This window comes from Teleopsis dalmanni, chromosome X, assembly GCF_002237135.1.
Source record: "Teleopsis dalmanni isolate 2A chromosome X, ASM223713v2, whole genome shotgun sequence".
NCBI lineage: Eukaryota > Metazoa > Arthropoda > Insecta > Diptera > Diopsidae > Teleopsis > Teleopsis dalmanni.
In genome coordinates, this window is record NC_051848.1 from 40,940,912 (window position 1) to 41,013,000 (window position 72,089).

General features: G+C 29.6%; 6 protein-coding genes and 1 long non-coding RNA gene across 9 annotated transcripts; 3 read left to right on the forward strand and 4 right to left on the reverse strand.

Annotated features, from left to right (window-relative positions):
• The first annotated feature begins 20,628 nt into the window (after positions 1-20,628).
• LOC119689908 (zinc finger HIT domain-containing protein 1-like) lies at positions 20,629-22,631 on the forward strand. Its single transcript, XM_038104841.1, has 2 exons — positions 20,629-20,792; positions 21,711-22,631. The coding sequence occupies exon 2, from the start codon at positions 21,889-21,891 to the stop codon at positions 22,357-22,359; it is 471 nt and encodes a 156-aa protein (XP_037960769.1). The 5' UTR covers positions 20,629-20,792; positions 21,711-21,888; the 3' UTR covers positions 22,360-22,631.
• LOC119689907 (meiotic nuclear division protein 1 homolog) lies at positions 20,802-25,433 on the reverse strand. 2 transcript variants are annotated; one of them, XM_038104839.1, is made up of 4 exons: positions 25,354-25,433; positions 21,394-21,642; positions 21,085-21,340; positions 20,802-21,018 (listed from the first exon to the last, which is right to left on the reverse strand). In XM_038104839.1, exons 1-4 carry the CDS (start codon positions 25,392-25,394, stop codon positions 20,881-20,883), a joined length of 684 nt encoding a protein of 227 aa, XP_037960767.1. In that variant the 5' UTR covers positions 25,395-25,433; the 3' UTR covers positions 20,802-20,880. The 2 variants fall into 2 exon arrangements, with proteins under 2 accessions (XP_037960767.1, XP_037960768.1); XM_038104840.1 differs by lacking the exon at positions 25,354-25,433 and adding an exon at positions 22,637-22,819.
• A 2,253-nt stretch (positions 25,434-27,686) lies between these two features.
• On the forward strand, positions 27,687-38,820 carry LOC119687212 (probable aconitate hydratase, mitochondrial). Its single transcript, XM_038101464.1, has 6 exons — positions 27,687-27,866; positions 36,038-36,769; positions 36,837-37,564; positions 37,632-37,803; positions 37,864-38,367; positions 38,444-38,820. Exons 1-6 carry the CDS (start codon positions 27,834-27,836, stop codon positions 38,636-38,638), a joined length of 2,364 nt encoding a protein of 787 aa, XP_037957392.1. The 5' UTR covers positions 27,687-27,833; the 3' UTR covers positions 38,639-38,820.
• A 1,617-nt stretch (positions 38,821-40,437) lies between these two features.
• On the reverse strand, positions 40,438-41,687 carry LOC119687213 (aurora kinase A). Its single transcript, XM_038101465.1, has 2 exons — positions 41,398-41,687; positions 40,438-41,335 (listed from the first exon to the last, which is right to left on the reverse strand). Exons 1-2 carry the CDS (start codon positions 41,551-41,553, stop codon positions 40,661-40,663), a joined length of 831 nt encoding a protein of 276 aa, XP_037957393.1. The 5' UTR covers positions 41,554-41,687; the 3' UTR covers positions 40,438-40,660.
• Positions 41,688-44,546: 2,859 nt separating this feature from the next.
• Positions 44,547-46,607, reverse strand: LOC119689596. Its single transcript, XR_005253463.1, has 3 exons — positions 46,216-46,607; positions 45,297-45,576; positions 44,547-44,781 (listed from the first exon to the last, which is right to left on the reverse strand). It is a non-coding gene; the product is annotated as an uncharacterized LOC119689596 (long non-coding RNA).
• Positions 46,608-46,767: 160 nt separating this feature from the next.
• Positions 46,768-49,865, forward strand: LOC119688021 (protein MCM10 homolog). Of its 2 annotated transcripts, XM_038102628.1 has the most exons (3): positions 46,768-46,847; positions 46,938-48,351; positions 48,414-49,865. In XM_038102628.1, the coding sequence occupies exons 2-3, from the start codon at positions 47,190-47,192 to the stop codon at positions 49,754-49,756; spliced, it is 2,505 nt and encodes an 834-aa protein (XP_037958556.1). In that variant the 5' UTR covers positions 46,768-46,847; positions 46,938-47,189; the 3' UTR covers positions 49,757-49,865. The 2 variants fall into 2 exon arrangements, with proteins under 2 accessions (XP_037958556.1, XP_037958557.1); XM_038102629.1 differs by lacking the exon at positions 46,768-46,847 and having other exon boundaries at positions 46,891-48,351.
• Positions 49,866-52,760: 2,895 nt separating this feature from the next.
• Positions 52,761-68,644, reverse strand: LOC119688332. Its single transcript, XM_038103010.1, has 9 exons — positions 68,627-68,644; positions 67,585-68,379; positions 58,613-58,778; positions 58,437-58,534; positions 57,983-58,377; positions 56,689-57,919; positions 55,178-55,318; positions 53,628-53,818; positions 52,761-53,566 (listed from the first exon to the last, which is right to left on the reverse strand). The coding sequence occupies exons 1-9, from the start codon at positions 68,642-68,644 to the stop codon at positions 52,909-52,911; spliced, it is 3,693 nt and encodes a 1,230-aa protein (XP_037958938.1). The 3' UTR covers positions 52,761-52,908.
• Between the last annotated feature and the right edge of the window lie 3,445 nt (positions 68,645-72,089).

The following is a 72,089-nucleotide window of genomic DNA, read 5'->3' on the forward strand; positions in this document are numbered from 1 at the left end:
TTCAATTTTAACAATTTTATTGAAATATTTCCTAAAAACAACCCATGACTTGAAAACAATTCAAAATCGAACTTCTTCAAAACATGTCGAAGAGAGCAGTATCGATAATAAAGGGCTGCTAATAAAGTTAGTAAATAACCTAAGGTGCTTTCAATATTAAAATAATTAGATACAAAGAGGAACCGTAACAGTTACTATTTTAAAAAATAAAAATCACCTTATAACTGTTATTAAACGCATTTTGAAAAAAACCTCAAAAAATAATAATTAAATTTGCTTTATCTCACATTTATCAAAAATAATTATAATCATATGTCTTTTATTTTTTTCACGCGGAAATAACTCTTACACTCTGCTTTTTATTTTAAAACGCACAAATAACTGTTATTTTTGCCTTAAAAATATAAAAATCAAAAATAACTTTTATTTTGAAAAACAAAATATAACTCACACGGTGTGCCTGATATTTTTAAAAATGAAAATGTAAAATGCATTTTGCATGTAAGATACAAAATATATTACAAAGTTAGTGGAAGTGCATGTACATATTTTGGAAGTTGCTTTAGAGCCGTGAACACTCAAACATTCCAGTCGTAAACCATGGATATTCCAACAAGACTCGGAGATACGGCTCATTGGATAGATTCCGAGTAATACAAAGATCAATTGGGTCTGCCGTTATAATAAGATACTGTGTTATATCACTGTAAGTGCACACTATTGTAGTTACCACTAATAAGGCAGGTACGATCAATGGCACTCGAGAGGAAGATTGAATGGTGTATATAAAAGGTGTTTAGGCTAAAATGATCGTGAAGGGAAAATATAATTCCAACCGTGAGAGGAGTGTGTAGCAATAAAAATATTAGAGAATTCTTCAACACCACTGATAATAAAAAATTTAATAATAAAAGCAGGTGCAGGAACTAATGCACTGTGTGCACTCCTATCAGAACACTTTTTTTTTAAATAAAATAATTTTTTTTGCTTATATTTGCATGTAAGCCATTCTGCTCCAATAGAAAAAAGTAAACATATATACAAATCTTTTATACATATTAAATACACATACATCTTACACATTATCGTATATTCTCGGTAGAGGAAAAATACATCAGTTTCTGATTTCAGATACTCGAGCAACTTAAGTGATTTAAGGAAACAAATTTCTATTTCCGTAAAGCAATAGACGTTTCACTTAAATTCGAATAAATACAATAATACGAAATTACTAATGAGACCTGAACGAATTATTTCATACAAAAACTCGGGAAAGTTTAATGTTACGGTTAAGTTAAGAACTTCTGGTAAATTTACATGCATTTGAACCGCATTTGAGTACCGTCATTTATTATACCCGAAAAGGAGCGAAAAAAACTAATAAAGTAAAAATATAGCAAACTCAGCATGAATTCCACAACTAAAATTATGATTATTTCATTATATGCGTACAAGATATTTTATACACAGACATCGTGGATATACACATCCCAGGCTACATACGAGATATATATGGATACGGGTATGAGAGCACATATGATTTTAACTACAAGCACTACTGCGGCTCATAGGGAATTTATGCAAAAATATACGTACACGAGAAAAGAAAAGTATACGATAATAATAACGTAGAAAATAAAAGTGGGAAAAATAAAGAAAAGTGAAAACGAAAACGAAAATGAAAATGAAAATGAAAATGAGAATCCTCTGTAGTGTTAAAGATGCCTGAGCAGAGACCAAAATAGGTGTTACAATTTTCGCTAATCCGTAGCTGTGTATACGTACTCGTATTCCTGTGGGCTCTGTAAATATATTATGCGTTCTCCTACTTAGACAGTTATGTATGTACGGTATAAGTATACGGTTGGATGCTGGATGTTGGATGATGCTTTCTCCACTTTATGTGAACAAAACCGCGTTGTAATTGAATTCTAGTATGAATAAATTATGCTGTTACTTTTTATCCACTTTCAACAACCTAAACATACCCGCACATATGCAATCTTTACCTGCCAATAACTTTCTTGTCAGCTCCGTACTTAGTATGTTAATAATGATGATGAAATTTTGAACAATTTTTTCCTTCACTTTTAAGTTCTTTCATAGTAAAGCTTCTTTCATAATAACAATGCTTCATCACAAAAGCAAGGAAAGTGAAGATGATACCGCAATTCGAAATTATAATTTATTATGCTTAAAAATTGCAATATATATTTTGTGAGCGTTATTGTGGGAAAATATGGCTTGTTCTATGTTTAGAGGTACTTTAAAATAAACATAAGAATGAATAGAAACAATTTCTTAAATATTGAAAAATACACAAAAAGTATTAGCTTTCAAGTGAAATAGGATGACTGCGAAAGTAAAGTACTGAACCTTAAATTAAGCAAGGACACCATTTGCCTTCTGACAAACATTGGCGTGTAAGCATTTTGTTTAGATTTCTCAAAATCTCAACCGTAGAGAAGACAAATTTTTCTGCATTTTTTGTATTATAAATTTTAGATCTTACTACTTCTACTAAAACATATAAGTTTCCTTCAAATATTTATATAATGCTTATATAGCTATATAGGAATTTTAGTAAGATTTGTATACTGCTAAGGGACATTTGCTTGAAATTAAATTTTGAAAAGCTAAAAAATTAATATTACTTTAAACCAGTAAACTAGGATTTAACCTTTAAAGTATAGCAATGGAGTAATACCTAATACACAATTAAACGACAGAAATGTCAAATACAATACTGAAGTACTTCGCACAATTAACTACAGTTGCTAGCTGCAGTCACTGGCTACAGTTGGTGACTACGGTCGCTGGATAAAGTCGCTGGCTACAATCACTGACTACAGTCGCTAACTACAATCACATGCTGTAGTCGCTGGCTAAAATCGCTGGCTACAGTCGTTGGCTACAGTCGCTGGATATAGTCGCTGGCTACAGTTGGTGGCTACAGTCGCTGGCTACAGTTGCTGGATACAGCCGCTGGCTACAGCTGGTGGCTACGGTCGCTGAATACAGTCACTGGATACAGTCGCTGACCACAATCACTTGCTACAGTCGCTTGGTACAGTCGCTGGATACTGTCGCTGGCTACAGTTGGTGGCTACGGTCACTGAATACAGTCACTGGCTACAATCGTTGACTATTCAATACAACGAGTTTTTATAGAGTTTTTGGACATTATACTATTTTTTTATACAAAATAACACGTATTACTGCATATTTATGAAATTAAGTACAATAGTCTAAGCATAGATTTAGGATTGTCACTTTACTATTAATGAAACTATCTATCAAAAAAAAAAATAAAGTTTATATTGAGCATAACACAAATGCAACAAAAGAATTGAAAGTCTTATCATATGATATGCTCGATATCAATTAAATGGAAAGTTTGATAATCTGTATACTAACGAGCATGAAATCTCAAAAACATGAAATAGTTTGGAGAACTACTCATTGAACTATAAATGCCAAAAACAAGCTAAGAGATTTACCAACCTAACTGAGACTGTCACTAATATACCTCTCACATTGAGCAAAGACTATATGAAAGTGTTTACTATGTCTTCGGCAGTGCTATGAAGGTTGCAATACCAACAAAACAAAATAGGTTTTTTAGAGACCAGTATTTGCCGCTATTGTTAAATGAATGTTTAAAGATCTGAACAGAATCTCTGTATATATATTAAATTTTGCAATATCAAAGCTATCCATCTGAAAGACAAATTTATAGCTTTTTGTAACATATGCAATATTTTAAAGCGGCTTTAAATTCTCGAGTTCATCAATAGTCAGTTAAAACAATCGATCATTAGCACAATGGACCATTTAAATTGCGATATAAAGTATTCTCTATTCTGTATTTGATTGATAATAATAAATACTGCTTACAATATTTACCAAATATAATCAAGATTGATTAGTCTATAAAGTGACCTTAATTTTTCTCTATTTAAAATTCTGTTTATGTTAATATTATTAAGTAATTAAAAAAAATTAAATATTTATTATATATTTTAATCAAAAATTTATAATCAATTTAAATAATTCTCAAATTTTTATTTTACCCCTTTTAATAATAATTTATATAAAATATATAACAATAATTAAATTTTAAACATAAACTTTTTTAAATGATTAATTTTAATATATAAGCAATTAAAATAATTTCTTCGTATGTAATATATAAATGCAAATACATTTTAAATATAAATTTCTTAAATTTCTTGGCAGGGCATTAGTTCGACTCCTGGTACTTGCAGTCTCAAAACAAATTATTTACGAATAATTATACACAAGAATTATTTCCAAGACCTCTGATGATGGGTATTTGACAATAATCGCAACGACTGTATGGTCAGCTAAAAATTCAATTAACTAAAATAATATAAATAATATAAAATAAATTTTAATAATATATAAATTAATTATTATAAATAATTATTATAATTATTATATAATTATTATAAATAAATTTTTTAATAAATATAAAATGAATTTTTGTTGTTGTAGTTCACTACTGTTGGAAAAACCTCCTTATAAAATTATTAAAATAAATTTCATATTTACATTTTAATGAAATTTTTATAATCAATTAAAAAAATTCTTAAATATAAATTTATACATCTTTTAATAAAATTTTATATAAAATATAAAAAATAAATGAACTTTACATAAAAAAACTTTTTAAATAATTAAATTTAATATATAGTAAGTATTTTATTTATTTCAATTAATTAAGAATGGTATATTTTAATTCAAAAATTAGCTTATATTAATATACTATAATGTAATTAAATAATTAATATAATTTATATATTTCTTAAAGAACAATGTATTAAATTTGTAAAATTTTTATATTATTATTTATTGTATTACTATATTATTATTATATATATTATATAATCATTATGTTATTTATATATTATTATATATAACTATATATTATGTATTATGTATTATAAATTATTATATTATATTATTCGTTTTTAAAATATACTAATTTAATTTATAGTTATACATAGAAAGAGAAAAATAATTATTTAAAATTTAAAATTTCTCAAATTTATATCTCAAATTTAAGTTGAGATATACCCTACTTGAGATTAAAAGATATCTATATTTATATAAATATTAAATTAGTTTATAGATATTTATTAGTTTTTATTTCGAAAAAATTTGAATCCAAAATTTGGCCTTAATTTATATATAACTTCATTAATTAAGAATTATGGATAGTCTTAATTAAAAATAATGCCAATATATATAAATAATATTATATATTAATAAATATATCATGTATAATGTAATAAACTATTTATAATTATGTAATTAAATTATTAAATAAATTCTTATGTAAACTAAATTATAATGTCAGTTGTTCTTATATTCTTAATATATATATATAAATAAATATATATATTACATAAATAAATAGTTAAAAAAATTGTTATTTCAAATAAAAAATATTCAAACAACAAAAATTTTTTCCTCATTTATATATTATGTACTAGCAAAAAATTTCAATGAGATTAATAGATTTTAGAAATAGAAAAAATGGTCATTTTTTCCTGCCAAGAGTAACGCATCCTTAGGACGAAAAAAAAAAATTTAAATGTTAAGACGGATTCGAATAGCAAGGAAAAGACATGGACAAAAATTCTATTTAATTCATTCAAAATTTGACTGACCATACAATGCTGTTTCGAGTATTGCCAAGTACTCATCATCAGTGGTCTTAGAAAATATTCGAATTTCTCTTAAATTAGTTTATAGTCCATATATAATTTGTTTGTACTGCAAGTACCAGACTTAGAACTTGTGCCTGTCAAAGTAGAAGCGTTGACCAATCGTGTTTTTCCACTAGTAGCCAAGACTGCACAAACTATCTATAACTATGTTATTATAAACATTTAAGTAATTTATAAATATCTATTAATTTAGTAAAATTATATGAGAATTTGTGTATGAAAACTCCATTGTTGATTAGTAATTGTGCATATTTTGAAGTGCTTTAATGGGTAAAAATTATTCCCTACAAAGTTATCAAAATTTTTGATTTATAACGCCCAACTTCCAATGAATTTCCAATCGGTGCCAAAATTTCGAATAAAAATACAATTGCACAGAAGGACTTTTTTAAGTTTTTATCTAATATTGCGAACTGTGAAAAATATACAGTTTCTTACTTGAAACCCAAGTATATAATATTCGCATATTTTAGTGTAAAAAGTTAAGAAAGTGAAAAAATTCCAGATATAACCAAAAATATCTTTCACTACTTAGTTTCGGTAATAAATAATTTCATTCAATCGCACCAAACAATTGTGTGTACAGAATTCTATTTTCTCGCCTCATTCAAATACAATTTCTTCAGCAATTTCGTACCAAAGTTCTACTCCAGTTTTCCTAGCATATTTTTGTATTAGATTTTTTGGCATATGTCCAAATAACCGCTCAACTCGTAACTATGCTTACATTTTTGGAAATATCACTTTCCTAATAAATAAAGAAAAAAACCAAAAAAATAAAAAAAAAAGTAAAAATAATATTCGATGTGAAAAAAATCTAACACACACAAAAATAAACTGAACAACGTCCAATGGACCACCAGACCACCAGACCACCGGACCACTGTGCCAACAATTTAAGTTTGCCAATATTTTCGTTGGCGCGCTATTCTTGTTGTTATTGTTGTTGTTGTTGTTGTTTTTTTTTCGATTATTGTTGCTGCTGTTACTATGGTTGTTATTGTAATTGTTGGCTAATATCACAACTGATATAGTTACCGACGTTACTATTTACTATTTGGAGCTGTTGTCGCTACTGGTGCTCCTGCTGGTGCGTCTTACTGTTATCAGTGCCTGTGCCTTTTAGTTGGCGGCATTACAAATGCTACTCCAGTTGCTTCTATTGATACGACTGCCGTAACTGCCGTAACTGCCGCAACTGCTCCTGCTGCCACTTCTGCAACTGTTGCCCTTTATGTATATATAATTTTTTTTTTTTTTTTTTTTTTTTTGAATATACAAGCACTTTGTATGTTGGGACTATGGGAACGATAACGATAAAGCATACAAAATACACTTTTACTTCACTCTATACTGCATTCCTAGTAGATTTTTCCTTTTTGATATGAAATAATGGGTGATAAAATGTGCTTTGGAGTTTTCCTACACGAACTCTCATACATTTTTACTTGGTGAAATGAAATCGGTAGGGTGAAAAAAAGTCAAAAATGCTAAAAAAATTCTAACAATAAAGAAAGCAAAAATGTAGCAAAATATGTTCTTTTAAATAGTTTCAAATGTTAACAAATGTTTTCGCTGTTGTTTTTGGTATTCTCTCGATATTTTTGCGAATAGATTGAGAAAAGTACAACCGGTACCATTAATTTGTGGGATACTAAATAATGTACAGAAATGTGTATAAACAATAGTAAGAGTTTGAGTATTAATAACTGGTTAAACATAACCGTGGTCGTAGCCAGGTGTTCCAATAGAATAGATGGCCTTAAATAATTTCGAAGTCATTAAAACAAATTCGAGTTCAATATTAGAATTATTATACTAAAACTGTTTTCTCTATTATCGTTTATTCCTTTATTTTGTCCCTACTCTACTTCAACCGGAACGCATTTTAAAAAATTTAATGAAACTTTTGTTAAATTGCAGTTAAAACGAAAAATAATAAAAAAAAAATGTAAGTATAAACCAAATAATAGTCTCAATTCTTACATTTAATATATATATATATACATACATCTTATATGTCTTATCTCAAATCAGCAACTCATATGAAATAACGTGATGCATTTTGGATCAAAGTACAGTTATAATAAAAACCTGAACTATCATACAAAACCTATGCCATCATTACAAATCAATGCTTTACCCATGTAAAATACCTTTTAATAAACTGATCTATTTATATCTTCTAAAGTCAAATCAATAATCCAAGTTTTCATGCGCAAATGGAAGTATACCCACAAATATCACTAAATGTTCATATTTGTAAGTCGTATCAGTTTATGGCAGATTATACTTGAAACTCCATCCAATGATGTTTTCATCCGACTTATTTATGGATGAAGTTTATGGAGACCAAAACTCTGAGCCATCATATTTAACAATTACCAACCAAGGTATGTAATCGTTACTTGATGAAAACGATACCAAAAATTATTGCCACTGATAAAAATATCAAAAAAAGAGCACTAGATAGGATAACCATCGAAAAAAATTCAGAGAGAAAAGTATTTTATAAAGATTTAAACATAAGAAAGTTCTTCATACACTTATTTTAGGGCTGTATTAAAGCACTTTAAATAAAAGAAAATGGGTATTTTGCATAGACCGTTGATAATTGATTCTTTCTCAAAATATTTATTGTGAATTCAAATAAATAAAGACAATTTTAAACCTGTAATGTAGGAAAAATTTGTATAGAACTTTTAAAGAACTAAATAGATCAACGCTGTGAATGTAGCTCCTGCTCTAAATATCTGAATATAATATTATCAACCGAAGAATGTATAATTGTGGCCACCTAAACTATTTTGTAAATTATCAATCCAAGCGTGTTGGTTCTCAAGTGGACTAAAAATATTTTCGTAAATTGTGATCTATATTTTAATACTCCTTTTCATGAAGTATTTGCTATTCTAAACTAATGAAAAGTGGTTGTATGAAGTCAAAACTCTAAACAAATAAAACTTAGTTGTAGTAGAACAAAACATTCCATATTGCAAGAACGGAATTACTATTCTTTATACGAAGTGTATAGCTTTTAATTATAAAGATTCCATAAATGTTTCAATAGTTTATAGATATGACAAAATTAAGAAAGTAAGCTATAAAAAATCCATTTTTCCTATAAAGATTTCAAAATTTTTGTCTTTTTTTTGATCGATTGCAATCAAATAAACTGTACGATATTTGGAACCCAAGCTTAGATCAAACTTGAATGTACTTGAACGTATATAAGTTGAGTCTATTGTGTGTGCGGGTTCACCTAAACTGATATTAAATTAAGAAAAATTCCAATTCTGAATTATGTCAATAATGAAATTAAGAAAAAGTCAAATTTAACTGATTTTTAACTAAGCTAAATGAGATTAAATTAAAGTAATATCATCTTTTTTTTATTTTCGTAAGCTATTGAATATATCAATTATTAAATTTATATAAATTATAATATTAAATAATATTAAATAATAATATTAAATAAATAAGATTAATATTAAAATAAAAAAGAATAATAAATATTTTATCAATAGAAGTATCAAACTAATTAAACTTCATTTTATTTATTTTTTCTGATGTTTGCATTGAATTTTCACTTTAGGGGATTCCAGAAAGCAAGTTGTGAAATTTTCTGAAATTAACCTATTACGGATGACTTTTAGATTACTTAAGTTTTGGTTTTTCACTTGTCAAGGAAAATAAAAAATGTTCAGCAGTTTACTTACAGAACTACGAGAATTTTTAATCCATTAATTATTCAGATAATCATCTATGTGGATTTGTGGAAAAATTATGCACTTGAGCCCATTCGATTATTAACACAGATTATTGGAATTCGTTATTTCAATATAATTAAAAATATAAAAAATATATACTCAAGTAATTCCTTTCAGCAAAAGTATGTGGGTCATTATTTTACAAACCGAACTAGTTTTGACCTCATCATCAGCGAATTGGTTAAAATTTTTTTATTAACTTCTTTTTTAAAAAGAAATACATTTAAAATTATTAAATGATGAGTGTAATAATTACTTAATTAGAATTATATATAAGAAATTAATAATATTAATAATTGTTCGAATTTTTTTTCTAATAAAGTTGTACCTCATATACGTATTAGTATCGAGTAAATGAAATTTTGTGAAACACCAAAAAATACTTAATATTTATTTTTATTTTGGTCTTATCATTAAATTCTATTTGAAAGTGAAAGAATTTTAACAATGATATTTTTCAGAAATAATTTTAAAAAATAATTTAATATGCAATACACATATTGCATTGAATTTCACATAATACTAAAAATAATTAATATTTCATTTATCATTTTGATTATTTCCAATTAAATAATTATTTAATTTTATTTAGAAATAATATTTTTCAGAATAATATTATTTAAGAATTGTTTTTCAAAAATAATTTAAAGTTTGAAAAATATATATATATTTTTATATAAACATTAATTTTTTATCTATAATTCTAACTACTTCGAATTAATTAATTATTAAATTGTAGTTAAAAACTATTTTTTTCGAAAAAAAATTTCTGTTAAATTAATTAAAAAAAAAACCATTTAAAACGTAAATTTTTCATAATTAATTTGAATTTGATTGAAAACAATTTTTTTCAGAATTAGAATTATATATATATTCATAGAAGTTTTATAAAAAAATTTTTAAACACACTTCTCACATAAAATACTTAATTAATAATACTAAAATATATATTTCGTAAATTCGTATTTTTTATATATAAATCAAACTTATAATTAAATTTTCCTAAACATTAATTTTTTGGGAATGAAATTATAATACCAAAAATTTTTCTTAAAAAATACTTTTAAAAAATGATTTTAGGAAAAGATCAGTTTTTAATAAAATTTCAGGATAAATCTAAATCCAAATCCAAAATAAAAACTAAAATTTTTTTGTATTTGTTTTTTCAAACATAAACAGTACCAATTATTTATATTATTTACATAAAGTTAAATTAACTATCTTTGAAAAGAACTACATTTATTAGCAATACCCAACTAGTCGGCCAATACTACAAATAGTTTATATTAAAATCAACACACAATTTAAAGCATGCTCTCTCTCTATATATATGATTTTGGAAAAAATTGTGCTACTTTGCAGCATGTGACACATTTGTACACTTTATAAATATAATTTAAAGTTATTTTAAAGTCCTTAACTTTAACAGGTAAAGTTCTTCCAAGCTGTCACACAACCTCCTTGGGACCCCCTCTAAATAGTCAATAATCAAATAGTAAATCATCCGTGTGTAGTGAACTGTATGCAGCGAAATCATTCTTATTGATATAGAAGATTATGCATCCGGCTTGCAATCAATCATGTAAAACCATTACTCCAATAAAACCGAAAAGTCAGCCTTGTATAAGGAATCCATTAAGTGTTGTTGACACAGGCAAACGTTTTAAGGAACCCGATTTAGAAATATGGAGCTGAAATGTTCAAACTCTTTACAGAGAAGGTGCGTCTATACAGCTGGTTAATGTTCTCAAGAAATCAAGGGGCAGACATCACCATTCTCCAGGAAATGCGATAGACGGGACAAGTATAATCTAAACGAGAACATTGCGACATCTAATATAACTGCCGTGTAACAATGTACAAGTTCGGAGTCGGATTTGTGGTAAGAAAGAAGAACAATTATAAGTTGGACGGTGTGAAAGACTTTGTTTATTTAGGAACCCGCGTAAACATCAAAAATAACTTCAGCCTAGAGATTCAACGAAGAATCACTCTTCCTGACAGATTTTGCTTCGGTTTAAGTAAGCAACTAAGAAATTGAGCCCTCTTTGAACAAACAAAAATCACACTCCACAAGTTGCTTATCATGTCTGTTCTGATGTGTGGTGCAGAAGCGTGGACACTAACCAAAGTTATAGAAGGTGTTAGTTGTGTGTGATGATGAGGTGTATGAGTTATACCGCGATATTGACATAGTTAAACCCATAAAAATTTAACGACTTCACTGGCTTCTATCATGTCGTACGAATGAAAGAAAGTGCTCCGTCTAAAAAGATGTTTGATTCAATACCCGCAGATGCAAAACGTGATAGAGGACGTCTGCATCTTCAGTGGAACGATTTGGGGGCGCTCGGTACTACCAACTGGCGACGGAAAGCCACTGCTCGGGATGGATAACGCTGGCTACTTAAAAGTTGATTTCAAGCCTCTAAGTTTTTCTCTTATACAATAACATAGCCAATAGGCGATCCTTTTGGATCGCCGGCACAACCTAACCTATGCTTCACGCATTATCTTTGCCCTAAAAACCATAAAATACCTTTAAAAATTTTAAACGCAAATACTGTTGTAATTCGAAAAACGGATTCTAAATAATATTTATTGATGCATAAACAATTTTATATCTTTTATGTAAATTTAGAGCAGATCAACTGTTATTTCATATTCCAAAATATTTGAGTAGTACCAGAAATTTGTATTAAAAAAATGCGACAAAGATTGATTGAATTTTGGCACTCTATAAATGTGTTTCAAAGCAGATGTATTATTCACTAGATTAAACCGTTCTTTTTACTTCCATATATGATTCTGGGTTCTCTTACATCACTCTTTATTTCTCATCTTTTTTTACTTTCAGCATTAGCAGTAGCTCCAGAGCATGGAGTTGCAGCACTAGCAACGTCTTCATCAACAGATCTGGTACTTTGTTTAGAACTACTTCCAAGTCCAAACTTCTTTAATAAACGAACTGGAGAAAATGTAGCCTTAAAAAAATTGCGGTTTTTCATAACTTCTTTAGTTGAGGACACAGTCTTCATTGGTTCCGGCTTCATTGTTTCATTAAATTGTGATGACTGTAAGGTTTCTTTAATTTTCAATTTAGAATTGGAACTGGTTTCCAAGACCAAATCTTTTACTGGTTCTACTGAGGTATTTGTAGGAATAGCTGCTAGTTGATATGTGTCCTGGTAATCTGATTGGATTTTCAGGTCATAGCAACTAACAAATGTGTCCAGTTCCAAAGCTTCATTACATTGGTCTTCAATTTCATTCGCTTGTCTGATATTGGAACTATATGTTTCTGGTGTTTGTATTTCCCGTTCTGCTGCCTTATCATCATTTTGTATTACTGAAGCCAGTTTAACACTCAATTCTTTCGAAATACCCGTATCATCAAGTTTTGGGCTTGACAAGGGCTGTACTATGATTTGTGTACTGGGCACAGAGACATTTGTTTTCTTGATTTTAAAGGGTGCGCTCGTCTTATTCACTAAAACACTTTTTTCATTATTGTTCATGAAAACAGAATGGACTTGCTTAGTTGGTGCATCTCTCTTCTTCGCTTGCGCGTTAAAATTCAAGTCATTATTTTTTTTAATATTGGTTTTTTGTACGCCATGTGTTGTAGTTGCTTCATTCTTCTTAGTATCCGCAGTGGACTTTATTTTCTGTTTGTGCAGATTGTTATTTCTTAAAACATTCCGTGCAAAATTAATTTGATTAATTGTGTTCTCGTTTCTCCTGTATATACTGCTACATTCACCTCTTGTCATGTTGTCGACTGTTTTTCTCCCAACTTCTAATGGCTTCAACTCCTTCGTCTTCTTTAGAACCGTTGACGATTTTATATTTTTAACTGAAACATTATTACTGTCCATCTTAGATACTGCAATACTCTGCACGTCTCCAGTTTCTACGTTCATCTCATAGGATTTTACTAATTGCTTCACATTCTTTGAGCTAGAAAAATGCGCTTTTCCCCAGGCTTCCATTTGTGGTTCTTCATTAACATTATCATAGTAAAGTTTTGTCCTGGCGCTTACCAATGTATTGCCTATCCCAAGTAAATGACTATCAGAGCTCGATATAAAATGTGGATTAATTTCTTGATTATGTGAATTAAGTATTCTAGCAGATGCTTGCGCGCTAGTTGTTGGCAATTCCGTCTCTACTAATTGACTCTTTAAGTATTTTCTAAACTCCAATACCACCGATTTTTTTTCCTCCACAGACGCAACATCCAAACATTTCGATTCTTCTTTAATTTCACTCTGTATCACTACATTACTATTAGATGCAATAACTGCGGAAGACCTCTTCAGCTTTACATCCTGCATGGTACTATTAGAAGTAGTAATAGTTGTAGACCTATCACTCTCAATATTTGCATCTTGAACAACAGAACACGGAGCTCCATTTAATGATAGCTGTGGATCAACCTGTTGTGAAGCATTGATTATCTGTTCCACTTCCAGTGGAACACTTCTCTTCTCTAAGAGAAGCACCACTTCTTTAAGTTGTTTATAACGTATAGCTCTGGGTATACGACTAGGTCTGATTTTTCGACCAGCGCCAGTAAATTGTGTTGCTAATGGATTTCCTAATGTATTCAAATTTTCAACAACAGTTTTTGTTGCGAATTTAGTACCAAGAGGAGTTGCTACCCCAGATGTACCAATCGCTGATTTTGTTAATGTATTCACATTTTCACCAACAGATTTTGTTGTGAACTTATTGTCAATGGATGTGGATATTCCAGTTGAAGTTTGTGATTCAAGAGAAGTTGATATTCCAATAGAAGTTGGTGTTGCAGATGTTCCAATCGCTGATTTTGTTAATGTATTCACATTTTCACCAACAGTTTTTGTTTTGAACTTAGTACCAATGGAAGTTGGTTTTCCAGTGGAAGTTGGTGTCACAGATGTACCAATCGCTGATTTTGTTAATGTATTCACATTTTCACCAACAGTTTTTGTTTTGTATTTAGTACCAATGGATGTTGGTTTTCCAGTGGAAGTTGGTGTCACAGATGTACCAATCGCTGGTGTTGTTAATGTCTTCATATTTTTATCAACAGTTTTTGTTGTGAACTTATTGCGAATGGATGTTGGTTTTCCAGTGGAAGTTGGTGTCACAGATGTACCAATCGCTGGCTTTCTTGATGTATTCACATTTTCACCAACAGATTTTGTTGTGAACTTATTGCGAATGGATGTTGGTTTTCCAGTGGAAGTTGGTGTCACAGATTTACCAATCGCTGGCTTTCTTAATGTGTTCACATTTTCACCAACAGTTTTTATTTTGTACTTAGTATCAATGGATGTTGGTTTTCCAGTGGAAGTTCGTGTCCCACATGAACTAATCGATGATTTTTTTAATGTATTCACATTTTCACCAACTGTTTTTATTTTGTACTTAGTATCAATGGATGTTGGTTTTCCAGTGGAAGTTGGTGTCACAGATCTACCAATCGCTAGCTTTCTTAATGTATTCACATTTTCAACAACAGATTTTGTTGTGAACTTATTGCGAATGGATGTTGGTTTTCCAGTAGAAGTTGGTGTCACAGATGTACCAATCACTGATTTTGTTAATGTGTTCACATTTTTACCAACAGTTTTTGTTTTGAACTTAGTACCAATGGAAGTTGCTGTTCCAATGGAAGTTCGTGTCCCAGATGTACCAATCGCTGGTTTTGTTAATGTATTCACATTTTCACCAACAGTTTTTGTTTTGAACTTATTGCGAATGGATGTTGGTTTTTCAGTGGAAGTTGGTGTCACAGATGTACCAATCGCTGATTTTGTTAATGTATTAGCATTTTCACCAACAGTTTTTGTTTTGAACTTAGTACCAATGGAAGTTGCTGTTCCAATGGAAGTTCGTGTCCCACATGAACTAATCGATGATTTTTTTAAAGTATTCACATTTTCACCAACAGTTTTTGTTTTGTACTTAGTACCAATGGATATTGGTTTTCCAGTGGAAGTTGGTGTCACAGATGTACCAATCGCTGGCTTTCTTGATGTATTCACATTTTCACCAACAGATTTTGTTGTGAACTTATTGCGAATGGATGTTGGTTTTCCAGTGGAAGTTGGTGTCACAGATTTACCAATCGCTGGCTTTCTTAATGTATTCACATTTTCAACAACAGATTTTGTTGTGAACTTATTGCGAATGGATGTTGGTTTTCCAGTGGAAGTTAGTGTCACAGATGTACCAATCGCTGATTTTGTTAATGTATTCACATTTTCACCAACAGTTTTTGTTTTGAACTTAGTACCAATGGAAGTTGCTGTTCCAATGGAAGTTGATGTTGCAGATGTACCAATCACTGGCTTTCTTAAATTATTCACATTTTCAACAACAGATTTTGTTGTGGACTTATTGCGAATGGATGTTGGTTTTCCAGTGGAAGTTGGTGTGTCAGATGTACCAATCACTGGTTTTGTTAATGTGTTCACATTTTCACCAACAGTTTTTGTTTTGAACTTAGTACCAATGGAAGTTGCTGTTCCAATGGATGTTCGTGTCCCAGATGTACCAATTGCTGGTTTTGTTAATGTATTCACATTTTCACTAACAGTTTTTGTTTTGAATTTAGTACCAATGGAAGTTGCTGTTCCAATGGATTTTCGTGTCCCAGATGTACCAATCGCTGGTTTTGTTAATGTGTTCACATTTTCACCAACAGTTTTTTTTTTTAACTTACTACCAATGGCAGTTGGTCTTCCAGTGGAAGTTTGTAATTCAATAGAAGTTGGTATTCCAATGGAAGATGGTGTTCCAGGTGTACCAATCGCTGATTTTGTTAATGTATTCACATTTTCACTAACTGTTTTTGTTGTAAACTCAGTGTCAGTAAATGTTGACATACCAACGGAAGTTGGTGTTGCAGATGTTCCAATGGCTCCATATTGTTTTTTATCAATATTTTGCTTTGACTTACTAACAATGTTTCCAGATTTTCTTGCAAAAGCTGTGGGGTTAGTAACGCTTGGCTTCTTGTATATGGGTGACTTTGACACAATTTTATTTCCTACATAAGTTGTAGATGCAGTCTAATAGATGATTAAACAAAAATGATTTACGTTTAGTTTAAATGAATAGAATAAATAGTGACAAAAGATCTTACCTTCGTACCCATCAGATTGCCTTTCTTTCCAGTAATGTCTGGAGTATTATCATTGGTTTTGGAAGCGCTTACATTGTAATTCTTCGCAAGGAAACATGGATTGTTGACAGTGGGATAACCTTTTGCAAGAATTAAATTGTTGAAAGTTATTTATTAGTTGTTTAATAACTATGCATATATTGCTAATTATGCTATTTTATTAAAATAGACTATTTTGAATAGAAAAGTGGGTAATAGTTATAAAATTTTTAAATACACAAAACAAAAATTTAATGAAAACGTATAGGAAAAAATACTTACGTGATATAATCATCATATCATTTTTGATCGATGGCAAACATGCGGCTTTCTGTGTTTGTTTTGCCAATGAGTTTAAAGTTTTACATCCGACAGCATCGTTTTCAACTCGAGAAGTGTTCTTCTTATTCTCTGAGCGTTTTAAGGAATCACGTCCGCCATCTATAAAATTCAACAAATTTTCATTGAGATATAATAATCTTTTTTTTTTATATCAATTCAATATTTTCGAAAGATTAGTGCCACTCACCAGCCGTCATGCTTTTAAGACCATCACCAACTCCATATGTGTGATTCTTGATATTTTTACGAGCTACAGGTGTATATATAGTCTTTTTAAACTTTGGTCTTTTATACTTAGCTTTAGCCGGCTCTAATTGTATAAAAGTTGCCATCGATCTGGGTGATCTTCCATTATTATTTTTTAGTTCTTGCCAAAATTCAAGTTCATTCATTTTGTCAATTTCTTTATATTAAAGGCATACCAAAATCATTATACATGAAATTTAAGTTTCCGTAAAAGTTGAAGTATTCAAACTCTTGACAATTATTTTGAATTGGTATATGATTTTTTTTTGAATTTCAGAACTAACTTGATGAAATATTATTAAAAATTCAATAAAAAAAAAAACAGTCAAAAATAAATTTATTTTTTAATAAAAAAATATTAATTACAATAACAATACTTAACTCTTTTTAGACTTAACTCATAACGTCATCTAGCAATCGAGTCTCTACCAGCTCAATTATCATTCCAACTATACCTGCAATTCATATTAACATATATTTGGATTACCACTACTTATAATATCCCACAAGATGTTGTCAGTATGTTAACTCGTAAGTTTCCAATTTATGGGTTCCTGTGTTTCATTCTCTTGAACATATCAATTAAGTTCATATGGGAATACTCATCTTCTGTTTTTTTACCAATTGCTATATTCACACAAGTATTAAAATCTTTTTTAACAACAAATAAGTTTGCTCTCAGCTGATAGTTGGTGCTTAAACTTATAACTACATATATCTATGGTTTTTACGCTATGCTTAAAGCTATGTTTGGAAGTAAATTTAAAATTAAACTCTTTTTAGCAACACAAAACTGTTTTTAAGTTCTTTGAAAAGATTTTGCTCAAGCTCAAGCGATTTTAAGAGGATAAATAGGTTTAATTTCTTGGTAATAATCAAATCGCAGGCAGTCAGACTCATTAAATGGTACTATCATTTACTCCTAGGTACATAAATCACCTAGTCTGAAGCTATGCTTATGGTGCTTTCGATTGATAAATCTAAGGTAACTTTTTTAATCGAGATTAACTTTTAGTGCAATTTTCATTTCCGATTGGTAAATCTGTATAACATTCGAGATTAATGTATAACACTCGAGATTAATTTATAACACTCTAGATATTTTGCCAGAGCAGCAAGATTACCCTGAAATTGTCAGCTGTTTTATATGATTTGACCGATAAAAAAATGTAATTTGTTTCCACATTTCCCCAATTTGTTTATTTATATATTTTACTGCCCTTTTGAAAGAAGATATAAAATCAAAATAATAGCACATTTGGTTGGAAATTGAGAGGAATATTATCACTTGCAAAAACGGAACAAAGTGGAGTTGAGGATTATGTTGTGTACAGCTACACAGAAAAAGCACCAACTACAAAAATTTGAGATTACTCGAAAAATGTTCGATTGAACAACAGAATTTGACAGATCTATAGTAAATTTAGTAGATTGAATGCAGATTTATCAATCGAAAACGAATTAAAAATTTTTTTTACAAAAATTTAGCAGCTTTTAAACTGTTGAAATTCTCCAAATTCTCAAACTGTTAAAACTCTCCAATAACTGGACTATAAAAACTGTGCTACAATCACCAAAAAACTGTAAGAAACCGGAGTTTATAAGAGTAATTCACAATATCGCTGTAGAATTCTTCTATTCCTAATTACGAAGTGAATACAAAATACACCTACTAATGTTTTTAAGGTGGGTTATTTTGACATGAATAATAGAACAACTTTTGGTGCTTGAGAATAACTAAACTAGACGCCTAAACCATTCAACATATAATAAATAAGAAAGTTTTAAACAAATTTGCGGTTGAATTATATAAAAAAGGTTTTTACATAAATATGCATGTATGCAATATCTCGTATTGTTATCTCGTATCAGTTATGTCCAAAAATTTTATTATGAAAATTACTTTTTTTAAATATTTAAATTTACTCATTACCACTGGCAACAGTTGTACGTATAAACTATTCACAATAGATCAGTTTTATGATTTGGCATCATTGCAGTGCAAGAGACTTATTCGTTAAGCACTTTCAGGAAGTTGACTTATTTTTGCAAATTTTGTTATTGCTTTCTATATTAATTTTCAATCGAATCGTGTTCTATTGTAATATTTATGTCAAAAGAATTTGCCTAATATTATCTCTATTTTCTGAATTTTGTTTTGAAATGGAATTGTAATTACAATACTGCACCAAATGAAGGAAATCATGTTTTTTGTTTACAAAAAATCGAATGTTAAAAATAACGTGATTAAAACGAAATTTTGTATATGCAAAATATTTAGTTTTTTATTATAATTATTAAAGGATGACATTCAGTAGTTTTATTAGCTCTAGTGAATTTCAGGTATGTGCACATAGTATAGTTTCAGTTACAGTTTTTTCTCTATATTCAAATTTAAAAATGTGCACTACTTTTAAAATATTTTCTCGTTTTTATTAAAGTCAGCTGTTTTTAAAAATAAATGTCACTTTCTCGTTTTTTGTTTTAAATTTATCTTGCTCATAGTTGCATTTAAAATTTCCCTTAATTTCAGGCAACGTTTCAACAAAATTAATTTCGTTCTAACCTTAAAACTAAATTTTTTATGGAAAAAATTAACTAATTTCGTGTCTGAAAATAGTATAATTAACCACTAAATTATACTATAAAATTATATATATTATAAACATTTTAAATAATTTTTAAAAATAATTTAACAGGTTATTATTTGAACAATTGACCAATAATAAATACAATAAATAAAAAAGTTAACATTAAAACAAAAAACTGTATATAACTTTTTATTTATTATATATTTATAAATATTCATATTAGGGGTATTCAGGACAACTGTGCATCTTTGCATAAACACTTGGATTGCAAGACAAAATTCAAGACTATATTTTCAACACCAATTATCTTTTGCATATTTGATTTTCAAGACTCTATTGTGAATATTACTACTTTTTTACAGTTCGCTCGGCAATACTTAAGAGAAACTGTCAAGTTTTGTTTGATTTTGTAATTTTATGCAATTGTTTGATTTTATTTTCATTTTACGTCCAACAATGTCGGACAATGTCAATATATTCTGCTTTTCTGTTTGCAGCAAAAAATATTTTCCAAAAAAATATCTATTGTGAACTAAATGTAATTTTTAACACAATTGCATGGGAACTCATTGCAATGTTTGAAGAAATACATAGGCTTCAATACCAGCTTAAATTATGTTCGTTTATCATCTGATTAATAGCAAAAATGAATTTATTAATTAACAGTACTAGTATACAACATATAATATATGATTCTTGATAGGAATTACTTCCAAACATTGTGGATGTTAAAGTTTTTACTATTGTGAACAACATACAATTGACAAAACATAAAGAAATAAATTGACAAGCCCAGCAAAATTTATTTTTACTGGCATAATGTAATAATTTTAATAAGTAACAAATATTTTTACCTAATTACTTATTATGTGGAGTGATATAATACATACTTTACTATGTAAAATACTGTAAAAAGAGTGCTAGTCAAAAGGTAAACAATTAATTTTTTAATGCAACAATTTGCTTGACGACAAGATTTAAGTTAAAATGATTTTACACCTGGCATAAACAAAATAAAATTAAGACATATAATCTAAATCTTCGGGAATACCAAACGCTTTATCCAGTTCACTGCCTTGCTTGTCGAATTTGCGTTTACACCACATCTTGACATTGAAAATGTTGTCGGTCCAGCGATTCACAGCTTCCGAAAGTGCCTATGTAAAACAAATTATAAATAATGTTAGTGAATTCTAACTAATAATTAAAAAGTGCATGATAACCTTGTGACTATTTGCCTTCTGTGTAATGTCGTTGTGGTCGTAATCTGCGATTGCAGCCGCGCAGAGCTTTTCAAGTTCAATTTTATCCTTTTTTAATGTTGCGATTTTAGTTTGTAATGTGTCAGTATCTGCACTATTCTCCAATGCATTTGTGCTACTTTGCAATTGCTCAGTTGCTATTTCAATTTTATTAAGCAATTTACTTAAAATTGCTTCCTTTTCTTTTAATTGATTTTTTATTGTGTTGAAATTTTCGCTATAAAAAAAAATGATAAATTTTTTCTGGCGAAATGCTAGATGCATTCATACCTGGGGAATGACCAATAATAAATACTGCCAGCTATTTTTTCACTATGTACTTGTCCATTATTTACCAATTCCTCTAATGTACTCTTAACTGATTGAACCACAATGTGCTTTTCTTTAGGAGCTATGCGCTCCAACTCTTTTAATTGAAAAACGCTGCTGCTCTCATGGAAGATTTCCAACATTTTTACAGATTTTTCTTCAGCACTTAATGCCTTGCGTTTTGACATTTTTTTTCTTGGTTCGTTTATGCTGTAAAGAAATATAAAACATTTTATTCAAGTTGTTCTAAATTGTATTTGTTTTTTTATATTTTGCAGTGCTCCTGCTATGAAAGAATTGTCCTAGTATGTCGATATACCTTTAACGTTGTACTACAATTTTATTACCCAAAACATAAACAATTATTATCAATTAAAAATCTTCAAACTCATGTATATATGACTGCTGACAAAAAAATAGTTTGCAAAACAAAATCTTTTTAACTCATCAGTTAAGATGACCACCCGCGATATATCCAACCGTATTAGAGAATCAACAAAAAAACGTGTAATTGATGACGCCACACGCAAACTACGCCTTCAGAAACAGCTGGAGGCTTTGGAAAAAGATAATTATCACTCTGATCCACATGGTGACTTAGTCATGTCCAAGAAAATACCCAAGTTCCAGGATAATGGTAAGAAACTAAAGGAGAGGAAGAAACGCAACAAAGCCTTTGAAGCTTTTCGTCTTAAATATCCAAAAAATTTTCAACAGCTACTTGATGAAGAAAAACAGCGTTGCGGTGATGAGACTCCTATTTATATACAAGCTATAGCACCAGAACCATCTACTCCACAGCGTAAATTCTGCGCTGTGTGTGGTTATTTTTCTAATTATACCTGTACTGCTTGCGGCACTCGTTACTGCTGTATCCCTTGCATGAAGATTCATCAAGAAACGCGTTGCCTCAAATGGACTGTCTAAGTATAATGTTTACTTTATGCTATCGTACAAGATTCCTAACATATGTTGACAAAATAAGTGAAGTTAATTAAAATAATACAGAAAAGCAACAAATGTATTAGTGAATGTATTAATACAATCCGTACATTACTAGGAACTGCAGTCTAAAACAATGTATAAAAATGTTGCACTCAAATAAAGTTCTTGCAAAGTATTTAAGTCGGAGAATAATACGTAACTTTCAACGTCTTCTTTTATATTTCAATATTAAAGTAAATACTTTCAAATTTTTACTCACAAACTTCTTTTATTTTGCAAATAAATTAAAATAAGAAACTTGGCGCTATTATTAAAAAAGAAATCCCAACAATTTCCCTTTCAAATGTATCAAAAACATATGTATGTGTCAGAACTGCCATCTATCGTCTACAACTACTGTCAATTAGTTTTAATGAAATATTTTTAGATGTAAATTATCAAAACATATAAATTCATTTTTTTAATTATATATTTTTATTCATTTTTGTGAAATTATGACGAAACTAAATATATATGCAAATTTATTCATAGCTACATACTATTTTATACATTTATTGAAATTTGTTTGTATTTGTTTATATTTTTGTCATACATGGATTCAAATTGTAATATGAAATAAAACTTTAAATAATGCAATTGTTTGAAATTAATTTATCATTTAAGAAATATTTATTTAAATTAATATTAATATATTAGTGATATAAATTAATAAATTTTAAATTTTTTAAAAAAATACTGAAAACTAATAACACTGTTCATAAGTAACACCATTATTATCGTTTCGACAGTACATCCTTCAGGAAAAAAGGTACAACTATTTTAGATTTATCAGAAACTCACAACAAATTTAAGAACATTGGGTCATCAAAAGTACTCTAAGCTTATCGGAAAAGTTACAGCAATGTGTGATTCTTGACGGAGGTATAAAACTGGTAAGTCTCTTACACTGTATGCATAATAATTTATTAACATCGCAGTGACTCAATAATAATATTATTCTATATTAGTAATAAATTTCTTTGAAGATTTTGTACTTATTGTCTGTCTGTATTGTTATTGTCTGTAATAAATTGTTAAAGAATTAAAGCTCGGGTTCTAAGACCTTTTCTGCTCAGTTTATTATTAATTTCTCACTAACGTGCTTTTTTTTTCTGGTAATCGAAGAAAGGAATAATCCTTTTCGAAAATGAAAGGAATAAGTTAGAGCATCAGGATTATTTTTGTACTCAGGAACTTGTTTTATGGATATATAAGAAATAACATGCCAAATGGCATTCTTACTGTAAGCATTCTTTCTTCTGTACAGTAGACGCTCATAAATTGGAACCATTGCTTTTTCTAATAATTTCAATTTCTAAGATGTTCTAATTTTCCGTATCTGTAAAACATTACATGTAAAAAAAGAGCAAAAATAATTCAAAAATATAATTTTTAGTTCAATATATTTAAAAACTTAGAATAAACCTTCGTTTTGCATATAATTATTAGTGATGATATCTTTTGAAAAAATTTCGTTTTCCCGAGCACACTTATTTGACAATGGATTTTACTGAGCCAGCTGCTTTGAACAGTTTTTTTTACTACATATATATGAATATATAAACTAAGTTTTTAAACTATTGGGTTTTAAATTTGACCATTTGGACTTGAAAGCCACAAACAAACTGTTGTTGTTGGGACCCGCTGGGACCTGTAAGCAGATAACATGAAAGGATATACAAGACTCATGTACATGAGTACTGAAGTTGGTAGGTAGTGGTTGGTGGAGATGAAGTGGGGTAGAGAATGAGAAGGATTGGGTGAGTGCGCTGAAACTGAATGTTAGCCTGGACCCAGCCGGAGAAACCTGTCCACTTCAATTGGGTGGCTCTATAGACCAATTGTGTGAGTGATAGGACAGAAGAACAGATGAGCGATGTCATGGAGAGAAGAGCTGCAGATAGGGCAGCTCATGGAGAGAAAAAAAAAAAATTAACGGATGTGATATCGACAGTATCATCATCGTTCTAATTTAAAGTCTCATCGGTACTAAGTTTATATTCAGAAATGACATTAAAAATATCTACATACCTTTCTTGGATATTTTCAATGCAGATGAACTTATTGGATGAATTTAATTAGTTTCTGCTATCAAAAGGATGAGTTTCCATCTTTGGGTATTCAGTATCGTATAAGGATTTATTTTTTATACACCCAAGAATGTTGAGGGAGCATCTAATAAAAAGTTTTTTATTTATTTGTGTATAGTTGATGGCAGATTTTGTTGCTAAATGAAAATATCAATATCTATCTAACAAGCAGACTAGCAGATAACAGACTAGCTATCGAACTGTATTTTATATAGAAATTACCATAACTATGTAGTAGTATATATAGTAGTGTATATTTACTATATAAATTACTATACAACGTTAATTTTTTCTTAGCGCATTTATCAAACTCTTTTAATAACTTAACTTTGGTTTCCGAAGATCACGAGTATTTTTAGATTTGTTAGATCTACATATGTAAGTAGCACTTCTACATATTAGTAAGAGTATAGCGATTCCCCCTTGGTAGCTTTTTTTTTGATCGAAATTGACTTTTGTAATTTTTTCTAAAAAAAAGCAACCATTTTAAAATTAAAACCTTTAGTTTTTATTTCGGAGCACCCACTGCAAGACAAAATAGACGTGTAACCTTTAAGATTTCTCATCTGTGAGCACCATCCATTGCATTGCGATTTCTATCGTCTGTTAGATTTGTGTTTTTGCATGGATCAAATTTATGCATTTGTGGGAGTAATCTTCCATTTCATAATTAATGTAGTATTAAGTGTTTAATATTTTAAAATATTGTTATTGATTACCAAATTTAATATCATATTTGTATATACAGTAAAACCTCTGTTAAGCGAACGGTCTCATAAACAGACAACACGCTTAATAGTGCAATGTTCCTAGTTCCCAGTTCATAATTTTTATACAAAGTACTTACTTTTTAATGGATGATTCTCTTAAAGGCAGTTTCATTTCCATTTACATAGAGCTATCACTATAATTTTTTATATATTTATTTATCTAATAAAACCTTCAAGGTAACAAAGAAAATTTATAGACTTATTTATTTATTGGATCTTTCCATTGGATTTAACAATAATTTAAATTAAAAAATTAACATAACAATTGTAAGCCGAACAATTGTTAATTTATATTATATCGAATTGATGGACGGACAGACATAAATATAAATTAGTAATTGACTTTGATTTGCTTTATTAAAAGATTAATCAACTTTTCACATTATTCTTATATATCTAACACCCAGTGCCAAGATACAATATTAATACAAAATTATAAATAATTTTTTCGATCAAAAATTTGAATCAAAATTTTGACTGCAAATGCATAAATTCATAGATTTTTAAATAAGAGAATATTTGATAAATAAATTCTATCAAATACTAGTTTCTTAATTTTAAACTATTTTGTAGCAATATATAAAGAAGATATTCTCAACAATTGTCCCAATTTGTACTCTCCAGATTTATTTTATTATTTTTTTAAATTATTAAAATGTGAGCTATTTTATAATTGACGTAATTTTATTTAATATTATGCAATTACCATTCTTAATAAACAATTTATTATATATTAATATATATTTTTTTCAGATCATTGTTATTTAAAAATTATTATTTCATTAAATTTATAATATTTTTAATTTAAATTAATTACATTATATATATGAAGAAAATGTGTAATATATTTTGTTGTAAGAAAAAAAGAAAAAAAAGTCCTAAAAAAAGTTATACAATTTTTTTAATTGTTTTATAATTTAAATCGATATAAAAAAAAAACAAAAATTTTTCTATAATATTTTAAAATAATTTAATGATATTCTTATTTTCATTTTATATTATTTTATTTTCTTTTTATTGCATCTTCTTTTTATTTTATTTTGTATTATTTTTATTCAACGTTGTATTTGTTTTATTGTCGTTTTATTTTAAGGTTCTTTTTACTTTAGTTTCTTTTTATTTTATGTTCTTTATATTTCATGCTTTTTTCATTTTATTCAGATTTTTTTTTTGCTTTATTTGTTTTCTATTTTATTTTATATTATTTTTTTTTAATTTATGTTGTTCCTATTCAATTATTCAATGTTTTTATTTTAATTTTTTAAAATTACTTCATTTACTTCATTCGTTTTATTTGTTTCATTTTCTTTTACTTTTATTTATTTCATCTTCTTTTTACTTTGTTTTATTTCTTTTATTTTATTTTATTTTATTTTATTTAATTTTTAATTAAATTTTCTTATTTATATTATTTTTATTTAGTTTTATATTCTTTTCATTTTATGTTTTCCTACTTAACTTTTTTTTATTTTATGCTTTTTTTTCATTTTATTTTATATTCTTTTATTTTACTTTTTTTTCTATTTTTTTCATTTTCGTTCATTTTCTTTTAACTTATTTTGTTTTTTCTAATTTATTTTTTATTTTATTTTCTTTTTTGTAATATTTTAATTAAATTTTGTATTCTTTTTATTTAGTTTTATATTTCTTTTATTTTATATTTCTATTTCTATAATATTATATTTTTATTTTTATTTTATATTCTCCTTATTTTATTTTTTGTTTTACTATCTTATGGTTTGTTTTCTTTTATTTTATTTTAATTTATTTTATCTTTTCTTCTGTTTAATTTTCTTGTCATTTTATTATCTTTAACTTTTGTTTTTTTTTTTTTGTATGATTATTTTATTTTATTTAATATTCCATATTTTTTAAATTTAGTTTAATTATATTTAACGATTTTTCATTAATCATTTGTTTCTTATTACTTTTTTTTATTTTGTTTATTTTATAGTTTTTTATTTTATATTCGTTTGTTTGTTTTTTATCTTCATATTTTTTTGATTTGTTGCATTTTGTTTTATTTTTTTCATATTTTTTTATCATAGTTTTTTTATTTTATTTTCATATTTTACTTTTTTATTTTATTATTCATATTATATTATTTTTATTTTGTTTTTCTTAGTATATTTTTTTTTATATTTTTTTCATGTTATATTTTTTTTATTTTATTATTTATATTATATTCTTTTTGTTTTACTTATTTTCTTTTTTCACTGTCTTTTTATATACACCTTGATTATAATTTTCCAGAAAATATGTACTTCCTCATATTGGTGTGTGTCAATGCTAAATTACAATTCATCACAAGATGGCATTGTGGTGTTTTTTGAAAGTGGCGGTGAAATAATTTCCCTCATTATATATATATAATGTGAAATTCAACATTATGGGAAATTTAGGAATTCAGTCAGTATTGAAATCTTCCAGCTGAGAAGGCTGAAGATAAATGCGAGTGCTATTAATTATAAATTTAATATATTGATTATAAAACAATTATTTAATATAAACCGAAATCGTATTTCGTTTAATACAAAAAAATTTTAAACAACAAAAAATGGCCGCAACTGTGAGATTTTTGCATACGCAGGTAAGTCTCAGGAATGTGCTAAATATTAAAAGGTTCACACAGTGGAAACTGTCTGTTTGTGTGTTTGTCAAATGTGCCAAGTAATATTGTTTAGTTAAATAATAAACAAAACGCTGGAACGGTTCGGCAAATATTTATCATATTCGTATAGTTCTCTTAAAAATTTTCCGGCTATTGCCAAAAATTCTATACATTTTTTATAGCACAATTCTAACCTCAATTGATGGTATAAATTGTTACCTAACCAAGTGGACGTACGTATTCTTGCGCATTGTATCTTTATTCTCACTTTAAATGGTAGTAGTGAAGACGTAAGGCAGTAGCTTATTAAATATTTCTGCTCTGAATGCGTTGCTGCCGACACGAAAATTCTTATATTTCAATTAATTGCTATAAAATTGTTTATATATTTTTTAATTACTGCTTGTCTGTGCAAATCAACATATATTATGTGATAACACAGACGTTTCGAGAGGCTTCTTAAGTGACCCAATTGCTTGACGATGGGATCGTTAACACATTGTTGGTAACATTTAAATATTTATGACTTAATAGGTGATTAATTTGTATATAAAATATTTCTAACTATTATATATCAATATGAAAAGCTTATATAAATGTTCGTATTATTATTATAAAATTGCTCCTACAATAGGAACTGCTTGAGAGAAGCCCATATGTATGCTTACATAAATCTACATAATTTTAAAAATATTTGAATATTTTATTAATCTTATAGCAGTAGTATTTTAGCTTTATTTTACTTTATTTTAAATATGTTGTATTAGATAGAAATTTATAATAATTATATTATATATATAAAGCTTACAGATATGGCATTTTCGCCGTCTGCCGGCCATTAATCTTATATATTTTGTTTATTCTAATTAAACAATTACATTAGGTTTTTGTTGATGTTATTCTAACCCACGAAAATCTATAGAACAGACAAGATAAAAGAATTACAAAACAATTAGAGGGCGTAAGCTGGGTATTGACATAGATGAAGAGTGAATCAAGTCTTTGAGTTAAAGCCGTCTCTTTATATATATAATTTCATTATACATATGTAATAAATGCTTAAGGGAAGCAGTACCTTGTGAACCTATTGAAATCAATTTTAACGCTACCTAGTATTAAAATTATACATAGTCATATATCCAAAACCTTATAATGATATCATAAACAACTGAGATACATTCATATTTTCGTTGTTGTCGAGAAATTTATAAATACCATACTTATAAACACCACAACAAAATACCATTATAGACTGAAGAATCACTTAAAGACTGACTGAAGCCATTTGTAGTAAGTAGTTTAGTCGATAAAACGGATGGGTTTATAAGATTGAAAAGACACCACCTTATAAGCCTATCACATAGAAGACTATAATTATATGTCCACTTATTCTAAGTTCAATGGAACTTAAGCTCTGTTGTTAAATAATCTAATTCTAAATAAAAGTTTACTTAATATCACTGAAGATATATCGTAAATAAACTATTAAACAAAATAATTATTATTTTTTTAAGTATACGAGTATATTAAAAATTTCACAAATAAATAAGTAAATTAAACTATAAAAAATAACTTTTGGTATAAAATAATAACAAACATTATTATCAGTTTCTCATAAGTAGCTTCCAATTCTTCCGATCCGTTGTCATTTTTATCAGGCATTAACAGTTCTTATTCACTTAAAGTATTTCAAAATTGATTTTTTTGATAAGTGAAGCGGTTTTTATATTGGTCACAAGATTTTGAGTATAAATAGCAAAGCCATAGATTGTAAAGGTTATTATCAGCTTGAAATTTATAGTCACTTTTATTATGGGAATTTTCTGTGTACGGTATACCGAGATTGGGTCGTTATATAGTTAAAAATATTTCCAGTATTTAGCCTTAGCCAATGTTATCGGGTTTCTTATCGTAAACTCTACCGAAACTGTTCACTAGTTAGTATTTTGGTTACGTAGATTCTTTTTTTTTAATTTCTTTCATTTGTTCAGTTTTTATTGTCGTTGTCAATCCAATATTACGCGATAACACCAGCAAGTACCCGTATAATTACCGTTATTACTCAACAACCTATGTTGCGATTTCATTAAGCCAGTTCAGCACTAACTTTACTGGTTCTAATTCAAGTGAATTTAATTATTTGCTAGGTAAAATATATTTTATTGCTGATAATGAATTCATGAATGAAAAATATGAATTATCAACATTAGTTCAGTTAATGAATTTGAAGAGACCATTCATTCTTCAATGGTGAATATTGATATATATACGATATATATTATATATAAATATATATATTAGTATAACGGATAGAGACATTGGTGGTCTGAAATACTGACCAAAAAATAGTTACAAACTATGCTTTTAGCTAATTGCTATTCAGCTTTTAAATTATAATAATTAAATTAAATAATATAATAATAAAATGTGCCAATATCCATAAGAGCTGTATCAGGTCAACCAAAAATTCAATTCAATACCTCTTCATTAAACCAATCATTTCTATTAGGGAAATGGAAACTTTCGTCAAAAATCAAATATAATAATAATTCAATTAAATAATATAATAATTAAATTTAATAATATAATAATTAAATTAAATAATTAAATTAAATAGTATAATAATTCAATTATATAATATAATAATTAAATAAAATAATATAATAATTAAATTTAATAATATAGTAATTAAATTAAATAATAAAATAATTAAATTAAATAATATTACAATTAAATTAAGTAATGAAATAATTAAATGAATTAATATAACAATTAAATTAAGTAATAAAATAATTATATTAAATTATAAATTAATTAAATAGAATAATATAATAATGAAATTAAGTAATGAAATAATTAAATTAAATAATATAATTTAATTAAATTATATAATAATTAAATTCAATAATTTTTATTCATATATTCCTACTAACATATAATTACACTGTGCAATAAAACTAACAGATTTTTGCAAACTTATTCAGAAAAAGGTTTTCTTTTAACATTTTTAATCGTAATAGGAAATTCATTTGCCAATTATTAATAATATTTTCTTATTTCGCTCCGTAATACATTCAATTGAACTGAGTTGGATAGCACAGGAAACTGTTTTTGTAATTTTTCAAATGCAACAACTATGTAGCAAAAGAAAAAACAAATTTGCCACAACAACGATGTTGTCTTGTGCACTATAATACTAAGTCTGTGGCAATAAACTTGTTCAATATTTCGGGGTATAAACGGTATAAACCTAATGTAACTTATGTTCTGTATAATAATCATTGTAAAAATGAGAATCATTTTAGGCTATTTGAAGTTTGTAACTAGTTTAAGATTTTTATAACTATTTAACATTGGTACCTGGGGAAACAGAATCAAACAATATATATTTACCTATATAGCAAATAGAAAGAAAAAATTAGATAAAATGTTGAACGGGAAAAAAAGAAACTCAAAATTGAGTTTAGTCTTGGAGTGTATGTTTAGGTCTTGTGTTGTCACCACGCTTTTAAAATTTGTGTTTGCTCTACAACTCAGGAAGTTAAAAGATAGCTCATGAATGTATCTTTCAACACTCTTTAGATTTGTAAAAACAATAATAAATGAGATTGAGCCCTGAAATTATTTGCGAAAACTGACAAACTAACCAACACCGCGTTATCAAATCTCAGAATGGTTACAGGCTCCTCGGGGAGGTATGCAGAACTGAGATCAATTATTGCTTAGTCTGATGAAGTGATAAACAATAATCCAGTCAAGGCGTAAAAGGGCTCAAATAGAAATAAATAAATAATAATAAATGAAATACCAATATATATATGTAAAGATCTAGCTTCCTCTAGTTTAGGGTCCACCAGATTAACCTAGATTGTTGATCTAGCCACTGGGCAAATTTATTTAATGAAAATACTCGATCTTACTTTCGTAGTAAAGGCAGGGCTTTAGTTGTAAATTTAGTTGACAAAAATTGACTATTGTTTCTAACCGCATATAAATATTTGATGATAACCTTCTGCGTAATAAATTAATTTCATTTTCTGAGTAGTAGATTACTATATAATCTTGTACTATATAATCTTTTAACTAAGTATTGAAGTATTGTTACTGCTCTATCAGTAACAATATATATAGAACTACTTGAAAAAGAAAAAAATATATCAAAAATTAACTTTGACTGAAAAAATTTATCTTTTTTGCGACATTCCCAGTTTGTTTATTTTAGTTTTTGCTTCTCTTATTTAATACATAAACTCGTGACTTGTTTTACGTTTTTGATAAATGTCGCAGTATTTCTTATATTATATACATACATAGTACATACATATATGTATATATATATATACATGAACAGTACTATTTATTTATTTTCGTTTATTCTGATAATACGGCGAATGCATAAAGATTTATCCAGTTTTTATAACAAATAAATAAGAAATTATGAAATTATAAAAAAAAACTTTATTATATACTGCAGTTAATTATGTTAATTAATTTGGAAGTGTTTTCGAATTTTAAATTATTTAACCTTAAAATTTTATTTGATTTAATGTAGAGTTCTGCAAAAGACAATTAGTCTAGTCTTATAGAGATACGTTTGTTACAATCTATAAAATTTAAAGTCTCTCTGATTATCGTATTGCATTTAGATAATTAAAATATTCATTTATAATAGTTATCATGTTGTTGTTGTGGTAACCTATTTTTATCTAAAAGCAGATAACATGAAATGTTTTACAAGACGAATCATATGGGTTAGGATCTAGATGGGTAATGGTTGATGGTTGATGTTGTGGTGGAGGGGATTAAGGGAGAAGATGTGTGGTTTAGAGATATATGAGATTTAAGTTGAAATCAATCCGGGTTCAGACGGAAAAACCTGGCCACTACAATGGGGTGGGTGTTAGTTAACATATTTTTCTTTAACAGAAATTTTATCAATTCCAAGAACGGCCGGGTCTACGTCCTAGAGTCACTGTTCAATAACAACAAGCTGAATTTTGTTTCTTAACCAAATTTTCAACTTTAAAACAAAACCTTTGAATAATCAATGGGTATTAGATCTAGTAAATAAGAGGAATGATCAATAAACTTTTACAAGTTTAAACTTATATAAGTTCAAGTTATACTTACAAACTTTGCAAACTTGACAAACAAGTACGAAAAGCATGAGAATCAAAAGCCCATGCCTTATTATCCAAGCACATTAAAGTGAAACGCCTACAGCCTCAACAAATGCTCTCAACTTCATTTACACAGCAATCTTTGATATGAACATAAGCCCAATGGCATGTTGATAATCACATATATCATATATATATATGCTGATCTACGGTCCATCATCAGTTAGAAGATAAATAAATGATAATAATTCTAGTATAGTTAAAGTTTAGTGTGGGGGCAGGGATAAATCCCACAGCTACAAAAGAGTAAAAGTACGCAATAGCACTAACTCAAATCACAACAACAACAACAAGAATATTTCTCATTTCAGCGCTAGAACTGCTATAATTTAATTATTACTTTATACGTATATATGTGTGTACATCGGACAGAGCTCTGAAGCTATATACGAAAACAGACAGTATGCCCTACTTAGCACTATCTAAGCTTAAAGTAATCACTAACCGCATGGGGCGGTACGGAGATCTTAGTTCAATCATTGAATAAACACGACGATTATGAGAAATACTCAAATTAGTCAGTGAGATGGGTGGAATTCTACAGAAACCCCCCAGCCATCATAGAGTAAAAGTGCCCAGATGCATTAACTGGGAAAAGACTCAACATAACATAACATTGGATAATCTCTATGTAGGAATTAAAACAAAACTTAGTACTATTTTTCCTACAATTTTTTTATTTATTCTAGAAAGTTCGTATTATTTTCCCTATTTTTAGGATTGAAACTGTTATATTTTAATTGTGCACTTTACATAAAAAAATATTTTTATGAAAAAAAAAATTGTTTATTTTAATTGACCTTCATTTTATTATAGCTTGACACTTCTATAATCTATTTTTCTAGTCATCTAACTTGGTGTGATTAGATTTGCATACTTGTGGGATGTGAGTACTTCGTCAGTTTAAATTAGTATTTACCTTAGGCTTATATATTTATACAAATGCTATATTAACGAAACAGTGTTAATTTGTAAGAAAAAAAAAAATATATATATATATATATATATATACACTTGTCTTTTTATTTACTTTATTTTTTATTAAGTTTTGGAATAAGGCCAACACAAATGCTGGCATATAAAGATAATTTGTTAATTGGGCATAACACAGAGACAGACATATAATTGTAAATATAAGGGGTATAGGGGTATATAAGAGGCGTGAGAAAATACTTGAAATGCTTTGTCACAAGTTTAAATTACTTGCATATGAATAGTACAATTACTACACAACTTATAAACATCGGAGAGTGTATTTTCTGTAGACAAGCCCCCATCTATATCTACGACCGTGTTATGTTGTATAATCGCACAAATTAGATTTTTTTTAAATAAAACATTTCAGGTTTGTAAATAAATTAGACGTTTTGATTAAAAGTAAACATCTCTCTTAATTACGCTTAATTAATACATATTTAATAATTTATTAATAAATTATAATTATGTTATCTGTATATATTTTTAAAAGCGTAGTATTTTTCTATCAGGCTAAGATCTCAAAACACAATTATCTAATAACAAATTTACTAATTATTTCCGCTTTAGAATTTTCTAATGTGCTCAATAAGAATGTGTTCTGTCTATAAAAATTATAGATTAAAGTTAATTCAGTTAAAATTTTTTAAATATCAAACAGAATATACTTTTGACATATTAAACTATAATCGCTTTCTTGTCTTATATACGTAGGGCGGATGAGCTGGCCAAGACTGAGGCTCTTCTCCCTGATATTCATTTATTAGAAATTGGCGTTCCACTTGCAATAGCAAGCATTGCTCAGCAACAATGGGCAAGTGAGCCCAGTTGTCACATTTCTAGGTCGATTTGGTCTAACTTGGATAAAAACCGTACGGGTCAGCTGCTCCAACTAAAGAGAGATCTGCTCAGTACTACGGTATCGGTGCTGACGGGTCATTGCTTAATAGGGAGGCATGCTATGAGACTGGGTCTTCCTTATAATGACCTTTGTCGCGGTTGTGGCTCTGAGGACGAGGAGGAAACTGTGTTCCATCTCATATGTCAGTGCCCATCTTTAGCCAGAAGAAGATCAAAAATCTTGGGGGCCCCTTTTCTGACCGATCTGACTGAGCTGTCATCCTACAATGTGAAGGACCTAGCTAGATTCATAGAACTGTCAGGTTGGTTCTCCTTCACCTAATGGGGGAGTCGTTGCCTCTCTGTTGGGCTTTGGTCATATACTGATCACCTTGTCTATATACGAACATCGCTTTTTCCTTGTGGTACCACAACGGGCCATTATTTGTGCTCAAGTGGGCTTTCTTGGTAAACAAGGCCGCCAATCCAACCTACCTACCTTATATACGTGTATAGATAGTTTTAGAACCTCACTTCAGTTAATTTCCTGCATACTAAGGACTACATAAATTGAGTTGTTAAAAGACAACTCAAAAATGAAGCTTCAAGCGTTGCATAGCATCGGAAAAACATCGACATCCTACATAATGCCTATTACAAATCTACATAAAGGTCGTGTTTCATCTGGTATCACAATGAACCAATAGATCTATGTGTGTCTCACGACCACTCAAATAAACCTAGCCTATAATGTTTTATTATAATGTTATAATGTTTTGAGTCTACAATCTCTATGAACATGTTCCAAAAAATGCAAAGCAATTTCATTGGCAGGAAAGGTTATTATATCCGACAGATTATATATCTTAGCCTCTTAGCAGGCTAAGAGTCTATTCATCTAAGCAGACTACTAAGATAAAATTAAAACAAAAAATTTGGTACTTACAACCTAATTTGTCTCCAATTCCAATAGTAAAATTAATTGACAGGTACTATCACGTCCATCCTATTCACCAGATTTGTTTCTGTATGGATTTTATTTATTTCCAGTATTAAAAAAGAAATGATTTACTGAAAAGAAATTGCAATTATGTTTAAGAACAACTATGTATATTTGTTTATGCCAAAATTAATTAAACCATTTTTCTTTTACAGAGCCGAAAAGCAGCTCAATATGCCATTGACATACAATCACGACAATTTCATGCCTCCTGCTATACGGCTTCCAAGGTAGCACTATCCAAATTTGATTCAGATGTGTTTATGCCTTACGACAAATTAAACAAAAATTTAGAAATTGTCAAGGGACGTTTAAATCGCCCTCTGACTTTATCTGAGAAAATTCTATATTCTCACTTGGATAATCCAAAGAATCAAGAAATCACCCGCGGCACCTCATATCTGCGTTTGCGTCCTGATCGTGTTGCTATGCAAGATGCCACTGCTCAAATGGCTTTACTGCAATTTATCTCATCAGGATTGAAGAAAGTAGCTGTTCCATCAACTGTACATTGTGATCACTTGATTGAAGCTCAAATTGGTGGTGAACAAGATTTGAAACGTGCTAAGGATTTAAACAAGGAGGTATACAATTTTTTGGCTTCCGCATGCGCTAAATACGGTCTAGGTTTCTGGAAACCAGGCAGTGGTATTATTCATCAAATTATACTTGAAAACTATGCTTTCCCCGGTCTTTTAATGATTGGTACTGATTCTCATACACCCAATGGTGGTGGTTTGGGCGGTTTGTGTATTGGCGTTGGTGGTGCTGATGCCGTTGACGTAATGGCAAACATACCATGGGAACTAAAATGTCCGAAAGTTATTGGTGTACATTTAACTGGCAAGATTAGTGGTTGGACTTCACCTAAAGACGTTATTTTGAAGGTACATAACAGAGAGTTTTTTATTGTTTTGCAATATATTTAATATATTACATTTTAACATTTAATAGGTTGCTGATATTTTAACTGTTAAGGGTGGCACTGGTGCTATCATTGAATATCACGGCAAAGGTGTTGATTCAATTTCTTGCACTGGTATGGCTACAATTTGTAATATGGGTGCTGAAATTGGAGCAACTACTTCAGTGTTTCCATTCAACGACCGCATGGCATCTTACTTAACATCTACCGGACGTTCCGGCATTGCTGGTGAAGCTAAGAAATTCCAACAAAAGATTTTATCTCCTGACAAAAACTGCGAATATGATGAACTTATTGAAATCAATCTCGATCAACTTGAACCCCACGTTAACGGCCCATTTACACCAGATTTGGCACATCCTATTAGTAAATTGGGTGGCAATGCTAAGAAGAATGGTTATCCAGTTGATATTAAAGTAGGATTGATTGGCTCATGCACCAACTCTTCATACGAGGATATGGGTCGTTGTGCTAGCATTGCCAATGATGCTATGAGCCATGGTATTAAGTCGAAAATTCCATTCAATGTCACACCCGGTTCTGAACAAATTCGCGCAACAATTGAACGTGACGGTATATCTGAAGTATTTTCCAAATTCGGCGGCACTGTATTGGCCAACGCTTGTGGTCCCTGCATCGGTCAATGGGATCGTAAAGACATAAAGAAGGGTGACAAAAATACAATTGTTACCTCTTACAATCGTAACTTCACTGGACGTAATGATGCTAACCCAGCTACACATGCTTTCGTTACCAGGTAAATTTTTTAAAAATACATATTTACATTGTGTATTTTAATGGTATTTTATTGAAATTTTTCGCAGCCCTGAATTGGTTACAGCACTTTCTATTGCTGGTCGTTTAGATTTCAACCCCCTTACTGATGAACTTACAGGTTCCGATGGCAAGAAATTTAAATTGAAAGCACCATTTGGTGATGAATTGCCTTCTAAGGGCTTCGATCCTGGCATGGATACTTATGATGCACCACCAGCTGTAAGTTTCATCATTTATACTTATTGAAAATAAACATTATTTTTTCATCAATATTTTTAGAGCGGTGAAAGCGTAAAAGTCGATGTTGATCCCAAAAGTCAACGCTTACAATTGTTAGATCCTTTCGATACATGGGACGGCAACGATCTTAAAGATTTAACTGTTTTGATTAAAGTCAAAGGAAAGTGTACAACTGATCACATCTCAGCAGCTGGACCTTGGCTAAAATATCGTGGTCACTTGGACAACATCTCAAACAACATGTTCATTGGTGCTACCAACTACGAAAATAATGAAATGAATAAAATCAAAAATCAACGCACTGGAGAGTGGGGTGGTGTACCCGATGTAGCACGCGACTACAAAGCTAATGGCATTAAATGGATAGCTGTTGGTGATGAAAACTACGGTGAGGGCTCATCTCGCGAACATGCCGCTCTTGAACCACGTCATTTGGGTGGTCGTGCTATTATTGTGAAATCATTCGCCCGTATTCATGAAACAAATTTGAAGAAGCAAGGTTTATTGCCATTGACATTTGCTAATCCTGCTGATTACGACAAGGTAGATAAATATATTTATAAATGAAATATAAATATAAATGAAATGAACTAAATTTATATTTAATTTTGTGTTTCAGGTTCAACCAACCAGTAAAATCTCACTGTTAGGTTTAAAGAGTTTGTCACCTGGTAAACAAGTAGAATGCGAAATTAAGAACGGCAGTAAGGTCGACAAAATCAAATTGAACCATACCATGAATGAACAACAAATCGAATGGTTCCAAGCTGGCAGTGCACTAAATCGCATGAAACAATTGTCTGCAGCTAACTAAATTTACTGTATCCCATGCATGCATGTCCCCTATCCCTTTCGTATAGTTATGTCCCTTGTCATGAAACTTTAGTTTAAATATACTTACTTTTTTAATTGTAATAGCGAAGCAGGCAACTATGCCATCATCAGGTCATATATTAATTTAGTTTTGTTTTTTTTTTTTTTTTGTAACAATTTTAACGAAAATTATGTAAAATCGAACACTTATTTATTATAATTTTATTGTACATTTTAAAAAATTACTAAATTTATTGCGCGAAAAAAACAATATTACGATATACTTAAAACAATAAACAAAATAAACAATTTAAAATTTAAAAATATATTCACATATATAAATATTTAAATTGTCGTTCGTTGTGAAAAATAAATTCACTTGACAATAATGGATATGTTAGCGGGAGTAGAGAATAGTTAAAAGGTTTACATTTTAATTTTTTTATATAAAAATATTTTTATTGCACAAATGTGCTTTACTGAAATTATTATCAATTGCAGTAGTATGCGCTCAGGTGTTTTAGTAGCAGTGCATCATTAAAACCAGTTTAAATAAGAAAGCATTTGTGCTTTCGCCTGTTAAATGTGAAATTAAAAAATACAGATATTTTATTTGAAATAAATGATTATTTAATTAAATTGTTTGTTTACAAATTCCCGCAACGTTCTAGAAATAAAGCTTCAAAGACTTTTTTTAACTTGCGTTAACGTATAAGTAAATGATAATTAAATTTGTATTACTGCGCTTTAAGATTAGGCTTACTATCCAAACCCTGGTTTTGTGAGTCCACCTAAACCAGAGTTAAAGATTTAAAAATTGTTTTAAAAGTTAAAGATATTAACAAAAAACATAATAGATATATAAATATGAATAAAATTCATCACCATTAGAAATTCAGATGTTGATTAGAATCTTTAGAAAAAATCTATACGTCAGTATTAACAAAAAAAACAGGTGTTACCATAAAAGCATAAATTGGGTCATGATAGTCGTCATTTGTATTTTGTTGGATATGTTCATTATTAAAGGAAAACATATGCACAACATTATTAAAGGACAGCTTTACTTAATATAAGAACTAATAAATTTAAAGAGAAAAGCCTAAGAACGGTGAAGACAACAACAAGACATTTTAGACACTATCACTATCATGATCTCAGCTAGGAATTGGTGTCATTTTTATAAAAACTGATGGGCAAAAAAAATGGTTATTCGTATTTTATAATGATAATCACGTTCTTAACACCTACGTTATCATCAACTGAAAAAAAGGTCAGATGCTGCATAAGACATATACTTAGACAAACGGTAGAAGCGGGATATTTGTCCATTACCCTATAGTCTCGGTTTTTATTATGCAATAAAACACTTTGAGCATAATTTTAAAGAGGTTCAACGCAATATATGCTTCCTTGACTACGCCTATGAGCACTATAGTGGTCTGTTGTCCATCTGTTTTCATATCCTAATGCATACACCAATTTGTTTCCAATTAAAGTTAGGCTCCGTTCTATGAAAATGTCTTATCTTTCACACTTACTTCACCCAAGCATATACTTTAATGTGGTCTGCCATATGTTGTTGTAGCTGTGACCTGCCAAGATCTATCTGTGTAGTTCCTGTTGAGAGTACTGAACAGCATTTGTTCGTTGAATTCAAAGAGTGGCTCCGGGACGTACACCCGGCCGTGCTTGTAATCAACATGACTAATAGATCTTCATGGCTATCGCAACAACAACAACATAATGGTTTGTTCTAGTAGTTATATTTATTAAAAAAAATTAAAAAAACATTACAGTTATGAGCTAATCACTTTTTTTCTATAATTTAATAAAATTTTTATTTTAAGACAACATTTCAACATAGCATTAGACGGTTTACAAAACATATTAAAAAAAAACATAAAATATCGTTATAAATAATGGTCGATTTAAAACATAAAAGTCAATTGGTGCTAAATGATTAAAATATAAAAAAATTAACAAAATTATTCCTTAAAACACAATAAAGTACGCGCTATAGTTATTTGTAATAGTCATATTCAAAATATTTAAAGTAAAATGGAATTGTGATAATATTGTGATATGTTATTATTTCGGGCAGGGCTGGCCGTTTTAAGGGATCATATTTGATCATTTTTGCACATAATTGCGACCAAACACTGCCGTAACGAAAAGCAATTCCATCGCAATTCAGTTGTGGTGTAGTTTTTTTATATGTCAAATATTTCATGTCCTCAAAATCTAGAGCCTCTCTAAATGGTGTGTAACCCGTACACATTTCATATAGAATACAACCAAGAGCCCATATATCACTTTTAAAATCACATTTTCCTCCATTGATCACTTCGGGTGCCATATAACTCAAGGTACCACCCCCACAGCTGTTCTCTAAGTGGGTTGATTTTATAACAGATATTCCAAAATCGGCTATCTTAATACGGTTTTGGCTGTCCAGCAGTAAATTTTCAGGTTTCAGATCACGATGTATAACATGACGTATATGTAAATATTCCAAGCCCATCAGAATGTCTAAAAAATAACTTTTCAAACATTTCTGAGAAAGACGCTGATGTAATTGACTGCGTAGAGTACCGTTCGGTAAGTATTCCATTACGATATTAACGGTATCGGCGTATATGTAGAAGCGATGAAATTGCACAATGTTTGGATGTTTCAGTTGTTTGAATATATGTAACTGCAAATATGAAGGCTAATAAGTATATTTTCACATGCTAATATCTAATATAAAACTCTTACTTCTTCTTGGATGATCCTCAAGTTTTTGGAATTTCCCATTTGCAGTCGTTTGACACAAACATATTTATTATCTTGGGTCAAGCACTGATAGGTTGTGCCAAATCCACCGGAACTTATGCGCTTTAACGGCTTCAAGCTACAATCACCCATGTCCATAGCGACCACAAATATTTCAATCAATTATAATTGAACTCAAATATCAATAGTTTAATAACGCCAAAATGAGTGTAATGAACGCTTAAACTTTTCAGTTAAAATAATTTAACTCCGCAAAAAATTTGCACATTTTTTGTATTCAATTCGCCGATATTTAACGGTATAATGGGCGCTATACTCTTTATCGGTATAATTGATTCAACACATATTGCAAACCATATATATATTCATTTAGTTTTTATTTAATAAGAAACTTTCATATAAATAAGATATATAATATCATATAATAAGAAATTTTTATATAAATAAAATTATAAATTATATGAAATATAATTTCAATTTATTCTTCGAATAAATATCACAGTAATCCTTTACTTAGAAGTGTTTACACCTATAATAACCTATTGGAAGTAAAATATTTATTTTTTTTACAAAATACAAATCAATTACTTGTATAAGGTTATTATTTGAGCGGTATTAGGTATAATTAAAGACTTTTATCCTCTGTTAATTAAAACGAAACATGAAAATAGAATAAATGATCTCATATCAAATAAATAATTAGTACAAGTGATAAAGTCTTATTCTGTGAGTGAGAATCAGCATTTTTAAAAGGTTCATCTGAATATCGAATAGATGCTTTGAATTCTTCATATATTTTACACTGGAAACTCGATTTCAAAATACAGTGTGTCGATATCTGCTCTCATTCACAAAACAAAATAAAGAGACAAGAAAATGGCGAAAACGGTTTAAGTCATATCTTAAGGAACCGAGAAGAATACGGTCTTCTTAAGTTGATCGTTGAAGATAGAATTGATGGAAGACATGGTCCTTATAGACGGAGGCTATCGTTGATTAAAAATCTGATCATAATCGTGATCATAATAGCCAACCTTTAAAGGGAATAAGTGCTTCTTAAAAAAAAAACTGTCCCGATATAGACACGATAGTTTACATTTTAAAGTTCAGTTTCTGTGTCCCGCATATCAGAAAAAATCCCGCTTTATTCATTATATATCTCGATATTCAGAATGTTTTTCCGATTGTAGATTTCGCAATAAATGTAGAAAATATATTTAGATTCTGAAATGTTTAAAAAAATTTTAAAAATCTTGTATACATGTATATATTTTTGTTTAATAACTCAAATTTGTGTGACACCCCAGCAGGCAAAAGAATCGGCGATAATGCACCGATACTTTGGAATTGACCATCGATGCCACTATCATACCAAGTAACCATACCTTTGAATGTCGTAGGAATATCATCAATGCTTTATTGATACCAAGAAATACTTGAAAGCATCAGTGCAGTGGTGGTCTTTGGTTGTAAAAGAAGGTGTGGGGAATCAATATAACTGTGTGATGAAATTAATATAATTTTGTAGTGGAATCATTATTCCTGCCACAAAGCATCCAAAAATATCAACAAAGAGTCAAAAAATTCAAATATATATTATTATTATATATATTTTAAAATGATATTTAAATTAATATTATATATTATATAAAATACAAGTAGAAAGGATTTATATATAAAAAAACACACACACTCAATATTTAAAAATATTAATAAATTTCGCACATTTATTCCTCAAAGCTGCTTAAAGCATGAATAAAGCATCGATGCCAATGTGATTCTTCTGGCATCAATGTCACTATAAACTTCTAGGACTCTACAACACACACCCGATCACTTTTTGTTATAAACGATCGGGAAGAAAAGCTCTGTGCAGTTCGTTTAATAATTTTGAATTGATAAAATTTATGATATGCCAAAAATATAAGTAAAGTATGCCTTCTGAGACAAGAAATACAAATCTTTGGATTTTTCAATTAGAATCATATCATATTCGAAAAGGATCTGCTTCATACAATATTCTTGGTTTTCTCAAACTAAATCACATCGTGTTAGAGGTGCTTATGCTTTGAATGCGATGTAAAACCTGACCTCCATACAATAACACCAGCCTTCCGATCGACACTTATTTTAGATGTTGCGATAACTTGGATGGCCAGTCATACATTTTCTCTGTAACTGCCTAGCTTTAATAATCTGTTCGATTGCTTATCAGTAAGAACAAAGAATCTATTAAATACATAAACTCAACTATATGGATCTAGGGAGTTTCTTACAAGGGATTTAGTGTTAAACGACGAATAATTGCAAATTATGTGAGGCGCAAAGTTATCTGCCGTTAAGCCATTGCAACCTACAAACTATGCTGCACTTTAAAAAAGGAAACCAGTATTCAAATTGGAATGAAATTTTGCACATAAACAAAATAAGCAGTTTAAGTAATAATCCCAATTAGTTAACTAATTTTCAATGCTGCTATATAATCTAAATAATTCATACTAATTTGTTTGCTTCAAATTATCAGACAAAAAGAAAATCAATTAAAGATAGGCCGTAAGAGTTTCAGATCTTCGAAAACTTGATTCGTGTAGATTATAGATGATTCAGATTACCAGATGGTGAGAAAACCTATTATAGGTAGACTGTGAGCATTTCAAATCACTGAAATTGAAATGAATTTGATACTCGGATGTAAGTAATTAAGGTAGAATATGTATTTCAAAACAAAATAAAATTATAAGATATTTCAACAGTTTATATTCAAGCTGTGTATACATTTTGAATCATATAATTTCCAAAAACAAAGTACAGTCACTCTCTATGCACAAACAATACTCAGTTATGAGTTAGTTGTTCCTATTGAAATTTATATCAAAAATAACAAAAGCTAAACTTATGTATTATTGTCAATAAAGATGAGAGGAAGGAGGTCATGTATAACTAATTATACGTAACTCGCGCGTTACACCAAAAGATATAATTAGATTTACACACTAATTCTAAAACATTCACTTAATCGAAAATCATACACAAAAAATCGCATATTTAATCATTTTTATAAAATTTATAATTAAAATATATACATGTTTTAAATAAACTTTATTTTAACAATCGTTTTCAAATATCCATATATGTATTTAAAAAAAATATATTATTAAGTATTATTTCCTGTTTTAAAATTGAGGTGTACAAAATTATATCTACTCAAATAAGTTCAGTGTTCAGTGCGTCATAATGTGTGAGTACCCGAAAGACAGTAGGAGCTTATACATATTTACTTTTTTTTTAATATGTATTAACCAACAGCTTAGACATGATATCCTGGAGTGAGGTAGCAGTGCTTCGAATTGATTATTGCAAATGTAACTGAAAGGAATAGAATATTTTTATAATAAAATCAAAAAAATGTTTTCATAGACTACCAATAATAATTGGGAATCAGCAAAACGTCAAACAGCTTGTTTGATTAGTTAAAAAATTTAATTAATTAAAAATAAATTATGTTATTGTCATTTCTATCCAAAAAAATATGTTATTTAAAACGATTCTTGAGTATATAGTCGAATATTTTTTATTTGTAACAAATAATTTGAAACGAAATTTGTTTTCTCTTTTAATCTAATATTAAAATTAATTATAAATAAATAAATACCGTATATCAACTTATAAATTGTTAATAATATAATTTTAATCATGTAATATTAAATGTACAACCACATGTAGTCCAATATAAAAGCTTTATTATATTAGCTTGTTCATGGTAGATACGGAAAAATTGTTATTGAAGGATTGTATCAGCAATAAACTAAGCTTGATGCATTTATCGCCTTCTTTTCCTTCGTAACTATTTAGAGAAATGCTTTAAGCTTTTTTTTACTTACTTTTGCAATCGATTGCGAACCAATCTTCAATTAGTTGTAATTTATATGCAAATATTTTATTTTAATTTTAATTGCCATTACAATCGAAGCACGAAGTACTGTTCCAAAAATGCCCAGACAAATAAAATCTGTCTCATCCATTCGTAAGCATGGAATGGAATTTTCATTGCAATGAAAATACAAAAGGGCCAGTTTTAGGTACCGGATTTGCTGCCCGACTAGAACAACACATAACGCACATTTTGTTGAAGAGCATATTGAGCTGATTTAAGCTGAAAGCCTAAGTTATAAAAAAAAAAAATTAATAAAATTTAAATAAAAACAAAAAAATACATAATTACATTAAATAAAATATGTGACATATGTAATTTTCATATTACCAAACTGCACACAGAGTAAGAATGTATAAAATTTGCGTGTTATTTTTTAAAAGCTTTTTAAGATGAGCAACCGATTAGTCGCCAAAAAAAAGAACTTATAACGGTGTTACATGTAGTGACTTAGTTTAAATGTTCAAATTGTGAAACCAAGATGTTGCAATGGAAAACACCGCTTCCATTTTTCAAGATTATGACCACACGTTAGAACTGTATGTCGGAAAACATCTAAGCATACTAACAAATATACTAACAAAACTGTGATTATTTTCTTGTCGATATATGCTTATATGCGCCAATTGTTTCAATACTTATCTTGACAAATAAGTAATAAAATATATTAAAAATATGAATAGTTGTGTAGAAGTACTGAATTGGAAAATGTAATTTTGAAAACCATTGCCGCATGGGCGTTATTTTACATATGCATATATGTTAAATGAAATTTATTAGCAATATCTGTATACAAAGAAAATAACGTAAATTTAATTAAGTTTTCACTTAATTAATGCATTACTATTGTTAATTTATAAACTACTTACCTGATGCTTTTACCACTGAAAGACGATATTATCTTCAATTAAGTAAGGAACATATTTGTTTCAATTTGTTACAATGGACTTGAAAGCAAATTTTTTGACATCGTCAACAGATGTCTTCGCATCATTTAGAGACATCATGATGCACCCAAGTAGACTTAAATATGGTGAAAAACATTTAGAAGTACTAAAATCTTCTATTCATTCACATAATCGAAAATTAAACAACCACGTCCATCACTGTCCAAATTAATTTTAACAACTATTCCAAATATTTTTTGCTGCAATACGCAAGCAATGGCTAAAATGTCATTATTATTTTTGACAGTCCTTTCTGTGCAATGTTGCCAGCCTTGCAGAGCTTTTGTTTATGCAATAAAAAAATTCTTTCTTAAAAAGATTAACAGCAACTAGAATTAGTAGTTTTATTTTAAAAATAAATTAATAACAATTAAAATTTAAAAGTTTTTTATAGGAAATATAATACTGTGCGTAAAATTTTTTTAATAACTCTATAAAAATAAAACAAATTAATTATTTTTTGTTGCGTTTTTTGTTTTTCTTACTTTTTACATGAAATTGTTTTAGTTAAAACACGTGATTTCGCTTCAGTGAAAATTTTACAGTAACATAATGTGAGTCGTAAAGTTATCACAATATTATAAAAATGTTGTAGATTGCTCAAAATTATATATTTAAAAAGTTTTTTGCTTTCATCACTTTAGCGAATACATTGTGATTGCACCTTTATTTGTTAATTGTGTTTTGTCATTTCAAACTGTCACTGCAATAGTATTGGCGGCAAAATAATTGGTGGTACCGATTTCAGTTCAAGTGGTAATATTTATGAACATTGTTTTAACTTATTTGCTGTAATGAGTTCGAAGATACCTACCGAAATATGAACACACTGTTCATGCACATTTAAGAAATTCACCTATTATATCGAGGCGTTGAAGCTGCTTACATTAATCATAATGTCTCTAAATGATTCGCAGGCATCTGTTGACGACGATGCGGAATTATTATTGTTAGAAAATTTACTTTCGAATCCCGACGAAGATATAAGTGGCAATGAAAATGACAAACCCGTTGTAACTAAACCAAATAAAAATGTTCCTTGTTTGATTGAAGATCATACCTTTGCTGAAGCCTTCAGTTATGAAATTGATTTGCCGGATTCTACAATACGCAAAGCCGCTGTTATTAGCAAAAGTAATATTGATGATGTTGACTCATCTGATGATGAAGAGGTCAAAAATTTTTTAGAGCGAAAATATAATGAATACGGCTCCGATATAAATAAAAAACTGAAACAAAAAAAAGCGGCGGTGCATGAATCAAAAGTTGCTCATGAAGTCAATAACGCAATAAAATCCAATACCCAAGATAATGTACTCTTAGATATTCATTTAAAAAATATACATAATCCTATAAAAAGACAGGCACATTTAAGTACTTCATTCACAAAAACACCATTACCGCAGGCTAAAACCAAAGAAGTGAAATCAGATTTTGCACCACAAAACCCAGTTTTCACGGATCCTGTTTTTGGTTTGCGTATGATTAATCCTTTGGTTTCGAGTGCATTATTAGTAGAACGTATGTCCGACCGTAAAGCAGTGAATTTTTCAAACATTGCATTTCACACACAGCGAGGTGATTTATCGAAGGATTGGGTAATTGCAGGAGTGCTGGTTAATAAAAGTCCAATACGTACCTCAAAAAATGGAAGTCTATATTCAATTTGGCGTATCTCTGATCTACGTGGGGAAATAAAAATGGTATCTTTATTCCTATTTAAAGGTGCTCACAAGGACTTATGGAAGACAGCACAAGGTATGTGTATTGCCGTTCTTAATCCAACTATATTTGAGAAGCGAACCGAAAATAATGATGTAGCATGTCTATCTATCGATTCATCACAAAAAGTAATGATACTAGGCCAATCAAAAGATTTAGGTACTTGTAAAGCCAGAAAACGTAACAATGAACAATGTACTTCAGTGGTTAATTTAAGTGAAAACGATTACTGCATATTCCATATGAAACAAGAATTTAACAAAATGTCACGTCGTTCTGAGTTGCAATCTCCTAATGCCGGTAGAGGTTTAAATGAACTGCGGAATAAGGTTTTGGGTAAGTTAATTACAGACTTAACATAATGTAACATAAACGATATAATGTCTATATATTTTCAGGAAAAAGTGAAGTATTTTATGGTGGACAGTCATATTTCGCCGTGCCAGCTAAAAGAAGTGCTAAACTTATATCTAAGGATATGAAGAGAATGAGCAGTTTATCAGAGTATGCAGTCTCGCCCTTAGCAAGTTCTATTAATCACACTCCAAAACCTAAAAATACTAATGTCCCTTATGCAAATAAAGTTGGTCCTGTTTCAAAAATGGCTGGTAACATCGAAGCTACTTCTAAACAGCGTCTAAAAGATTTGGAACGATTGAAAATATTACAGGCGGAAGCAGCTACAGCACTAACAAACCGCACAAATGTATTAGTTGAAGAACCTGAAAAAAGCACTATTGAAAAAGCAAAACCAGAAACCTATTCATCGTCAACAAAATGCAGCATAAACAATTTATCATCGTCGAAATCAATGTCCACAAAGGTGGAAACAGAAAACGGCAATAATAGTAGTTCGCCTTCTACATCATTCAAAAAGGCTTCTTCGATCGAAACAAAAGATTCAAACACTTCTTCAATATCCTCGCAAAACTCTACAGCTAGTTCGGTTGCGTTTAGCAGTTTATCCAAGTTGGTGCCTGATAAGTTCAAAAATAGTGAATTCTCATTTACTTCGAATAGCCTGCAATTATCACGTGAAAACTTTGGTGATATTGAAGTGAACATAAGCAACAGACAATCAGAACTAAGAAAACAGAAAGCAATATCATTACTAAAGAAATGTCCCATACAAAAATCGAATCCAAACTCGACACGTGGCTCGACAGAAGGTAAAAGGCGTGCTATTGATGAACTGAATGATAAATTCTGTAACGTTGCCAAGCGACAAAAACTAGAGGAAGAACAACGAAACCAAGATCGCAAATCACGTATACAACGAATTATGGATGCCACTTCCTCACATACAAATCTTATTGAGAATCGTCAACAACAGGAACAAGAAAAATATTTCAATAAATTGGAAAAGAAAGAAGCGTTAGAAGAAAAAATGCTTAATACATTCAAAATGCCTTGTAAGGCGGTCATTTGTCAAAAGTGTAAGTATACTGCGTTTTCCGCTGCCGAACGGTGCAAAGAAGAAAAACATCCACTTAAAATTGTCGATGCTGAAAAGCGTTTCTTTCAATGCAAGGATTGTGGTAACCGCACCACAACAGTATTTAAATTACCAAAAACCAGTTGTAGCAATTGCAAAGGTTCGCATTGGCTACGTACTGCTATGATACGAGAACGTAAAATATGCGATGGCTCCGAAGGTTTATCAATACGTGGGGATGAGGAGTGCTTCATTGGCAGTTTAGCTGGAAGAACCAATTTAAATTTGTTGGTCCCGGATGAGTAGGTAGGGATTTTTTTTTTAAATTTCCTCTTGTATCATTTTGTTAATCACTGTCGCTTTTTGGTTTTCTTGACAAAAATCTAACAATTTTTTTATTTGTATTATTTGAGATTAAACTTAAATAGCAAATATTTAATAATAAAGAATATCTAAGTATTTAATTAATTTTAATTTAATATCGTTACTGTTGGACCAAACTCATTCTGTCGTATTAAGATAATTTAATAAATCCTTCGTCCTTACTGATGAATAGTCTGACAGGCAGTTAAAAAATACTCCCGATAACCTATTTCTTCTGAACGCTCGAACCGATTATTCATAGAAAAAATGTTTAATATTTTCTTTTTCCAGCAAAATTCCACAACTACTGAAATGAGTATTACAAGTAATGCACACTGTCTCTGTGTAGATTTCTACACCCTAGTGACAAGAGAGAACAGAACTAAACCTTGCAGTATTTATGCAGTCCCTTTTGTTGAGTTCCGAAGATCTAATCCCATTGTAAGAGAGCCATGTTAACCGAGAAGTTATACATGACCTAAGTACCTTCCACTTATTATTAGCAAATTAAAGAAAGTAGAGTGAAATACCTATTTTAACGATCTTCATAGAATCATAAATCATTCTTCTTCTTAGTTGGCCATTACAGACGTGTGTCGTCCTTGGCCGCGTCGAGTAGCCTCCGCCAGTCAGCCCGATTAGTTGCTTTCTGACGCCAGTTGGTAGTACCGAGCGCCCCCAAATCGTTGGTCACCTGGTCCTTCCACCGAAGATGCGGACGTCCTCTACCGCGTTTTCCACCTGCGGGTACCGAATCAAATACCTTTCTAGCCGGAGCACTTTCTTCCATTCGCACGACATGACCAAGCCAGCGTAGCCGCTGAATTTTTATGCGCTTAACTATGTCAATGTCGCGGTATAGCTCATACAGCTCATCGTTCCATCTAATTCGATACTCGTCGCCAACGCGTAAGGGACCGAAGAATTTTTCTCTCGAATGCTCCTAACGCCTTCTCATCACTGTTGGTAATTGTCCAAGCTTCTGCACCATACAGCAGGACAGGCATGATAAGGGATTTGTAGAGCGTGATCATAAATCATTACCCATAGGAATAAATCGATGGAAGTACCAAAGCTGTCCAAAAGGTCTGCTTTGTCATTATTTTCATGTTTTTTTTAAAATGTATAAAGTTTTATTGTATTATTGTCTAATAATAAGGAAAAGTTGAAGAAACTCAACTGATTAATTGATACCGATTAATATTTTATTTTGGAAATTGTGTCAAATAATTTCTAGTAACTATAAAAGTGGCCATTACTGGGTACAAAATATTATAGTCAAATTTATATCAAAACAAAAAAGGTTGCTTGAAATGTAATAAAATAATTAAAAATGAATTAATCATTGATAAATACACCCTTTCTGATTTAATAACTTATATTATATGGTAGAGCTGTAATTTAATTTTTTCACATTTTTAATTTAAGAAAGCAAGTCAGGCTAGTTTAAGGTAACCTAAACAAAACTTGCTTAAAGATATTGTTTAGACCTTTACATTTAGTGAGGACGTAGCGTTGAATACTTTACCATGATTGTAAAATGCAGAATGTGGTATAAATCACGGCTCCGATTGGAGCCATGGATTTACATAGATGTTGACTCTTTAACATACTGCGATAAAGTAGCGAAGATATATTTATGCTAAAGTAAGTAAGTAAATAAGGATTGTGTTAAATTTGAAGCTAATATTTTTATTTAGTTTATTATACCTATTTCTAGGAAAATCTACAAATGTTCAATACAGTTTTAAAAAAAAATATCATCATACATAGTAGTAATATTTGGCAAAAATGTACACATTTCCATATAAGTTTATTATTAAATATATAATTATATGTAGTGATTTAATAATGGTGCACACAATCGGTTTCACCGATTAATAAATAATTTATTTTATGTCTAAAATAATCAAAAAAAAAGAAATTATAATATAAGTTTTTATATATAAAATAAATAAAAAACTCTGCACTTCATACTATTTTACACAGGAGTTCACATGGAATGCATTCTATAATGTCTTTCACTTATCAAATATAATTAAGTTCTTATAAACATACTAAAAAATAATGATAATAAAATTAGATATAAGGTATATATTTTATTTAAAATATACTTGACGATAAAACTCTTTAACGAATGAGACCCACTGACAGCGGTTTATACTCGTAAGTAACTTAAATCTTTGAAAAAGTGGGAATGAATGTTATAGGTGTCCATTGTCGCTTAATAAGTCAAAACCTATTGATTTATATATTAAATTATTAAAGCATTATATGCTTTATTTAAGCTTCAATGAAACTGGACGAAAATAAACAGTGAATATTTAATTTTATGTTTGGCACGGAATTTCATAGACTGGAAATTTATTCAGAATGGCCGTAAATATGTCCAGTTCACATTAAAATATTTAATAGTTTTTCATTATACGGTAGTCTTCAGTACTCAATGCAGTTCTGCAGAAAAATGACTGAAATTCTTTGCTAAAAGCATGACCATTCCCCATTTCCTTAAATGTATATAGCCAACCTGACCAGAATAGTTTTTATATTGGATTATTCGGTCACGTTCCGGATTGTAAGCTGAACAAATTTCGAGTCGAGTTATTATAAATGAAGTTTATATATATTAAGTATGTAATTACTTTAGACTTATAAACTAATATTAAAAAAATATTTTTTTAAATAAATATATATTATTTCATTTATGCTGCCTTGTTGTATACGTTCAGAAGGTAGGAAGTTGAGTAGGTAGAGTTATATCTTATGTGTCTCTTTTATCGGACAACCTTAGAATTATAAACTTTAACAAATGTTGGAGGTTGAATATTTTAATAAAAATGTAATTATTAACTAAAATATTTTTGAATTTAAAAATAATAATTTTAAATTCGTTCTTATATTGTATATCGCAAGAAATAATTTGTATGTTAAAAAGTATCTTTGGCATCTCTTGCAGACTTAAATAAATTAAGCATGTATATGCTTAGAAAGTTTAGTATAAACGAACCAATCTTTTCATTTACAATAAAAACTAAAACTAATCAACAATTAACTGAAACAGTTCTTAAAAATGTCTATTGAAGGTTATTCTGTACTTAAATAACATCTTCCTGCTCCTTAAGATTTAGTAGACTAGAGAATCGGAATGAGATTGTTTTGGCTATATGCTTTTCGAAATCATCACTATTTAAATTGTCTGGTATTAAAGTTTTGTTTGTCATATCCATATAGGAACGTCCACGTTTAACTGGAACCGAATAATGTTCAGTACCACATTTGCTGTCGTAGTTTTGGGAATTAGATCCAATGCTGTTTGCGCAGACAGATTTTCGTATATTCAATGGAAATCGCAAGTCGTTCTCATAACGTAAGACCTGCTCTGTTGTTGCAGTTTCTATTAGTGGACGTGGCATATCGTAACCAGGTGGTGGTTGAAACTCTGCGCTTAAATTAGTCGAAAACTCCCGACTATTTGAGCCGTCAGGTAAATCGTAACTTATTTTTGGTGAACACCATAAGTGATCTAGACAATCAGGTTCACCTAAATTATTTGTGAGTTTTGTTAGGTCTGTTTCAGCCATATTGGAAAGTTTTGTTTCATCGCTACAATACAGTGGATTAGAAACTGCATTTGTTTCTAGTTCTATATATTTAGCATTGTTGCCAAGCAATTTCTCAAATTGAGATGCTAAGTATTTGAATGAAGGACGTGAGTTCGGATCATCAGTCCAACAAGTACGCACAATAGTATATCTAAAAAATGGTTAATTTTGATTATAGTATATATATATTAAATTTTAAATGTTATACTTACACTTCTTCAGAGCAATTTTCTGGTTTTTCCATACGGTAACCCGACTTGAGTAAATGGTATAAGTTTTGTGGCGGTATACCTGGATAAGGTGAAGCACCCAATGTTATTAATTCCCAACAAGATACTCCGAAAGCCCAGACATCCGATTTGGTGGTGTAGACATGATCGGCTAATGATTCAGGTGCCATCCACTGATAATGGTACAAAATAAAGTAGTTGTTAGTATGAGTGAATATGATTATAAACTAGTTACGGATTAAATTTATGATTTGTCCTAATCTTCGAAAAGGTTTATATAATGTATATATATACTAACTTTTGTATTTTTTAAAGTATACAATTATAAATTTTATATACACAAATGCTTTCTTGATATATGTAGCTTTAGCAAACTGACAGTACGATTGTAGGTCCAACAAAAACTCTTAATACATGTTTAAAATTCAGTAACATATATTGTGTAAAATAATTAATGACTCTTATATAGTGAGCTTACTAAAATCAATAATCGAAGAGCTGCAGACACAATATTCGGTACGACAAAAAAATTAAGCAAGATAGAATTTATTATAAATATGCCAAGGAAAAATCAAAGAAACTGTCAAAGGCCGTAGAGAAAAGTAAGGTTAAGATACTAATGTGGAGTAGGAAAGAGGGATTACCTAAAATAATGGCAAACAAATGTATTAGAAAATTGAAAATCAAGACTTAAAGCTTATCAACTAGGGATGATCACGTGTAAGAAAAATAAATACTAGTTGCCATGAGACAGACAACATATTAAACAGTTAAAATAATATTAATCATGAAACGATTACCTGGACGTCTTTGATAAGATAATATTGAGATTATTCTCAAAAATAAAAATGTTATTATAATGAAAATAACAACGCTATTTGGAATTACATAAAAAATATAAAAATTAAAGCTCTTAAAGAAAGCAACTGATCGACATCTTCAAGTTACCTACGGGATCATAGAAGAAGATGTCCTTAACCTGGTATTAAACTATGTTGTATGTAGATCTGCAGAGCATATTATATTGAAAGATTTTAGATTTAGATTAAATTCGGTCCAGTAAAGAAAAAAGTTCAGACTGCATATGAATTCGACTTGAATTCTTCATTATTAATAGAGCTAAAGAGAATGTATAGCAATTCAAGAACATATAATTAAATACAACTTATGTGTATATTTTAAATTTACGAAATCGTAAATAATATTACGCATGGAAAAGAAAACTCATGTATCATATTTTCGTTTAACTCAATCTTAATTATGGATGTGAAGTCTGGACAATAAATAGTCACATTTCCCAACCTGTCGTATATGAAAGTGAAATCTTATGAAAAATTCATGAAACCACATAATTTAGAATAAATCAAATTTTTGATTGGAAGTACAAAATAAATAGACAAATATATATTATAATATATACATTATATAAAAATTACTTTAAAAGCGTACAGAAATGAGTTATAAACAGCAACTGAAGAAGTTGAGCTAAAAAATCTCTTTCCATTATAACTATTGACATTTTTGAAACTTACTTTTACTGGCACTCGGTCTCGGGAACGCTTAAGATAAGCGTCATCTTCATATACATCACGTGTTAAACCGAAATCGGAAATCTTACAAATTTTTCCATCAGCCAAAAGTATATTGCGAGCCGCTAAATCACGATGCACCAACTGCAATTATAAAAAACTTTTTAATACATATAGTACATTTTATATATTTTATAGTACATTTTTATAAATTATTTCAGTATATGCATTAATTCTTAATCAATTGAAAATGTCATACTATTTTGGATATTGTCAACTATCCATTATAAGTAGACTTTAGAAATGTTTATTGTTTTTAAATGTCCGTATACGAGTATAATGTCTAGACTGCAACTATATTTGAACTTAGAATAGAAATAATAGAATAGAAATAAACAGAGTACCACCTGCCAACGAAGCGGAGCGACCATATTTTATATTTTGTGCTGCAAGAGACCCTAACCAAACAGAACACTTCTGCCTTCCGAATAAAAACCAGAATGTCAGCCGTTAAGGACCTCCAAATGTCAGAATGGGAGAGTAGTTCTCGACCCAGTGACCTCCTCCTGGCCCAGATCAAAGGTGGGCAGTCACAGAGAATGTGACTGGAAATCAAGTCAAATTTAAAATCAAGTGCAACGTTGGCTAAGTGGTGTAGCATGTGCGTATACGTTTCAATTTTAGCAGGATTTAACAGGAGTGTATCACTTAAAATGCGTAAATTATATACAGACATTAAAAACCGATATATATTTAAAAAATCCATGGGTTATAGCGATATGACAATATTCGAACAACTATATAAGTCCAAGAAATTCACCTGATTAAAAATTATAATTATAATTTAAAAATTATCTATTACTTTTTGCTGTTAAAAATAGATTTCGTGTTATTGAAATAAGAATTTTTATATCTTGGACAAAAAAAAATCTTGTATCAGTATAAGAATTTATAAATATAATTAAAAATATACTAGTAAATGAATAAAAAATTCATAATAAGATATTTGGTTCAAAATTAATTACTGATGATTACTAACTTTTATTTTTAACTTTTTTAATATTGACAATAAATTAGGTTAAGTTGAAATTGAAGCCCGCAACTTCTACCCAAAATCCGCTAGAGTTGAAATAATGGACCGTTGTGACACCATACTCAGAGTAGAGGTCAGCGTAGGGTAACGTAGAAAGACACGACTACCAATTTCAAGTGAAAGTGAACCAACCGTACAATTCTATCAATTTAACCAAAGCCCCAAAGATTTGCAGCATGACAGCTCTATCAGGTCGGTAAGAAAAATGGGCTCGAAAATTTTAAATTTTCCTTCAGCCAATAATGGATACTGACATAATAAGCTTTGCAAATAGACAAGTTTCTTTTGCATTCACATGTTTTGTTTTTAAAAATTTGCCTGATTTATTACAAAATTGTATTACATTCGTAGAGGACACATATATACATTAAACTATATATTGTACATACATATATATATTAAAATATAAAAAACTTTTCACCTTTATTTCCGTTAAATAAGCCATTCCTTTGCATATTTGCCAAGCAAATGATAATATATTCTTAACTGTTACGGGTTCAACACCATCTGTAAAGTCCACACCTGCAGATTCAATTTTGCGACTTAAGCGTAAATACCCACGCAAAGAGCCATAACGGGCATATTCAATTATAATCATTGGAGATTCTCCCTTAGTGCAAGCACCTAGCAGTTTTATAACATTTGGATGTGAAACTTCTTGTAGCAGTTGGAACTCAGATAGTAGTGCCATATACTCTACAGAATTAGCACCAGTTTTCAACATTTTTACAGCAACAGTGGTAATGCCGATTATGCCAGCAATATCTGTAGCGTATGCTTTAACCACTTTACCGAATTCACCCTCTCCCAACACAGTGTCTAACACAAGTTTTTCACGATCAAATTCCCAAATAGTATCGTTAGACTCAAAAGTAAAGCCGTTCTCCAACTCCATCAATGGTAGATCACCATTGCGAACATCACAATCACCACCCAAGCCTGCAGTTCCCTTTTGTGTAGCAAGCGTTTCTTTGCCCAAAGTTTTTCGCAGTAAATTACGTCGCGATATAATTAAACATATTATAAGAACTATAAAAACTAATGGACATGTAATTGAAATAATTAAGCAGGATTTGCCACAGACAAAACCACCTAAATTGATATTTTGCTCATCGGCGTTCTCATAATTACTGGTCGATTTATCGCTTTTAAGTTTCTCCAGAAGCTCTGTTTTTGTTTCATTTTTCCGCTTACGTTTCAGTTTAGGCTCATCATCAAGTGGAGCGCATGAACATTTTCCATTATCCTCGCATATACAAGTCCCCGATGCGGAGAGTATACCGAGCTTATTTTCATTTGTTGAATGTGGACCCATAATTTTATTACCTGGAGTGCAATCCTGCGGACATATAAAAGTATTCATCGTCTCTAATGGATCGCATATATTGTCTGGACAAAATGTTACATTCGGTACACATGAAGCGAAGTTACGTCCAAAAAAACCACCATTCGAGCCACGCCAAACGCAACCCTCACCATTTGTTGCCAAACCGCAAAACTTGACACATTGAGTTTGGTATTTGATTTGGGCACAGGTTTGGCTGCGAGACTTAACCTTGTGTTCGCAAACTGCACCTTTTGACTGAATCTGTAAGAGGTGTACGTTAATAACAAAAGAACGTTGATGTGCGTCCTGCCAAGTAATGTTCAAGCTTTAGAAATTTAATAAAATTTTGTTAGTTACGAAGTCACATATTAAGTTTGCAAGCACTTACAAATAGACCTCCTCTTGAGCGGTTTGCAGGGAAGTTGTATTTTTCACATAAATAATACCACCAATCGGTGTTATGCCGAAAGCACCACTACGGTCCTCTGCAATAGCAAATCGCAGTCGCTTTAATCGTAATAAGTCCATAAATTCATCCGGTTGTGTTACGCGATAGTATGAAGTTGCCGTGCGTTGCACATATACGTCTTTTGGATAGGAACAATAGATGGTATGTAATATATTTCTGCTATAACTGTTGCTATCAGAGTATAATATTGACTCATCAGAATTAATAATATTTGTCGTCTTGCGATTTTGTCGGGTACGTAAAGCTAAAGCTTTTGGACGGTCCGTTTCGTGAATTTTTTCTGTATCCGTATGCAAGCATATATTTGCTTGAGCCTATAAAGTATATTCATAATTAGTTTCACTTATTACTTATAACAAATGACTCTATTTACGCTAGTAGATGTATTGCTATCAATTGTCTTATCATTTGCTTCCAAAACAAAACAATATGGGGACTCACTCAATATCCCATTGCGTGCAAATACCAGTTCTGAATTTGTAAGAAGGTTCGATTAATTTATGTAGGATACTTAAACATAGTACAAGATATAGATTTAAAATTACTTACGACAGCTGATTATTGAATGACGTTTTCCAGTGTGGTCCGTTTCATAGACATTGCAAACGGGGCGCACAATTTCGTTGGTGTCATTGTAAATCTTATATGTTTGATGGGAATTTGTCTCAACGGAGTCTTTGTCTATGAATATAATTTTATCTCCAATAATTTCGTTCTAGAACAAGAATTAAATTTAAGAAAATATTTTATATTAATAGCATTGAGAAAATATTATTTTTATTATCAACTTATAATATTCTACTTCTTATAAATGATTTTTAAGTTCAAACAAGATTAAAAATCATTTTATTCCTGTAGTTTTGTATAACGGAAAAGGAAATTCAGAAATCATTCTCTATGATACCCACGCACTACTGAGCAGTTTAGAAAAGTTATTATTTCTCTGCAATGAGAAAACTTTTATTACTTGTGGAAAAACACGATTAATCATCTCTTCTAATTTGACTGGTAGGAGTTCTAAGCCTGGCACTTGCAATCCAACCAATTATATACGGATTATTAAGTAATTAAAAAGAAAATCAAATATTTCCTAAGACCACTTCGTTGTATGGTCAGTCAAATTTCAATAAACTAACTAAATTTTTGTTCTTATCTTTTTTTTGCTATTCGACTCCTTCTAACTGTTAAATAGTTTCTTTTTATCATTAAGACGCGTCACTCTCGGTGAGAAAAAATTAACATTACTATTATAGCTTTTTTGTAATACCCTGAAAATGCCAACACTAATATAGAAATTATTATAATCCTAAACTGTGGTACACAGGACAAGCCTCAAGATGACTTAAAAGCTAGTATCAGTATGTTTGTACTTATCAGGTCTATTTGTGGTATCGAATAGCTAGCTCTACAAACAACCAATTCCGACGAAATCTGTTTTGAACATGAAGCATAATTCTAGCTATGACTTAAATGAACTTCAATACCATTAGTTATTTAGCTATAAAATATAAATAATTTCAGCCTGAAAGGCAAGTCAAAATGAAGTTGTCCAAATAATAACGAATTTATTTAAAAGACACAGTCTAAAGTGTTTAACAACTTCTGATTTTTTTTAGAGAATACCAACCTTCTACTCTAATACCTATAATTGATTATATATGTCAGTGTTAAATAACAAATCCATTGAATATAAGTGACACAACTGAAACGTCCAGGTCGTCCAAAAGTGGTCACAACTGAAAATATATATTTTGTTGGATGATCCAAAAATTAAATTGCGTGAGATAGCAGACATATCAAACATATTATATGAACTTGTATCGAATATTTTACATAATTATTATATTTAGATATAACAAAACTTTCGGCAAGAAGGGTATGGGTGCCGCGTTTGCTCACAATTGACCCAAAAGGACAACTTTGGCATTCAAAACATTCTTTCGAAATGTTAATGCACAATATAGTTGACTGTGAACGAGTAGAGTCGAGTAGTGATAATTGGTGAAACATGGTTCCATCACTTAACACCTGAGAGAAAATAACAAGTCAGAGAATGGGTCGACGAGAATGGCTTTCGTATTTTGAGATTTAAGTTGAATAATTTTCATAGACTATTTGGAAAAAGGAAACACAATAACTGACCGACTAGTATTGCATATTATTGGATCGATTCAATGAGAAAATTAAGAAAAAACGACCATATTTGTTGAAGAAAAAATTTTTATTTTTGCAGGTTAACGCAGCTGCTCACAAGTCAACGAAAACCATGGCAAAATGAAATGAACCACGGTACGAATTGCTTCCTCAATCACCATATTCTCCAGTTACTATCACCTGTTTCCACACTTGAAAAGATGACTCCAAGGAAATGATGAAATAGAATGATGAAGTAGAATGGGAAACTGAGGTATATTTTCGAGGACTTGATAAACTGTATTATTAAAAAGTATCCGAATATTGAAAGATCGTTGAACTCGATGTGTCAAGTTAAAAGGGTACTATATTGAAGCATACAATATAATTTTCCCAAAAAAATGCGTTTTTATTACTTAGGCCGGGTATTTATTAATCCAGTATTTTCTTTTTGTATATTTTTCCATTCTTCACGCAAAGTGGTAGAAAGATACTTGATTTTTGGCAAGTTCTGACATTTCATCAAGATATATTTTTTTCCATTTACTTGTGCATATTCTTTAATGGTTCTTACAAATTGGTAGAAAGAAACCCATTGTTGTGACGTATCTTTTTCGATTTACTGCTTTGTTTAGTTTTGCAATACCAAAGGGCTTTCGTCAAGGGGTTTACATACGTCTCGTGTGTCTAGAAAAAGTTCAAGTTCTTCCACAACCAGATAATTATCATTAATATTGCTGATTTATTTCAACTTGAATTTTATTTTAATTCGATGACATAACTTCAGTCTTAATTATAGTCTAAATAAAAAGGTAGTGATGCAAATTTTCAATTTAATTTAATTAAAACAAGTAAAGGAACGTACTGTTCCGTCAGCTCAGTACCAAACAATTTTATAAATGACCAATTTAAGATAACAACTACATTGGAAGGTGGACTTGAATTGACGTAAAACTGAATGTCTCTGCCATTAGTTTAGGTATAATTAGGGTCTTGTTTATGCTAAATGAACTCTAAACACTTGAAGGATGACTGAAATGGTTATTTTCAACACACGGCACAAAGCATACTAATATTTGTAAACAATTATAAATATTTGTACAAGTATATGCGTTCATTCCTACTCGTACATGGTAAGGAGTACTGCGCGTATCTTTTGATAGATTACATTGTAATTGTTTGCAATTAGGTTAAATGTGACATTTTTCTTGCTAATTGCACATTTTGCGAAGAATTCTTAAAGTCATGAGAACCCGTGGAACATTCCACATTTAATTAATTAATGTTAATAATTAGTATAGTTAGGTCCCTTAAGGGAATTCGCTTAATATTTTTAGATAATTTTTTAGAAATGAAACGCAAGGTCACTTCATTTCAACAGCCAAATGCTATAATTTCTCTTTTACTTATGGGAAATGTTTTTCAGGACAACTCAAATAACTTAATTAATATAAATATACGTAAATTTGAAATGCAACGTACAATGGCAAATGTTAAGTTGCCTTCAGTGTACAATAAATGAATGAATAAATGAATGAATTAATGAAGCAACGACCAACTTCATTACAGCACTTTTAAATAAATGCAAAAATAAATTTAAAGAAATGTTAAAGTATATTATATAGTTTAACCCACACCACTATTAAATAATACAAACCCATATAGTTAATATAGGGTGTTTTTTTTAGCTACCTTTGAACTGTCGATATTAATAACTATGATTTGATAGCATAAAATATCAAACTGTGTTGATAATTATATTTAATATGGTTTGTCAATTCATTATGAATCGTTAAACGCTAGAACAACGTTCCCAAGTCGTGGAAACTTACTTTGAAAAAAATAAATCTGTTCGCGAAGTTCATAGAACATTTCGTCCATTTTACGTTCAACATTAACTGGTTAAATGACTACGATAATAAGCAAAATTGTCGTACATGCACCAAAGATAATCCTCAAGCCGTTAACGAATCATCATTACATTCATTAAAATTGACTAATTGGAGCGGTTTATACGCTGGCGTCATTATCGGTACTTATTTCTTCCGAAATGAGGAAGGAGCTGCCGTTACGGTGCTACGGTGAATGGTGAGCGCTATTGAGCCATGCTGACTGAGTTTTTGTCAACAATTTCCAAAAATTAATCAGTTAAACATCGACAATATTTGACATATGGTTCCAAAAAGACTTACAATATAGCGCGCTTAACAATTGATTTATTATATTTCGAAATTTTATTTCCAAAAGTGATCCAGTTTGCTGATCTCCTCAATCGTGCAATTTAACGGCTCTCGATTACTTTTCATTGGGCTATGTTAAGTCTTTGATTTATGCCAACAACTTGCAACCCAGAAAGTATCGAAGCATTGGAACCCTGTTCAATGTTCAAGCCACTATTGACGCCGGCGCCATGTGGTCACATTTATTACCGTTAAAAAAAATAGTCAAAAATTGGATTGATCGAATGGACCATGTAACTTGTAACCGCGTCGGACATATGCCGGAAATCATATTCCAAAAATAAATGCCATGAAATTATTTACCAGATTATAATAAAAAAATTTCCAATTTTATTCAAACAATATTTTACTTTGGTTCAAGAAACGAAAGAAGAATTCGCAATACGAAAATGGGTCAGTTTTTAATATTAAATACATATATACCACATATATATGGTATATGGTATATGGAAAGTTCCTAGTCCAAAAAAGTTTTAGTCTTCGTAAAAACAAAACATAGCTTCGAGTCTTCAGAGAAAATGCTAATTATAGAATTATAATTATTAATTAAGAATTATTAATTATAGACTGTCATTAACCATTGCGGAATGATAGTCGGAATGATAAAGTTAGCTTTTTTAAAGCAGGCTTTTAGGGCCAAATACAGTTTCTTATAATCCATAAGATTTTTTCTACGGTAGTTTTGAAAATATGATCACTTTTGAATTTATATTAAAAAACAAATATTCTTTTAATATATTTTTTAAATATATTATATATATAGAATGCTTATATATTATATATATGTTAATATATTTCGCAGAAGCCTGAAATAATGACATGCTAAAAATTTCGATTTTCTAGTAAAATTTAACGATGAATCCAGATCAGAAATAAGTGATTAATAGTTTTATTGCTTGGTTGGTTAATTGGTTGCAGTGAGAGACCATCAGATAATTTTCCATGTACCTCATTTGACGATTTTTCACCGTTTTTTGGTATTTAATTTGAACTTTTTGTTTGTTATAAACAGAAATTATAAAATATATAAGCAATTATATGTTAAATGTAAAAAAATTGTATATGTCTATCATTTAAAGAGCCTAAAATATAATCGAAAGGCAAATTCTCAAAAGAACATGGACAAAAAATTTAAAAATTTTTTTTCGATATACAAATCTATTTATTTTATTAAGGGAACTCATAAAAAATGTTTTGCCAAATTGAATGTGATTAGGTCAGATGCCACCCCGTTTGAAAAAGAACGGGGCCATATATATTATTATGCTGGGGAAATTTCCACCGCAACCGAAAGATCTATTGTGCCCCACCCATACCTATATAGTATATTCAATTATTTTTTAATTAATTTCATTTTATTTTAAAATTAATTGATAACGGTGTGACCTTTTAAATATAAATTTATCAATTTTTCAAAATATTGTTCCTGTCTTGAAATTGGAAATAATTATTAAATGTCAATTATCTGATATAAAATAAAATTTTTCGTTTAGCCTTTTCCCACGTATCAAATTACAGATACAACATTATTAAAAAGGGGCGGCTGTAGGTTGGTAAACAAAAAATTTAATGGTCTTGGAAGTTTTGAAATACGAATTTTTGCATAATTTGCATTCTATTTAACCTACATTGAATTAAGTTAATGATGAAATATTTTTGGAGTAGGCTTGGCAGTAGGCGACAAATGCGGTGAAAGTGTTCAGAATTGCCACAACTTGCGAATTGTGTTTAATTACTGGCAGCTTAGTGGTCCTACGGGAATCGGCAATGAAATTGTTTTTTTTTTTTGGCTTTAAAATTAAAAGGAAAATGGACAAAAAAAATAATTTATAATAATAATTAAAAAAGCAACGAATTTATATCAGTACTTCTTACGCTTTGCTTAATTACCAGGATTTTGCGATGGAAAAAATTTATTTTAGCTTTAAAATTTTGTATATCAAAGAAAAAAATTTGGAAAAATAATTTTCAATAAAAATGAAATATATAACTTCTTAATAATGAATAAGAAAAAGATACAAATAATATTTTCGAATAAATAATTTGAATATATCCTAACACCACTGATGATGAGTATTTGGCAATACTCAAAACAGCGTATTCCAGTCAGCCAAACTTCTATATATTACTTAAAGATTTTTGTTATTGCCTTTTCATTTCTATTCGAATCCTTCTAACTTTTAAACATTTTTTGTTGTTTTTGCGATATAAGACTTAAGTAGTAAATAAAATAAAGTTTAGTTAAAATTAAATTAACAATCAATTTAATATATTTATTTTCCATTTTATACTAGGTTGAGGTAATCTGAATCTTGAGATTTTTCAATTTTATATGGAATCCCATAAATTCCATCATTCCATAACCTATTTAAGCTAACAAGATTGTCTACACAACTGTAGACAAAACCTTTATACTTCTTCATAAAGTGGCGTACGAGGTTTAACAGTGTCTTTGCAATTAACTATAATAATATTACATATGTTACAGGGTTGTATATACATTATTATTATATTAAATGAATAATAGTTAAATGAAAAATGCATGCAACAAACAAGGTTCTTGCAGAAAACATACTAGAAAGTATTTTAAGTCAAAGTTATTTTACAATTAACTTCATTATTTTAAAGTAAAACTTAGCAGCAGTTTAATTTTTGTACTTATCCATTTATATATAAGCTTAGCCTATATATTTCTTGTTCTTGACAAAAGATATAAAAATTCTACAGAATTATTTTAAAAGCAATTGTACCAGACATTGAAGAATGGAACTATTTTTTTTTTGTTGATATGCTTTTCATACAAATTACTATATGATAAATTAATAATTATTTTATAAATATTAAATTTTAAGTAAGTCATTTTTATTAGATAGATTAGATAGTCTATGTTATCTCACCCATCCTTTAAATAAACTTAATATATGCAAACAAGTCCTATGATACACAAAACAACATCGTTGTTGTTGAAAATTTGTCATTTTTGACTTTTCACCATAAAATCAACAGACAAAAAAGATGAATATAAGTAATCGAATAACGGCAGCAATGACCATACTACCGCAGAAGTGAAGAATTTGTGATAAAAGTTCCTTTGCTCCAGAAAACAATCTATGTATAACAATTTTAAATATGGACATATGTACTATGTGTACTAGTAGAAGATAACGGAAGAAATACTAATAAACTATATTAGACTTACAAAAATATGTGCGATCTAGCTATGAAAACTGTAATAGAAAAATATAATTATAGAAGCATTCACTAATGGAGAAATTTTATAGAAAGGGCAAGGGAAAAAAACCACCTCGAACGTTACTTATAGTAACAGTTACAGTTACAGAAGTAGAAATGATTTGAATAATCTTTAAAACCCTTTACACCTGTATTACGTTCTGAACGAAAGTCATTAAAACGAGAAAAAATGTAATTCATTTAGTCAATGAATGCCAAAAACTGGACTACGAATGTGGTTCCTTACTTTTGTTTATATTTGAAAAAACACCACAAATTCTAAATGGTCTGATTTGGGGCCTATTAACTGAATTTATTAAAAACGTGTTAAATTACACAAAAAATTTGTGAATGGTAATTTTTAAAAGTTATTGTAATTAAAGCTTAAAAGATCTTACATACTATTATGTCATATTATATAAATGTTAGTATAATGTTAGTATCATATTATTAAAGATATTACATACTATTTTATGGGATGTTGTAATGAGAACATCAAACCCAACCTTCGGCAGACGGCAAAATTGTCACTGCTATAAACTATATATATATGTAGTAATGCTGATTAATATTTATTTAATTTTATATTTATAAATAAAGCTACTAAGTAGTAGTATCACATTGAACCCGTAGAATTAAAGGTAGTTTGTCAACTTGCCGAACTGTCACTTAACCTAATCTAACCTAACCTAAGCCTCAAGCAAGAATAAATACTCGAGTCCGGTTACGGTTTGCAAGTGCACTAAAAATATATATACCAGATATGTTCAAACTGCTATGTGACGATAATAATGCCAACTATACTTCTGAAGCAGTAGACTTAAAGTTCTCAATTCTAAACGATGGTGTTGAAATTTTACCACGTACCTTTAAAGCTATACGCAGATTTAATAATAGCAAAGTAGTAGGCCAAGGACGACTCATGTCTGTAATGGCCAATTAAGTAAGTAAAATAGTAGGCACAGTTGGTCTACCTATAGACCTGTAGGATACCGACACGATTAAGTCTTTTATGTGATTTAATTATTTATTAAAACACATAAAGGTATTCAAATGGTTATCCGCAAATTCTTAGTACAAAATCATATTTGAAATAAACTACTACTTTTTCTTGTAAAATATTCTGTTTTATAATTATATAAAATATTCTACAATATTTCGATTAGTTTATGTTGATAATACATTGAATAACTTTCAAAATTTTTTCAAATAAAATTTCAGTAGTAGTTCCATAGCGTGAATCACAAAAACAAAACTAATAGGATTATCTAGACATAGATTTAAGTTTTCCTTTTGTACTCTTTATGTTACATAGATTAGTTACATGAAAATATTAAAGTAATAATCTTATCCAGTTCGTCTCCATATTGTACTTTCCCGATTGTGTTAGTAAGTGTCTACCATCTTTTCTTTCAAAAATTAAAGCGTCTTGTTATTTCCTTATATTTTAGTCATATGCGATATGTGAATTTTGAGGGAGAGTGATAAAACAATAAATTAGCAAAACTGAAACGAATGTAGACGCTCTAATTACCTAACAAAAAAACATTTGTATATAGGAAAACGCAGGATATGACGATTGCGTGCAGCCAGTTCATTTATTAAAAAGCATTCAAAGTCCAATTTGAAGCGCAAAGCTCCCAAGCTCCCAAGCTCCCTAGCAGACAAAAAGACGCTGACAGAACGAACAGAAGCCTCAACTTATTCGAGCAGACAAATAGTCGCAGACATGCGGACTGTTGAACACAGACATGCCATATAAATGACTACATAATACTAATCACAACAAACTTTCTTAATGACCACGAAATCACTGAATAAAATCCTGAAACTTTTCATTGCCAAACGAATGAACAAATATAGAAATAATCAATAAATTAAATTTTAATAGGAAATGTTTAAATTTGATCAACTTACCATTCTAAAATGTGGATCTTCCAAATTATAATGATATGTTTTATTATATTGTAGCTCTGGTCCATTGTCATTACGATCCACTATTGTAATATTTAGCATTTTTTGAAATTCAGTCACAACATCCGGTTGGGTCTTGACCATGCAAATAACTACAACCGTCAGGTTGCTAGTTTCGGTAACATTCAAAGATTCATGATCCAATGGAATTTTGGTATAAATAAGATTATTCTTCAAAGCAAAGTAGTCACTACCATTTTCCAGCGTGTATCTTAACTGCCAATTCACGCAGAGATACTGTGCAGCAAGTGGATTTAACAATCCAACCAGCACAGGTAAAAACTCCTCCATACTTTTATTTGCATCTTCCAAAATAGTATAATGAGCTTCTGTCCAAAAGCAAATATTTTCTAAATTTTGGCAATACTCATCTTGAGTTTGCGGATTTATTTCAAGTGACATGTGCGCCATCTTGTTGCCCATTGCTCTGCTTTTTGGTATGGCAGTTATTAAAAATTTGGTCTTCTCACTAAGACTATGGTAGCCACTTCTCATGAATATCTCAGCCGTTTCGTTATTTATATATAATAAACTATTCGTTTCCATACTATATATATAATCGGGCGCAGCACTATTGTTAACAGCAGCTAAAACCTGGAAACGGCCAAGCGGTATTTTTGAAAAAATACTTTCCGATTTCTCATTTATAGGCAAATTCATTTTCACTGCAGACATTGGAAAGTAAACTTCATACGCTGAAAATATATATATAAATAAAAAAGTGGATTTAGAAGAAGTCTTGAATTTATAATTTATAAATTTAAATAGTTTTATTTATTTTAGATATTAGTCAAAAAGATATTGAAGTATGGAGAGTCAGTACTGATAATGAAAAAATAAGCAAAATCCCTTACTTCACTTACTAAAGTATTATCAAAAACCGTATTTTTTTTCTTTCAGAGCAGCAAAAAAATACTCGCAACTCATGGAACAAAACATTTGAAGCAACAATAATGCTCTTAAAATCTTCAGAGTTAGATTTTACTCGCAAAAAATTGTACATTTTAAGTTTTAGTGAATAAGCACAATTGTCGTATATGGACCAAAGATAATCCTCAAGCCGTTAACGAATCATCATTACATCCATTAAAATTGACTAATTGGTGCGTTTTACACGCTGGCGTCATCGTCGGCCCTTATTTCTTCCGAAATGAGGAAGGAGCTGTTGTTACGGTGCTACGGTGAATGGTGAGCGCTATTGAGCCATGCTGACTGAATTTTTGTCAACAATATCCAAAAATTAATCAGTTAAACATCGACAATATTTGACATTTGGTTGCAAAAAGACTTGCAATACAGCTTAATTGTTAATCGATTTATTTCGAAATTAACTGATACTCTCGTTCGTGTGATTCTACGCCTTTCGATCACTTCTTATGTTTATGGGTCTATGTTAAGTCTTTGGTTTATGCCAATAACTTACAACCCAGCAACTATCGAAGCATTGGAATCCATTGACGCTGACGGCACGTGGTCACATTTAGTGCCGTTAAAAATAATAGTCAAAAATTGGACTGATCGAATGGGCCATGTAATTCGTAGCCGTGGCAGACATATGTCAAAAATCATATTCAAAAAATAAATGCCATGAAGTTATTTACTAGATTATAATGAAAAAATTTCATTCCAACAATATTTCTGTGTCTTCTTATCATTTTAAGTTCTCATGCAGCTAAGAAAACACCAGATGGTATTGGAAGTTTATTATTAAAAAGACTACCATATAATAATAGACTTTTTATAGACTATAAGAATATTAATTAAATTTTTAATTTTAAGTTAGATGTTCTCGTATATCTCGAATATTGAAAAAATCTTTAAGAAATTTATTTATAAATATTATTTACTGTACCTTAAAAATGAATGCCATGACAAATATCTTTACTTGCTATATTCCATATTCTCTTCACAACAAGGCAGCTTGACATTGTAATGACGATTCAATCCCAACTCCCGTATACACTCTACTTAATTGTATTCGGTCTTCCCTGTTGAAACCACTAAAGCGCTACGAAGCAGGGGGCTGGTTGCGGTTTTATATTTATAAGTTTGAATAAAAGTAATTTCGTTAATTTTTTTATTAATATTCGTCCTTTTCGGTACACATGCTTTTGTACGAATGTATGTACATTGGGACGACATCAAAAAAGTCAATGTTACTAGGCAATCCTTGATAAGCTTTGAGATATGATATTTTCGCTAATGACGTTCATTATTTTCATAGAGATTGTGGGTGCTATCTATGCGCATCATTTGGTATTGATTTTTTGATATTGAATGGGAGTTTGATATAAAATTAGTGTTGATTTGCGTATTAACTGGAAATTGTTATTTGTTTAAGGGTCACTTTTTGCAATGATTTACAAAGTGCCAAATTTAGTCGATAATAATAATAATAATACGAGTCATTAATGCGTATAATTTCTTTTTCATTTTTCTGATGAAATAATTAAAGTGACTTTGCATTTGTTCATATATTTTCTTAAATAATCTGATTAATTTTCGCTTAATATATATACATAAGTGTATTTCTCTAAAAATGATGAGTAGTAAAATAAGCTAGCAAATAAAAATTGATTTGAAAGTCTAGTGGATTACACTATGAACATAGACTGGTAGCAGATATATTCATTTCAATCTCTCTTCTTGCAGACTAACAATAAATATTTAAACTATTTACTTATACATTAAAAAACTATGTCACATTATAGCAATCACAAGTTATTGAATCTCAGAATGTCAGAGAGCCTATAACTCTGAGGTCAATTATTGATTAGTCTGATGAAGTGATAAACAATAATCCATTTAAGGCGTAGAAAGGGGTTATAAAGAAACCTCGCAGTTAATAGAGAGTAAAAGTGCTCAATAATAATAATAATACAAGTTGACTATAACAAGAAATTCTTATCTGACGAGCCCCTAATTATATATATTTGAACTAGAAAAGAATAGAAAGTCACATGTGAATAGATGGTTTAAAGATTTAATGAAGAAGTGACAAAAGCTGCAAGATAAATGAGAAAGAGTAGTAACAATAAAAATAAAATATAAAATCAGTTTAGTTTTGACTTTAACTATAACAAAAAATTCTTATCCGACGAGCCCCTAATTATTTATAATTGAACTAGAAAAGGATAGAAAGTCACTTACACTGTGGACAGATGGTTTGGGGACCTTATGTTCTTAGAGGAAGAAGTGACATAACTTGCAAGATAAATGACAATAATATTAAACGATTAAGTTTAGTTTTGACCTACAGCAGGGCGATCTGATCGTTTTAGGAGTGAATGTTTAGTCCTAAAAGAAAATTTTTTAACTAAAGAGTTAATAAGAGTACATAGTTCTTTAGCATGTTTTTGATAGTCCTATGATTATCCTGATTTCACTTATGTCTTTTAAGGATATTCATATTTGATGCACTGGCATTACTATACAGTATGGTGTATAAAGATAAAAGAACTTTGTACTCTACGCTTAAAGTCCTAAGAAAAATTGGCTGTTAAGAATCTAGCGTTACTTAACCGCATGAAATTTTCTGTGATTTCACTAATGTCTTTGCAGAATATTCATATAGTTCTTCAGCGTGTTTTTGATAGTCCTGTGGTTATCCTGTGATTTCACTGATGTCTTTTCAGAATATTCATATTTGATGCAAAGCTATCATTTGATCACCATTCATTATAATTAAAGAACGAATTTATTGACATATTGCCTTTTTTATATACGTATAAAATGAGTAGACAATAAGATTTAAATATGATATATTTTATAATATCAAAAAAAAAAAATTTAGGATATGACAACTTATTAACTTATTATTATTCTACAAAAAAAAAATAATGAATATTCAAATAATCAACAATTTTTATATGAAATGAGCACGGGAGGCTTGTTCATTATCATGGATACGTGAACATTTCCATTTCATATGCGAAACGTATTTTCTGATTTTATTAACAATTAACATATATGTGTGTATACTTAAGTGTTCAAATACTAAATTATTCAATTAAAGCCCATTATATTTTATCTAAAAATAAATGATTAAATTGCGTTTAAGTACAGCAGTTTAATTAAGTATTTATTTGTACGTGTAGACGAGTATGAATAAATTCCACTAAAAGTAAACACAGGCTTATGAATGCCAATTAAACAGAGTCCTGGTCCTGCACAATATTCCTGGTATCTAATATATATGAACGCATATTATTTAGTAATAGTAATGGTAAATAAATATCGAACCGAGAAGGACTTTTAATTTTCATTTCACCGCACTTACGCGTTAAGGATGTAGTTAAATTTATTAGTTAATTAAACAACCCAAAGGGATGCAATTCGCAAAGGAGAAAGAAAAACTCCGTGAACATAGGAACTGTTTGATTATGTAGTGGAGTGTGTAAGGATATTATGGTTTACATTCCTGTGGCTTGAAATTTTTCATATTTTAA

Coding starts and splice junctions, on each gene's coding strand:
- LOC119689908 (XM_038104841.1), top strand. CDS start 21,889: ATGACCACCCGCGATATATCCAACCGTATTAGAGAATCAACAAAAAAA.
- LOC119689907 (XM_038104839.1), bottom strand. CDS start 25,394: ATGGAAATGAAACTGCCTTTAAGAGAATCATCCATTAAAAA. Junction 21,643..25,353: donor AGAGAATCATCCATTAAAAA/GTAAGTACTTTG, acceptor ATTTCTTTACAG/CATAAACGAACCAAGAAAAA. Junction 21,341..21,393: donor TATTATTGGTCATTCCCCAG/GTATGAATGCAT, acceptor TTTTTTTTATAG/CGAAAATTTCAACACAATAA.
- LOC119687212 (XM_038101464.1), top strand. CDS start 27,834: ATGGCCGCAACTGTGAGATTTTTGCATACGCAG. Junction 27,867..36,037: donor TGAGATTTTTGCATACGCAG/GTAAGTCTCAGG, acceptor TTTCTTTTACAG/AGCCGAAAAGCAGCTCAATA. Junction 38,368..38,443: donor ATCCTGCTGATTACGACAAG/GTAGATAAATAT, acceptor TTTGTGTTTCAG/GTTCAACCAACCAGTAAAAT.
- LOC119687213 (XM_038101465.1), bottom strand. CDS start 41,553: ATGGACATGGGTGATTGTAGCTTGAAGCCGTTAAAGCGCATAAGTTCC. Junction 41,336..41,397: donor TGAGGATCATCCAAGAAGAA/GTAAGAGTTTTA, acceptor TCATATTTGCAG/TTACATATATTCAAACAACT.
- LOC119688021 (XM_038102628.1), top strand. CDS start 47,190: ATGTCTCTAAATGATTCGCAGGCATCTGTTGACGACGATGCGGAATTA. Junction 48,352..48,413: donor ACTGCGGAATAAGGTTTTGG/GTAAGTTAATTA, acceptor ATATATTTTCAG/GAAAAAGTGAAGTATTTTAT.
- LOC119688332 (XM_038103010.1), bottom strand. Junction 55,319..56,688: donor CTTATTTAACGGAAATAAAG/GTGAAAAGTTTT, acceptor TTATAATTGCAG/TTGGTGCATCGTGATTTAGC. Junction 53,567..53,627: donor GAAAATTGCTCTGAAGAAGT/GTAAGTATAACA, acceptor ACCATTTTTTAG/ATATACTATTGTGCGTACTT.